General features: G+C 37.7%; 1 protein-coding gene and 1 pseudogene across 1 annotated transcript in view; one reads left to right on the top strand and one right to left on the bottom strand.

The window, feature by feature from the left end:
- The window catches only part of LOC149145064 (endoribonuclease Dicer homolog 4-like), a 303,060-nt gene extending 300,589 nt beyond the window's left edge, over window positions 1–2,471 (bottom strand). Inside the window, 2 exon segments of the mRNA XM_089448258.1 lie at window positions 1,908–2,085; window positions 2,176–2,471. Coding sequence (XP_089304384.1) covers window positions 1,908–2,085; window positions 2,176–2,324 — 327 coding nt within the window. The 5' untranslated portion in view covers window positions 2,325–2,471.
- Window positions 2,472–36,755: 34,284 nt separating this feature from the next.
- On the top strand, window positions 36,756–70,479 carry LOC149145063 (glycerophosphodiester phosphodiesterase GDPD2-like; annotated as a pseudogene).
- The last annotated feature ends 1,610 nt before the right edge of the window (window positions 70,480–72,089 follow it).

Below are 72,089 nucleotides of genomic sequence, written 5' to 3'. Positions count from 1 at the left end.
CTTTAAGGCACATCATTGAAAAAGTTTGGGAGAATAAGGAAGAAGTCTTTTGTTGCTTTGTTGATTTCAAAAAAGCGTTTGACTCGGTTCCTAGGGATAAACTTTGGCAAAGAATGGAGGAACTTGGGGTTCCTAAACATTTGAGAGCAGCTGTGCATAGGCTGTATGAGGAGGTGAAAGTCAAAATTAGAACTTCGGCAGGCATTTCTGAAAGTTTTAGAAGCAATATCGGGGTCAAGCAACGTTGCCCATTGTCTCCTACCCTTTTTGGTTTATATATCGACAAGCTTGAGGAGTGGTTAAATTCGCAAGGGGGTGATGGTATCTATTTGTGCAAGTTTGTTATAAGGCTTCTTTTGTATGCAGATGACCTTATTCTGATTGCTAAATCGGCGCTTGGTTTGCAAGAGCACTTAGTATCCCTTGAGCATTTTTGTAGAAGTGTGGGGATGCAAGTCAATATCAGCAAAACGAAAGTAGTGGTCTTCTCTAAGAAAAGAAAACATAACCAACATAAGTTCTACTTTGAAGGCAACATTCTGGAAGAAGTTAAGGAATACAAATACCTCGGAGTTGACTTCAACAAAAATCTAAGCTGGAATGGTTGTAGAAAGAAAAGAACTTTGGGGGGTTGGAAAGCATTTTATGCTTTTCAAAATAGGTGTAGAGAGGCAGAGTTATGGGACTGGAAGACCACTCAAACTCTTTTTGGGCTTCTAGTGATTCCAGTGATTCTATATGGTTGTGAACTGTGGGCTAGCAGTACTTCCGACATGCAGTGGAGACAAATTGAGAAAATTCAGAAACGTTTGATTACAAACAAATTTAAGATTAAAAGTGCAGTGCCTTATGATATCTTGTTAAGTGAAACAGGGGCTGCTCCTATTGAAGCAATTGCTATGGTGCGAGTCATAAGTTATTTAAAAAAAATTGAGCAAATGGAAGAGGGTAGATGGCCTAAGGTTGTCTTTAATGATAGATTGTGCAAGAGCAAAAAAACTTGGATGCAACAAAATAACAAATGGTTTAGTAAATGGGATATTTGCTTGAACGTGTGCCCCATAAACAGCAAAGAGATAAAAGCTTTTGTTATGGAAAAGTTCCACAAACGTACTTGGGAGAAGGAGCTAGGAAGAAAGAAAAATTACTATATTGAAGTGTTTAATCCCACTCATAATCATCAACCAAAAGCATACATAGAGGCCAATATCTCTTGGAGAGCCAAAATTCTTATTGCTCAGTTAAGAACTAATTCTCATCAACTCCGTTGTGAAACAGGGCGCTGGAAAAGGCCAAAGGAAGTGTGGGAGGAAAGGGTATGCATTTTTTGTTCTTCCGGAAAAGTGGAAACAGAAAAACATTTCATTTTAGAATGTGAGGCCTTCAAAGACAATAGGGAAAGTTATGCAGATACGCTGGCAGCTAGCTCTTGGGATAATCTATTTAACGAGGGGTTTGTCGAGAAGACGGGAGCATTTATTGTGAAGCTTCACAAAAAAAGGGCCGAATACATCAAGCAGATGAAAAAGCAATCTGTCCCATAGGCTATCTTTAGCCTCGTGGACGTTAAAATAATTTCTTTCTTTCTTTCTAGGTTTTAACTTTAAACCTTAAAAAAAAATTGTAAACGTGAGTCAGATAATTCATTGATTGGCTTATCGTAGTTTCAAGAAATCTCTAAGATAAAAGCCAATTAGCCATAGATAGAATTTAATATTTTCGCTGGTTTTCTAATTTTAGTTTGCTGTCGAACTTTCAGACCCTAAGACGCCGTTACCTCTTGGTTTTGAGTATGGGGAAAGCAATGCTGGACTATCATCTTTTCCTCCAAATTTGCTATGAATTAACTTTGGAAAAATAGCAGAACTTTAAAAAGTGCATAGAATTTAGTAAGACTTCGAAAACACCTGTTCAACGAGAGGCACGGTAGGCGCCAGGAAAACGCAGACATTCCTCCCGGGCTTTTTTATAGCCTCGGCGAACTCTTGGATTAGCAGAACAGCTATGAGAGTCTTTCCGCACCCTGTTTCTAGGTACACTATGATATTCTCTTCCTTAGCTTTCTCGCATAGTTGTAGCTGATATCTGTTACATTTACAGAACAAAACGTGAAATGTGTCAAACCTTTGTGCATTAATTCCAAGCAGAATTTAACAGAATAAGGATAAATTTAACCTTCTGGCGATCACTTTGGGATCTTGCTGTTGACGTTCCGCAACAGAAGTGTCTGTCGAGAATTTCTCATTCCCGTGGAATGGCAGTTCACTCATCTTCACCATCGCGAAATCTTTGCCCTCTGCCTCTAATTCTTGTATGATCGCCATTCCCAGAACTTGGGAAAGGAACAGAGTAACAGAACAAGAGGGAGCAACACAGGGACCAGGGCGAATGGTTTGCAGTAAAGCCAATCGGTCTTGCCAAAGTCATGCCTGGTCCAAATATTTAAAAAGGAGAGGACAAGGAAAACCATGGTTGGTGGTTTCCTTATACTTGCGTTTGTCCAGGTCACGTCAATCAATTTGTCGGCGTATACCTTAACGGGGCGAAATGAATTTCGATTCATTGCATCCCTTGACAATGAAGAATGGAATTTCGAAACGATGGAAACCTTTCTTTACTAAAGTTTAGATTAGAATATTTTTGCATTTGTTTATTTTTTGGGTTAATTTTGTCTAATAAATAGGGGTGGGTATTATTAAATTTATATCGAGTTTAAAAAGTTTTTCATAATATTGAATAGATTTATGCACTTAAACATTTTAGATTAGATTAGACAATAGAAAAAATCATAATTTTGTTAAAAAAAATTATCGCTAGATTATTTATAAAATTATTTTAATATAATTTAAAAATTTAATGAATAGTTATTTAAAATGGGTTAAGAATTCATTTTTTTGGATGTGAGGAAACCGATCAAGAGGTATTTGACAGGAGCGGAAACTTGTGTTTTCATAGACTATTAGTAGGTTATTCTAAGTGATGTGGTTTTAATTAAAAATTAGTGGTGAATCAACTCACATTTGTGAATAGCAATTAGTGATGGTTTTGACAACTATGTTGTGATAAGTCTTCCCACATTTGAAAAAATTGGCATTTGAAATATAAATCAAAAATAGAATATTCAATAAAGACATAACTAAAATGCTCAATGAAATCTTGTCTTGTGATCCAAAAGCGAAAGATCACATATTTTTATACTCATAAATTATTGATGAGCTGAATTTATACTCATAACGTATTGATGAGGTGAATTGTGCATAGTTTGAGGAGCTCATATTTCTCTTAGAGAGAAGGTTTCTAATCTTCATTTAAATAAACAGAAAAAGAGTTTTATAATGAAAGTTACCGAAGTGGTGTTAATTTTTCTTAGGGCTATATTGTTCTTTGTTTTGGATAATTACATTTCTTCTTTTGCATATTAAGTTCACCTCATAGCATCATATCATTATTCAACAACATATGCAATTATATAGAAAGAACAACATCATCATCAATGTAACGGAACATAAAGGAACAATAGAAGAAAAACATTCACACATAAAGACCCCATGATTGGTCAGAGACCAGGGCAAAACCCACTACAGGGAAAACCCTTTCAAATTCTTCTTATTATTAGATTGCCATTGAATGATTCAACAAAATATAGTACAATTATCTATATCTTCAATCATAATTATATCCATTAAAATCAACTAAACAGCATCCATGAGATGAACCCAACAAGCTAATAATCAAAACCCTGATTCAGAAGCCTACAGTTAATTGTCATTGTCTACGGTCAACTAGCGAACCCTGTGGTCAACTGGCGAATTCTTCGGTCAGCTGAAAATTCAAACCATAGGTCTCAACTGCACGAAGAGAGTGTCGTGCGTGCGGCTAAAACCCTTCAGCCGCACGCATAGGCCTGCATGCCTGTTGTTATAGCCGAAATCTACCTATGATAAGCCTACAGTTGTGACCCAAAACCTTAGACACATGTGCGAGTTTCGAACCCTACAATTTCAGACATGTGCGAGCCAATCTCCATGAACTACATTAGACCTGTGAGAGCCAAAAACAAAGAAGAGAATAAAAGAATGCTTCATGATCATGTCCAAATGACGTTGAGGTCACCTGTATTTATATACTTCCAAGAGTGTTCAACTTGCTTTAAGGTCGACCTGGTCAAATATGCACATGTGGGCCTTAATTCAAAAATACACTTTCCCTTGTCCAAAATGAGTGCTTCAATAGTCAAAATTGGTCCTCTCGAAAAGAGAAATCTCATCCCATGATTGGAATTTGTCATTGAGCTGCCAAATTAACACTCCCTCTCAACTAGGGATAAATTCCAATTGCATCATGTAATCATCATAAGTATCCTATCATCAAATGTTATCACTGCTCATCTTTGTTCATCTCTGCTTCTCTCTTGATTATCTATGCTCATATGTTGAACATTCTTGAATCTAAAAGAAGAAGAATTTGATATCAGTGGGGAGCCTAAGCTACCACCCTCAATCCATCGAGGAGCCAATACTACCACCCAGAATCACTGCTAGTGGTGAGCCCAATGCTACTACCCAGGAAACATCAGAGAGCTTATCATCAGGGAGCCCCGCTCAACCTCAAAACTCATCGGGGAGCACATATAAATCTGAAATCCAATGACAATGAGGAAGGTCATATTTGACACTCTCACCTCATATCCATGACAGTGGGGAAGGTCCTATGGCACACTCTCACCCTATGTCAAGCAATAAGCGAGATTCAATTTACCAAGCAAGGATCACAACCATCCCCTGATGAAATCAATGAGCGAGATACCACTTGCTATATGAGGTAAGGATCATAACCACCCTATTGCTTGTTGATCTTCCCAACGATGACACTCAATAGTCATATGGTAGAACACTTGCATCATAATTAGCTTGGGTTGTACACCTCCAAGCACTCTCTCAACTCGTTGGCTAGATGGGGAGCAGTATTTCCAACAAGCCCAACTTATGGGTATGATGCCAACTAGGGTATACTTTGCATAGACCAAGATAGGGGAGGTAACATCTTTAACCCTATGGGTGACAGATAGGGGAGAAATATCTATGACCCTATTGTTCAGAGATCCCTCAACCCCAGGAGCTCTCCATCTCAATTCCTCACCCTGGGAGCTCAGACAGGGGGGAAGAGTCAGCTTAGTGGTCTTGATCAGTCCTACTCTTTGTAGATCATAAACATATCATCATGTTCATATTTGGTATCAGCTTGAACAACTCACTTATTCATCCTCCCTCTCACGAAGGCAGCAACCACAAGCCTCAGCTTGTCTCATACAGCAGCACTGGCTGAAGATATCTCGGTCCCCGCTATATATGGGATTCTTTGTCAATTAGATCCCATTCATTATTATTACAATGTATCCCTGTCATATTCAGATTCTACTCAAACTACTCTCAAAAGAGCTTCTTGAACCTGCCTCACAACTAGTCATGCCAGCAACATCGTATTCAGCCTCAGTTTTGCTTAAAGCTACAGATATCCGGTCCAAAAATGTCATGGCAAATCTCATACTAAGGCAACACTCAGATGCACTCACCTTATCAATAACAATGCCAAACAACATCAATACATCCATGCAATCACATATCATAGGAAGAATATCTTAGACCAAAAATTGATCATCCTGTGCAAATATCTTGAAGGGTGCTCAGCGACGACTCGATGTGTATGAAGTGGCTCAACTAAGTTTTATGAAAAACACACACATATGGACAAGTGTTCACACGGAATATCAATGCTTCAATCAATTATCAGTTGTCAAGTCAAGTTCAACAATATATCTTCATACCCTTTTGAAATTGAATTGGAGTGTCCAAAGATTTGCATTTCCACTTTCCAAAAACTCTTCAATACCTTCACGAGATATATTTTATTTTCCAAACTTCATAAAGTAATTCATCGTGCCATGATTCGCCATTTCTAGCTTCAAAGGCCAACTCACTCTTACTTTGATCATCAAAGACTCATTACCTGTTAAGAACAGACCATTGGTATATAAAACCAAAATCAAAGTCATACCTTGGATCACATTTGAAGTAGAGGTTGGTACATCTTCCTGCCTTCACCAGGTAATTGTTAATGTAGACATACCAGGCTTGGGAAGCTTGCTTCAAACCATACAATGCTATCTGTAAAAATTATACTGATCAAACCAATATACTCAACCTCACACAAATCAACATTATGCAATCAAATCAACTAAGTTAGTTTATCAATCCTTAAATGCTTGATCAAAACTAATATCAAAGTCATAAAAGTTTTAGTCAATATCATTATGACAAACTCTTCAATCTAAGTCCCTAAGTAGAACTCACATCGAAGTACCAGGTTACAACCTTATCTATTTGATTTGTCAACAATTGTTATTTATACTATCAAGCCAGACTTCATCAAGTCATCCTTATAATCATAACATGAATCATTTTTGTCACTAAATATGAATGCATACATCAGGGACAAGTCATGTAAGTTTATGCCATCTATTTATTGTGAGATTTTTGCACTAAAAATTGTTACATACTGAATCACAATTGTTTATACTTTAATCAATGTGTCAAAGCCAATGATGCCAATACAAAATCACTATTGAATACCAATTAGTTACTGAAATTTACTAAGCTCGCATAACACTGTTATCAAGGAAAATCATAAGTTATCAAATCAAAACCCTATTTGGTTATCACTGAGAATTCAATCAATCCATAAGCCAAAACATATCTATGAACTATCAATTATCATGTCAAAGTTCTAAGGCATCATCAATTATCCAAGACAATATTGCTCATCTATACTAAGTTAAGTCAATTAACCAAATATTTGTCAAACCCTTGCAATCAAATTTCATATACCTACTTCAATGATCATATCAAAATAGCATATTGATATGCATATTTCGGTCCCTTCAAACACAAGTTTAGTCAACACATTCACATTCTCTATAGTAAGTCAAACATTCAAACTTCCCCGCTTATAGAACTTTCTGTTGTTTGTTCTGTATCTGTAGGACTGTCATACTCCTAGTGCATTCTTGATTTATGCATAAAGCTTCAGTTTTTGTAATCTACAGGCATAATCGCACCCATAGGCTTTCTTCTGTGCAATTGTGAGACTTATAGCCACATTGATAAGCTTGGTTCCATGAATCAAATTTGCTTTCATATGCATGCATGAGCCATTTGTGAAGGTGATATTCTCGTCATACCTTAGGGCTTACCTTGCCATCAATATTGCAATTGAAATATAATATTGGAACAATACATCATATATACCTTGTAGTATTTAGAGACCAATGCACATTCTTATTTGACATAGGCAGTTGTATCATTTTGTCAACTTTTCATCATGTGCCTCTTTTCCTTTTCTAGCACTGGCTCTTCTCTTCCTGCACTAGCCATATTTTCCTACACCTAAGATGATCCTCCATAAAGATCCACTTATCACATCTCACCAAGAGGTTAGAAGCATATGAATACTCAAATATACATGCAGGAGGCATAATCAATGATCAAATCAATAAATCTAAACAAAAGTAAAGACATAAAGAAGTAACTTAAATTGAAAAATACTTATCTTCAATGAGAGGTGACCGTCTCCCTCTTGAACCAACCTTTAAGAGTCATGATTATCCATTGACCTTATAACATTGTTGCCTCATTATTTCAACCAACTTCATCGATAACAAAGGCCTAATTGAGAATATCACATCTAAGGCTACATCAAACCTATCACAAGTGCTAGAACATATTCACATTGATTATGTTAGGGTTTTTGGATTGCATAACCCAACCCTTTGTCATAATCCAGGGTTTCTTCCAAACCCTAAACTCATAATATCCATCAAACCTTAATAACCAAATTGCATAGGGTTTCCTTGAAACTCTAGTATTATTTTAGGACTCCTCCATCTTCTCTTCCTTCCATCAAAGGTGTCTTCATACGGGTGATCTTTAATGACTTTTCTTCAGCCCAAATGTGATACCAAGTTAATTTTTCTTAAGGTTATATTGTTCTTTGCTTTAGATAATTGCATTTCTTCTTTTGCATATTAAATTCACCCCATAACATTATATCATTATTCAGATTTACAACATTATTCATAAACATGTGCAATTATATAGAAAGAACAACATCATCATCAATGCAATGGAACATAAAGGAATAATAGAAGAAAAAATTCACACATAGAGACACTAGGATTGGTCGGAGACCATGGAAAATCTCACTATGGGGAAAACCCTTTCAAATTCTTCTTCTTATTATATTGTCATTGAATGATTCAACAAAAGAGAGTACAATGATCCATATCTTCAATCATAATTATATCTAGCAAAATCAACTAAACAACATCCATGAGATGAACCCAACAAAGCTAATAATCAAAACCTTGATTCAAAAGCATGTGGTTAACTGTCATTGTCTGCGGTCAACTATCGAACTCTACAGTCAACTAGCGAAATCTTCGGTCAACTGAAAATTTAAACCTTAGGTCTCAACCGCATGGAGAGAGTGTTATGCGTGCGGTTGAAACCCTTCAACCACAAGCATAGATTTGCATGCCTGCAATTATAGCTGAAATATACCTATGATCAGCCTGGGGTTGTGACCCAAAACCCTAGACATGTGTGTGAGCTTCGGACCCTGCAATTTCAAACTTGTGCGAGCCAATCTCCATGAACTGCCTCAGACCTGTGTGAGCCAAAAACAAAGAGGAAAATAGAAGAATGCTTCATGATCATGTCCAAATGAGGTTGAAGTCACTTGTATTTATAGACTTCCAAGAGTGTCCAATTTTCTTTAAGGCCAACTTGATCAAATATGCACACGTGGGCTTTAATTCCAAAATACATTTACCCTTGTCCAAATTGAGCGCTTCAATAGTCAAAATTGGTCCCCTCGAAAAGAGGAATCTCATCCGATGGTTGGAAGTTGTCATTGGGCTTCAAATTAACAAGTGGCTCCTACCATAAACCCCTCCCAACACAAATGGTTCACAAGTCAATTCTATTTAGGAAACCTGTGATTTAGCAAGGGTCAAGATGATGATTGTGGTAACATCAAGGATAGTAAGGTTTTAGTTTTCTAGAGTAGCTTTCATATTTCTAAAATGACAAAGGTAAGTTGTAGGAACTTGTGATTAAGCAGAGTGGGTCAGAGAGTTAATGACTGGTATCCAAGTTCTAATAACAAAGTGTTCTCCCAATGATTTGAAAATTTTCACGATTTGCCATGCTCAACTATATCTTTTGAACTTACACAATATTGTGGTTTTTTAAGGGAAATTATCATGTCTCCGAACCAGGAGTGAATGCAACAATATTCATAGGCACATATCCATTACAAAAATATTTCTCATCATCATGTCACTCACAGGGAATTGACCCTAAGTGGGGAGATAAAAACCATTCTACTTAACCTCCTGAAATAACCCCAAATGACAACACAATATTACACATGTACAAATAGGTATAAATTAAAAAAAATCATATAAAAAAAATTGCATCATACTTGTTTAAAAATAGTATATTCTATTTTCTATAAGTAAAAAAAAATAAATCCATTCTTAAAAATTATTGTAATCATTTCTTATCAATAAAATGGTTTTCTATTAAATAAAAACATGGAGGAATTTGTCACATAACCACCCAAACAAACTTGCCATAACCACCCAAACATAACACATGATTAAGATTTTGATGACATGCTTAGGGCATTTAAGGGAGAGATGCTAAGGGAAAATTAGGTGATAGTTAGGGGTTAAGCAACTACGGTTAAGCTATTAACTAGAAAGGTCATTTTCGGTTTAAGAAGAGGTTTTAAAATGCAATATCATTAAAAAGGAGCCAAGCCATTTATTTAGATTTGAGTCTACACAATTTATTCATTTTCCAACACAACTTTATGGCAAAGGCAATTGTCCAACACAATTTATTCATTGTCCAACGCAACTTTATACTTTGCTAAAGCCTTTGCCTTGTTCAAGTGCAATCTTTCTATAATTTATGATATTATTTCGTGGAATGACAAATGGGAACAAGCTCCTTGAACCGTTACTCGGTTACTCGGGAATATATAAGTTTGTCAATCTATATTTATCTTTTAAATTTAGTAAAGAAAACTTTTTTGTATTCCTAAACACAACATTTTTTTTTATGGGAAAAATAAAAAATCTTTATTTATGAAGTGATTTTAATATAATCTCATGATTTTATTATAATATCATGGTTTGTAAAATGTAGTCATTGATACTGTATAAGAAAAAGGTGTATAAGTTTACTTATGTTAAATAAATAAAGTCTTAGATACCTCTTACATGAGATATCTTGTTTAAAAATATGTTGTTTTCTTTTGCAAGCTACGACATTTCTATTATCTACATCAAATTTAAAAGTACAAACTTAGGAACCTCAATCCGCCCAACTGGGAAACTGGATCTGTTGGCTCCTATTCATCAGACGTTCAATAATGTTTTTCATGCTGAATACTGTCAAAAAACTTTGCAGGACATTAAGCCCTATCTCGCCAGGTTTTTCCAAAAAACTATTCTTTCCAGGTTCTACTAACAGACCCAACTTTACTACTACTACTATGGCATGCAAACTAATATTCAAAAACCAGAGCAATATCATTCTAAATTCAAAAAGAAGACAGTTAACAGGCCTCTCAATTCTCCGCATTTCCTCTTCTGGATTCATTGCTGTCGTTGGTCTTCCCCAGCTCCTTCAGCATCTCTTGAATTTCCTTGAGTTGTTCGTTCTGTTGACGGAGCAGCCCTTCAACGTTCGCCACCTCCTTCTTCGCTGCCGCCGTTTCCTGAGCCATTTCCACCATCTCAGCCGCTACTTGCTCCATGGCCTTTGCCAAGAGATGCTTCAGCACCCAGTATGTGTGAAGAGCGCGGCGGTAAAGGGTTAATCTGCCTCGCGTGTTGCCTGGGTCCGGCAGCTGAGAAGTCCATTCTTCCATCTCCGGGTCGGACGGTTCCTCCAATACTCTGTCCTCCATAACATCAATAATTTTCCTTATGTCTACATTTGTCTCCAGATTGTATGCCTGTTCTGCTTCGTGCACCGCCATGCGGATCGATTTCTTCCCCCTTTTTCGTCTTCTCTGCGCCTGATTACCCTCCTCGTTGATGATTGGTTGTCGGGGTCTACCTCTGCCTCTCTGTTCACGCGCCTTCCTTCTTCCGTCCTTTCTGCCCCGCTTAGTTCCTTTGCTGCTTTGCCCTGTTTCAAAATGCTTGCTCCTGAAACCTTCCCCCTGGTTATACTCCATTTCATCTGAGCTTTCTATTTCGATTTTTACTCTACCCCGTTCGAAATGCCTGTCGCCTACTGCCTCCCTCTCTGCCTGGATTGTCTTATCCCATTTCTCAGCCATTTTGGTACAGTTGAGGTGTTGATTTTGGTTCCTCTGCCAAGTCTCTCCTTCTCTCGCCACCTTCTTCGACTTCTTGCTGCCTGTCATCCTTCTCCTGTTCCACCTTATAGAATTCTCGCCACCTTTTCGCTTATGATGGGTTTGCTCTCCACTTCCTTTCTCCCTTGCGCCTTGAATGATGCTTTCTTCGGTGTTTTCCGGTTTTTGTTTTGGGTTGCGTACCTGTTGTTCTGAATTATTATTAAATGCTGATGTCAGGGAGGTGAGGCTGTCGTTCTCCTGTCCTGTCTTCGCTGCCGAATAAACCTGCCTTGTTTTCCTTTTCCAGATCCTCGCGATTTTTTGATTACCATTATGTTGTTTCATGGTTATTGTTGGTACCATCCTATGACCTCCTTTTTCCTCCTAAAACATATCATTTGCCTACTTCTTTCCATCATATATCTCTTAGAACCCTTGGAAATTGATTAGTTAATAGTCCTATAGTTATTAAAATGCATTGAAATTGATTTAAGAGTTTTATGTTAAAGAATTAGGGATTTTTGGTAAAATGGCTACAGGAAGTTCCAACATCCTGTAATTGGTTCATTGTTTGACATGTGGCATGACAGCTGGGCTAGAACGAAGGGTAGGGATGAAAAGTAGAATGTCCAAGCATGAACGAATACCTATCCTACAGCAGAATCGACCTTCCTACATGCGCGGTCAACAGTGGTCAAAGTATAGCATGTTGGCGACAAAGGTAGCAACAGCAAAGCATACTAAATTGATTTAGTTTTGTTCCTTTTTGAAATCAGTTTAGGATAGAAACATTTTAAAAATCTCGACATGATAAAAGCGGCAACAGCCATATCATGAATGTACATTCGTTTTCGAAATGTAAGGGTTGTAAAAACATATGTAAATACAGTCCTGTGTAATCAATGTTTTGGTAATCGTTGTATCGTTTGAAACAGAGTTTGAACTTAATATCAATAACACAGTTACAGTTACGATCTTTTTCTTGTTGCGTTGATTTGATAATCGGTTGAACACAGTCCAGTATACCTCTGGAACGCGGACGGGCCCTGCGTTAAACTGGTCTACTGTTATTTCCTTTTCATTTGCAACTTAGGGTATTTCATGACATGCACAGTAATTAGAATTGGTTGTTGATTTCAATCGAATGCGTATGGTTTATGTTTATGAGATCGCTTGAACAGTTCATCACTAGGATCGTGAATCGTATCCTGTAAGGGATTCGATCCTCTGTTGTCCTCTAAAGCAATGTTATGAACTCTGCTTTCATTTCAAAGTATGTTTATAATTTCCAGATGTCTTTAGCTTGCATGAATATTAGTGAATGCTGAGTATTTGTTAAACAGGGGTTTCGTGCATGGTGTCTTTGTAAGGAGATTGAAATCTTGGTTTGAAGTGATACACAATGTTTTAATTTGATAAATGAATTGAGTGACAATGTGTTAATTAGGTAGATTAACTGAGTGACCTAAGTGTTTGGGTGATAGGTAACATACCTCAGTCTTCCGTAAAGAAGTCATGTGACCTACCATCATAACCACTTAGCTAATAATCCTTTATGTCTATATACTTTAGACGCATGCCTCTAAGTCTACGCATCCTGGTCGATAATAAATATAGCCTAGTCTAGCACCCTAGATAGGACACTACATTTTGGCGCCGTTGCCGGGGAGGCGTACTTAAAGGATTTAAAAAAAAAAAAAAAAAAACTTCAATAAACAAAAACAAACAAAAACACAGTTAGAAATCATGTTCATTTATGCCTAGATTTAGAGACAGTCAGGGTAGATTCGTAAAAACCCCCCACCATCTAAAAACTAACCCATCATCATCAGGAGCAGACTCTTTAGGAAATACAACACCAGCTGAGGAAGTCATCCAAGCATTAGAAGAAAAACAAAAGTCAGGACAGAGACTTACTCTCATTGAAAGGCAAACTTTACTCACACATAAATCACAGAAGAAGCACTTTCCTAGATCTTCCACACAAGGAGAAAGTAGCACAGTGACCGAACAATCTTTCTTTAAGCTCCTCTATCAAACAAGTGACACTGACACAGAGAGACCTATTAGAATGGCTGAGGAAGGAGCTAGATCAGTACCACATCAAGGACAGGGAGATGAAGAGGAGTCAACTTTTAAGTTTCCTATACATGAACCACAAGAAGATGATGAGATCAAAATGAAAAACATACCCCCATCTGTGCTACCAAACTTCTATGGTATGGCTTCGGAAGATCCAGACTCATTCTTGTTCGAGTTTGACATTGTATGTCGAACATATGGCTATACAGATGATGCCCATAGGCTTAGACTATTCCCAGCGACATTAAAGGCATCAACCTTAAGATGGTTCATGAGGCTTGGTGAGCATGCTATAGTTGATTGGGATGGCATGAGGAGAATATTTCTAAGGAAATATCAGCCTTATTGCAGATCCAAAGATTCTAAAGATGATATCTTTAGAATGAGCCAGCAAGAGGATGAAACCTTAGAGGAATACTTAGAACGATTTGTCTACAACTTACAAAAATCCAAACACCGAACTATGCCTCTTGATCTGATCCGCACAATATTCTTGAAAGGTATCCGAGAGGAATACATGGATGATCTTAACTCGATGGGCAAAGGTGACATTTCTGCCTTACCCTTTGAAGAAATCGCTGAGTTGTGCGAAAAGTATTCAAGGAGTAAAGCTAAAATGGGAAAAAGAACCCTGTCATCCAAAGTCACGAAATCTGCCTCCGCAAGTGTCACAAGGGCTGAAATAGGGAATCTTTTAGAAGAGTTTAAAACAGATCTGTTAAGCACCCTAGGGAACCAAATTGACACTTTAAAAGCTAAGAAGAAACAAGAAGATGAAGATCAGATAATGGCTATCTTCTACCCAAAATGCCGGAAGAAACATGCATTAAAAGATTGCCCACTAGAAAACATCAAAGTTTGTGCTTTCTGTACTGAACATCATGATATGTTTAACTGTCCTAAAGTTAAGGTTTTGCAAAACTGTAATATGGCAGCCAATGCAGAAATGGAAAACGTGTATTACATGGGCACAAAGAGACCATGGCAGCCAAGGCCAACACCTCAAGGTATGTTTCCAAATCAAAATTTGCAATTTCCTATAAATGATCAAATGTATGCACAGAACTCATGGAATGTACCCATGCCATGGCAGCACCAAAACCAACCACAACAACAATGGAGATCGTCTCAACAGTACTCTCAATCTTATCATACATACCCTCAATCATACCCACCATATTCACAACCATATCAGCAATACCATCAGCCGTATTCATTACATTCTCAACCATACCAGCAGTATCCTCAGCAAGTTGTTTATCAGCCTCAACCTACTCAACAAGCACTGCCTGCTCCTCCACCAATAAATCCACCACAACTGCAATTTCCAGCTAACTCACAACCTCCCAGACCCACTCAAATTCCTGCTCAAACTGTCCCAAATCCAAATAATAGAGCAGAGAGGCCAGCCTACAATGTAGAAGAGGGAACCTCATATTCCACACTACCCTTGCAAAATATCAACTTGAGGTCTGGTAGGGTACTCCACAAAGATTCTTCAATAACAGATAAACAAGAAGAAAACACACAAAATGAAAATGAAATGACAAATAAAAGAAAACCAAACGATGATACCAAAGACAAGAAGATGTAACCACTGCATCCACCTTTTCCAGACCGATTGGTCCAAATAAAACCTCCACTGTCTATACCACAGTTTGATGTCTTAGATGAACTCAAGAATGTCTACATAAAAATTCCACTGCTGCAAGCTATAAAAGACATTCCCATCTATACTAAAACCATCAAAGACATATGCCTCAAGAAGCCTGCTAGAAAAAGGATTGATCCTCAAACCATTCATGTTATAGGACATTTAGCGGGCCTTATGACCAATACCATTTCCATGGAAAAGTATGTTGATCCTGGCATTCCCAAAGTGACCACCATCATTAACAACATACAAATTCCAAACACTTTGATAGATCTTGGGGCCGCAATCAATGTCATGACTCTTGAAACCATGAGAACACTCCAGCTCATAAATTTGCAACATACAACGATTGTTCTAGAACTAGCTGATAGGTCTAAAGTGATTCCTGAAGGGATTTTTGAGGACATAATTGTCTCACTGGACTCTTGGGAGTATCCAGTGGATTTCTTAGTTCTTCAACCCAAATCCAATTTAGGAGGGCACCCTATCATCCTTGGTAGACCATGGTTAGCAACTGCTGATGCATTCATAGGATGTCGATCGAGCAACATGATCATTTCAAGAGGGACCGAAAGAAAACAACTCACTCTTTATCCATCGGCACAATCACCAGCAGTAACACACAATTTGTGGCTTGATGATAAATTCAATGATAAAGAAGAAGTACAATCTGTTTTTAGCATTGACCAAATCTATGATTTCCAAGAACAAGACAATAATGATTTGGTAGAATTATTCCTTTCTCAACCTGATATGTCCGAAAATTTGAGAAATGACCAATATCATGCTGCATATGTACTTTTGGCCCAAAACTTTCAGGAAACATGCACCATTCAATCTTTGCAAACCACATTTCACGACATTTTTCCAGTTCAATCCATCACCAACACATAGAGTCAGATCATAGAGATTAGTCCAGGGAAAACTCTGAACATAGGCAATCACCTAGACTCATCTCAGCAAGAGAAATTGATTCGACTATTGAGAAAATACCAGAAAGCCTTTGCTTGGGATTACACCGATATGCATGGGATTCACCTCGACACATGCACTCACCATATTTATACGGATAGCACCATTAAACCAGTGAGGCAACCACAAAGAAGAATGAACCCCATGCTCCAAGATATTGTCAGAGAAGAATTGCAAAAACTTTTGAGAGTTAATTTCATATATCCTATTTCTGACAGTCAGTGGGTATCCCCATTGGTTATAGTGCCCAAGAAAAATGGTAAGTGGCGCATTTGTGTTGATTACAGACAGCTGAATAAAGCAACGCTCAAAGACTATTTCCCACTACCATTTATTGACCAAGTGTTAGACACCCTAGCTGGGAAATCATCATTTTCTTTTCTTGATGGTTTCGGTGGCTACAACCAGATCAGGATAGCCTCAGAAGACCAAGACAAAACCACATTCACCTGTCCTTGGGGCACTTATGCTTACAATGTTTTTCCATTTGGACTTTGCAACGCTCCAGTTACATTTCAGAGAGTTGTGTTAGCTATTTTCGCTGATTTAATTCATGATTGTGTTGAAGTTTACATGGATGATTTTTCAGTATATGGCAATTCATTTGAACATGCATTAGAAAACCTTGAGAGAGTTTTGAAAAGATGTATTGAAGCTAATCTGTCCCTCAACAATGAAAAGTGCTTCATGATGTTAAACGAAGGGATAGTATTAGGCCACTATATTTCTTTTCAAGGCATCAAAGTTGACCCAGCAAAGATCCAGATCATTGTTGATTTGCCAATTCCACAGAATCAAAGAGAGGTAAGAAGTTTCCTTGGGTATGCAAGCTATTACAGAAGGTTTATTGAACATTTTAGTAAAATAGCTTTACCTTTGTTTAAACTTCTAACCAAAGATGTACTTTTCAACTGGAATGAGAACTGCCAACAAGCATTCGAACTACTCAAAAAGAAGTTATCAACCGCACCAGTCTTGAGAGGGCCTAATTGGAGCCTACCATTTCATATCTTTACAGATGCATCTGACACTGCAGTGGGTGCCTCATTAGGCCAAAAAGAGGAATCTTGTAATTATGCCATTTATTTCATTAGCAAAAATCTAACACCTGCAGAGTTAAACTACACAGTCACAGAAAAGGAAACACTTGCCATCATATATGCTGTGAATAAATTCCGACATTATATAACTGGTTATGAGGTCTTTGTACATACTGATCATTCTGCCATTAGACATTTAATGAATAAACCAATAACTAGTGGCAGAGTTACCAGATGGTTATTATTGTTACAGGAATTTAACATCACAGTGTTAGATAGACCAGGCAAAGAGAACCAAGTGGCAGATTTTCTTTCTAGACTGCAAAATCCAGGTGAGGTTGTTCCGGTTGAAGATTCTTTTTCAGATGAAAATTTATTTGCAATTTCCATAGTAAATCCTTGGTATGCTGATTTGGCCAATTATTTGTCTACAGGAAGGACACCTCCACACTTTACTGCAAAGGAAAAGAAGAGACTAGTCAAACAAAGTGCTAGATATTCATGGCTTAATGGCAATTTATTTTACACTGGTTATGATATGATCATTAGAAGATGTGTAAGAAATGATGAGGTAATTGATATTTTAAAATCTTGCCATGATGAACCGTGTGGTGGGCATTTTGCAGCTAAGCGGACAACATTCAAAGTTCTTACTCTTGGATACTACTGGCCATCCATTTTCAAGGATGCCAAGAAGTATGTGAAGAGTTGTGACAGCTGCCAAAGAATGGGCAGGCCAACAGCTACAGATGAGATGCCCCTTCAGCCCCAAGTTCACCTAGAGCCATTTGACAAATGGGCTCTAGACTTTATAGGACCCATTAACCCAACCTCCAATGGTAAGAAGTACATCTTAGTATGTATTGATTACGTCACAAAGTGGGCTGAAGCAAAAGCACTGGTTAGAGCCACCGAACACACAGTGGTAAATTTCCTTTTTGAAGAGATTTTTGTAAGGTATGGAGTACCAAGGGAAATAGTGACTGATCAAGGTACTCAATTCACCTCAAAGCTAGTGAAGGACATCACAGACAAATACCAAATCAAGCATAGGAAAAGTACCCCTTACCATCCACAAGCCAATGGGCAGGTGGAATCCACAAACAAAACTTTGGAAGGGATCATTACTAAAACTGTGGCAATGAACAGGAAGAATTGGGAAGAGAAGCTCAAAGATGCACTCTGGGCTTACAAAATTACGTGGAAGGATACTACAGGATTTACACCATATCAGTTGGTGTACGGCAAAGAGGTAATGCTTCCTATTGAGTTTCAAATACATACTTTTAAACTGGTTGCAGATTTGCAAATTGACTTGGACCAAGCACAACAAGAGAGAATTCAGCAGTTAAACCAGCTGGATGAAATGAGGAAGCAAGCAGAGGAAACCACAATCCTCATGCAAAAACAAAGGAAGCAGTGGCATGATGCACATATCAAGAAGAAGCAGTTCAAGGAAGGTGACTGGGCTTTACTTTTTGACTCTAAATTCAGAGATCATAAAGCCAAGTTTACCACCCATTCGATGGGCCCATACCAAATTATTCAGGCTTACGACAATGGTTCAGTCAAACTCAAAACTATTGATGGAGAAAGTCATTCCTTTACTGTCAATGGTCATCACCTGAAACTATACACTAAGCCCATCAGCAAGCAAGATTTTCTCCATACAGTATCTCAGCAAAGAGAGGTTGAGATACTGCAACCCTTAGCTGCAGTATCCCTGCCTTAGTTCATTTCCTTTCAATTTAGAAATTCAAAAAGGAAATTAAAAAAAAAAAAACACAAAACAAAAACTAAAAAAAAAATAAAAAAATAAAAAAATTAATAACAATGGGTTAGATGTGAAAACCAGCCTCTGGCACACTCTAACCCCGAATTCCTACTTGAAAACCAATTCGTTGGCGGGTGAGAATTCTCTTTCTTTTGTTCACTGTTTGATTTATCAACTGAATCATGACTTGAGGACAAGTCAAAACTTTAGTCGGGGAGAGAAGCATCAACATTTTGTTCTCTTATCTCTCCATTGTAAATTCTTAAAGATTTTTTATCTCATCTCTTCACTGTACATCTTCAAAGCAGTTTGTTCCAACATTCCAGATTTCAATAAATGAGTTGTTTTGTCATTGTTTTATCTTAGAGGGACCTGGTTATAAACATTATGCAGGGGGGACCTGTTCTGTCCAGAAGACCATGCTACCAACACCAGCAGTAATGGGACCTGTTTAAGACACATAGAAGGGACCTGTTAAGAGATTGATACTTCAGGGCTACTTCAACAAAGTTTCATCTAGTTTCTACAAGGATTCACAGGTTGCTGGGCATCAAGACTCCATCAAAAACCCAAGCTCAAGGAACCTGTATACATATAAGGAGTTGCATGAACATCTTCAAGATTTCAGAGGGACCTGTTGCATTCGAATCTATTCAGGGGACCTGTGATGAACAACAAAGAATAGTCAGCAATGCCAATCCTACTCAGCATGCCAATGCAACAATAACCAACAAAAGTGTAATATGTTCCTTATTCTTAACATTTAATTTCTTAGATTAATTTTTAATGTTAATTTTAATGACTGTGACTGTTATGATCGATTTCAAGGGCACTACATTTTCCATCATCCCTTATCTCACTGTTAATTCTTATCATCTTTCATACCCCAACCTATTTCATACTTCTAAATCCATTACCCCTTTTCATATCAACCTTGTTATGCCAACCGCACCCTACAGTCATACCAACATCTTCCATTTGGCCGAGTACCAATAGAAACAGGACACATGGTGGATTGTGTTTTAAAAAAAGGGGAAGGAAACAAATGTTAAAGTGGGCCTATTCATTGTATTCCTGATCCGGGTTTAAACAGGAACGCAACAAATTACAGAGATAACCACATACACAAAGATGCAGCGGAAATAATACTTCATTTCATTAATAAAAAATACTGAAATATGCTTACAAACAGAAATGGAAATAAACCAGCTAGGGCGATGGTAGCTTATCTCTGAGAAGAGATGTGGTGGCTACATGCCTCTGAACTGTGTTACAATGAGGCTCGAAGGCCTATTTATTGTTGAGAAATAATGGAAAACCCTTAACATTCCAAAACCTAACCCTAGGAGATGAAACGCCAAACTGTGGGCCCCGTTTGGGGGTAAATTGGTACATCAACTTCCCGGGGTCGTAGCTTTGGCATATGATCTCCGTTTGACGCGTACAATAGCTCGTTAGAAAGATCTATCCGAGTACTACCACTTTGGGAGGCAACATCAGTCCATGGACCCATGTTGCCCCAGATTCCCAAAAAAACGTCGTTTAGGGCCTCAAAACGGCTCCGGAAGTTCAGGACCCGAAAAACTACTAAAAATAGTAAACTGTGAAAGACAATGGTGGGGGTCCAGGTGGACTTGGCAGGTGGCCACCAATATCCACCTGGATCATTCCTCCCCCCTTAGGAAGCAATGGTCCCCATTGCGTTGAGCTCCTCCATGAGATGAGGAAACTTCTGCTGAACTTGTTCCCTGGTGAGCCACTTGCCCTGCTGAAGGAGTTGGCCTGCTTTGACAACTCGATACAGTTGGATATTCTGTTGGCGAGTGTTCTTGATCTGTGTGTCCATGATCCGATCAGTTGCAGCTTGTTCCATGCAATCTGGATTTAATTCTGTGGGTTTGAGCTGTTCTGCAATGTCGAATGTGTCTAGCAATGGTGGAAAGTATGGCCGAAGGCGGTCCACATTGAACACTGGGTGCAGGCCAAGGAATGGGGGAATGCTGAGCTCAAATGCATTGTCTCCCATCGCCTTAGTAATGGTGTAAGGACCATATCGGAGTGGTCTCAATTTCCGATAGGCTCCAGTAAGGCGTTCCTTTTGCAAATGCAACCAAACTTTGTCGCCCACCTGAAACTTGTGTAGCACCCGGTGTTGATCATGTCGCTGCTTGTACTTGGCATTTGATTTCTCAAGAATGTCATGGACCTGCTGGCGAATATGTTGGATGCGCTCAATGAAGCTGGTGGCCTTATCTGTTTCGGACTGGACATGAGCTAAATTCATGTGAGTAGCTGCAAGGGGCATGGCCACATCAATGGGGCATAGTGGCTGGAATCCCAAACCCACCTGAAAAGGGCTATGGCCAGTGGAGCTGTGAAGAGCTCGGTTGTAGATGTGCTGAACATAGGGGAGGCTCTCGTCCCATGTGCGTGGATGCTTTGAGTTATACATGCGCAGAATGTGCACAATCATCCTGTTGACAACCTCTGTCTGGCCATCAGTTTGAGGATGGAAGGCTGTGGACTTCGTGAGTTTGGTGTCCAGCATTGACCAGAGACTGGACCAAAATGTGCTGAGAAACCGACTGTCCCGATCTGAGATGATAGACTGTGGGATCCCAAAGTGCACCCACACTCGCTCAAAGAAGAGTTTAGCAGTGGCTTCTGCTGTGATATTCTTCTTGCATGCCATCATAATGGCCATCTTCGAGAACCTGTCGACGACCACAAAAACACAGTCATTTCCATGCTTAGTGGAAGGAAGGCCTGACATGTAATCCATGGAGATGGATTCCCAAGGTCGACTAGGGGTAGGCAGCGGGGTATAGAGGCCGTGCTTCTTAATGGTCGGTTTGGCAATGGCACAGGCAGTGCATGATCGGATGTACTTCCCAACATCCTGTCGAAGATTTGGCCAATAGAAATAATTTTGCAGTACTGCCACTGTTTTCTCGACCCCGAAATGCCCAGCAGCCCGACTGTAGTGTGCTTCCCAAATCATCTTGGCACGCTCGCTTGAAGGAACACAAAGGTGACCGAGGTGGCATAATAGGGCGTCCTGGAGGTGAAAATCTGCAACATGCCGACCTTCCAAGAGTGTCTGGTATGTGTGGCCGAATTCTGGGTCGCTTTTGTAGAGAAGTGGCCAATCAGCAGTCTCGTGCCCACAAGAGTTGAGCACGGTGGTCAGCGCCATGATCGGTGGTCGGCTGAGGCAATCTGCAACATTATTGGTGCTGCCCTTTTTATACTTGATATTCAAGTGAAACTGTTGCAGGTATGTAGACCACTTCTGATGGCGATCATTCTGCAATTTCCCTTGGGTCTGTATGAACTGCAGAGGTCAGTGGTCTGTGTGGATGACCGTTTCCTTCCCCAAAATGTAATGCTTCCATTGTCGGCAGGCCTGTACAATGGAATACATCTCTTTATCATAAGTGGGGTACTTCCGGACTGTGTCTGAAAGTGTTTCACTGTGATATGCCACTGGATGTCCATGTTGAGTAAGGACTGCCCCAATAGCATAGTCAGAGGCATCTGTCTCGACCTCAAATGGTTGTTGTAAATCTGGTAGCGCGAGCACTGGTGCTGTGCAGAGGCGATCCTTCAATTCCCTGAATGCCTTCTGTTGAGATTCAGACCAAAAGAATTTTGCTTTCACCCCGCCCTTGGTGACTTGACTCAAGGGCCAAGAAATATGAGAAAACCCCAACACAAACCTGCGGTAGAAGTTGGCAAGACCTAGAAAGCTGCGGAGCTCTGTTAGAGTGGTTGGAGAGGGCCAATCCCGAATGACTTGGATCTTGGCCGGATCGACATGCACCCCCTGTTCATCAATGATGTATCCCAGATACTGAACCTGGGTCATGCCAAAAGTGCATTTCTCCAAATTGGCACATAGCTTGTGTTGCCGCAGTGTTTGGAGAACCTGTCGGATGTGGTGGAGGTGCTCTTCCCAACTCTGGCTGAAGATCAGAATGTCATCCAAGTATACTACTACAAAGGAGTTGGTGAATGGCCGCAAGATGTCATCCATTAGCCTCATAAAGGTTGCAGGAGCATTCGTCAATCCGAAAGGCATGACCAACCATTCGAAGAGGCCCTCCTTGGATTTGAAGGCAGTCTTCCACACATCGGAGGGTTCGATTGGTACCTGGTGATATCCAGACTTCAGATCGATCTTGCTGAAATATTTCGCCCCCTTTAGTTGGTCTAGGAGGTCATCAATCCGCGGATCGGGTACCTATTACGGACAGTGATCTTGTTCAGCGCCCGATAGTCAATACAGAGTCTCCACGTCCCATCCTTCTTCTGTACCAACATGATCGGGCTCCCACAGGGCGATGAACTCGGGCGGATGTGACCTTTCTGCAGGAGCTCCTGAATCTGCCTCTTGATTTCATCGTTCTCCAGAACGGAGCGCCGATAAATTGGTCCATTGGGTAGCGGCGCACCTGGGGTCAGATCGATGGAGTGCTTGACTTGACAGTGCAGAGGAACCCCTGCCGGGGAGGTGAAGATGTCCTCGTACTCCTCCACCACCTTGTCCATCTGTAGTTGTCGTGCAGAGGGACCCCGTTTGGAGGCCGAAGCCACTGTCTTCTTCTTTCCTTGAGGGCGTATCATCAGGAAAACAAATTTCCTGGTTTTGGAAATGATCTTACTGCATTGTTTTGCAGTAATCAAAGAGAGGGCGGCAGGTGGTGCTACCTCTGGTATCCTGAACAACTTATTTCCCAATGTAATAATAACAGCACGGGGCCTTGATTCATACACAGCATGTCGCTTCCACAAGTATGGTTGTCCTAGTAATACATCACAAACTTCAAGGGGAGCAATGTCACACAATACCTCATCCGTGAAGGGCTTGATGTTGTATGGAAGGCGACACTGCTGGCTCACGCGAAGATCTCGTCCTTGGTGAAGCCACCCAATGGTGTATGGTTGTGGATGTGCTGTGGTCGGTAAGCCCAACCGCTTCACGACCTCTGCCGAAATGAGGTTCTTTTGACTCCCGCTATCAACAATGAACTGTATCGGGGAGCCCTTTACCCACATCTGGGAGTGGAAGAGACGCTCCTCCTCCTCTGGATCTTCGGGTTCATTTTTCTGGATCTTTGCGGTAGCAACAGTGGCGCTGGGATCCGCATCAATGATCTGCTTCCCTTTTTCATACCCCTTATCGGGTTCTGACTCAGAGTCGGAACATGCATCTGATTCTGAAACCTTTAGCTCAGCCACCAGTGACTGCTTGGCTCGACACTCACTTGTGTTGTGAGTGGAGCTCTTATGGAACTCGCACCATTTTCCAGTGTCCTTTTTCGGCTTCGCGGCGCTGTTCTTTGCTTGCGGCTTCGGCTGGTTGTCTTGGGCTGTCCCGCCTTGGCTTTGTCCTTTGTTCTGTGGTTTAGGGGCACCTTTCCCCTGCTTCGGATTCGCAGATCCAAAGTCTCGCTTCTTTTGTTTAAACTTCTGCTCGACCTTGACGGCATATCGGTATGCTGCGCCGAGCGAGGGGATGTTTAGGAATTGTATTTCTTCCTGGATGTACTTGTGCAGGCAACCACGGTATTTGAGTATCAAATGTTGCTCCGAGTCCTTGATACCCAACTTTGTGCGAAGGGTATGGAAGAGATTGGTGAACTCCGGCACGTCTTGGTCCCTTCCCTGCCGCAGCGTGGTCCACTTTATGTATTCATCCTCATAGCTTCCGACAGGGTAGTACTGCTCCTTGATGGCATCCCGGAACGAATCCCACGTGGGTGCGGCTGAAAATAGGGAGCCAGTACTTTCATCCTTCTGCTCGCAGTAGGTTTCCCACCAGTCCTTGACGTGGGGGGCTGCTTTGAGAAGAGCAAAAACAATCTTTTCCCGACTCGAAAATTCATGAACAGAAAAATAACCCTCTAGCAGATTTAACCATTTATTTACGGCATCTGCGTCTATCTGACCCTCGAATATGGGGATTTCAAAATTAACTTGTACCTTAAAGGGTGTGGCGTTTCCAGAGTAGCTGCTGGAAGCCGATGCGTTGCTTCTGGGTAGCCGCTGAAGGATCTGGGCAAAGCTGTCCATCATCGCGTTCCGTTGTCGCTCGAGGGCTTCTTCGAGCAAGATTTTGATGGGATCTCTTGCCCCCTCGTCTTTCTTCTCGTCCGCCATGGGAGGCCGTCGGGATTTGCGAGGCTGGTCTTGCATAGGTTCAACCAGTTCAAGCCCTAACTCCTTATTTCCCGACCTTGTTGGGGACATGCAAAGAAAAACAGAGAAAAAGCAGACCGCTCTGATACCACTGATCCGGGTTTAAACAGGAACGCAACAAATTACAGAGATAACCATATACACAAAGATGCAGCGGAAATAATACTTCATTTCATTAATGGAAAATACTGAAATATGCTTACAAACAGAAATGGAAATAAACCAGCTAGGGCGATGGTAGCTTATCTCTGAGAAGAGATGTGGTGGCTACATGCCTCTGAACTATGTTACAATGAGGCTCGAAGGCCTATTTATTGTTGAGAAACAATGGAAAACCCTTAACATTCCAAAACCTAACCCTAGGAGATGAAACGCCAAACTGTGGGCCCCGTTTGGGGGTAAATTGGTACATCAACTTCCCGGGGTCATAGCTTTGGCATATGATCTCCGTTTGACGCGTACAATAGCTCGTTAGAAAGATCTATCCGAGTACTACCACTTTGGGAGGCAACATCGGTCCATGGACCCATGTTGCCCCAGATTCCCAAAAAAACATCGTTTAGGGCCTCAAAACGGCTCCGGAAGTTCAGGACCCGAAAAACTACTAAAAATAGTAAACTGTGAAAGACAATGGTGGGGGTCCAGGTGGACTTGGCAGGTGGCCACCAATATCCACCTGGATCAATTCCACACGGCCGAATTATGATTCCACCACCCGACGTGGTCAAATGATTCAGAGGACTCCCTGAAATCATACCCCAGTATTGCATATACGCTTCCAGCGCTCCTATGATGACATCTACACAAGCGGTACAACCATTCCTCTGTTCCAAAGGATGAATACGCTATGAAGTAAGTATAGTGGTTATTTCACCATCATTCTCAGTTATTTTACGCTAGCATTTGACTCCCGTGACTTCCACAGTAAGGATTGAAAGCAGTGAGCGCCACAACGAGGGAAATATAACCATTTGGTTTCGACAAGGATTGAAAGCAGTGAGCGCCACAAGAGGGGAATATAACCATTCGGTTTCGACTCCCACCAAAGTCACAAGACAGTCGACCGACCGAGCATCATATTGGATATTAAGGGAGCGACACACCAGGTAACAAATTGAAATTTCTTTGTTGAAATTGCTAGAGCACGACCCTCTGCCAAAATGACCAATAGGGTCGAGCCGAGCATGTTTGACAGTTCTCAATATCATGAAGATTGCATTTTGATTCTCAGAGAGATACAATGGTTGCCATTTTTAGAGAAATTTCATGGAAGTAATGAAGAGGTTACCAAACAATTCGCCTTCACATTCAATGGAGAGAAAGCCCTGATAGGTAACTTCTCATTCAGGGTTTCAAAGGACACCATAGCCCAGTCAATAGGGATTAGCCCAGAAGGGGAGAAGTACTTTAAAACAAAGCAATTTAAAGAGAAATCGTGGACTCAATTTATGTCTAGATCCAGAGTCTCATCAGTTAACTGGAAGAAAGGTGTTCCAAGGAGTTGGTTGATGCATCCCTGGGATGAGATGGTCTATATTCTCCAAAAATTCGTAACCTGCGAAGGCCGTTATAGTATTGTCTATCTATACCATATTAAGTTACTGCTACATTGGAAAAGACAATGTGTTATCAGCCTACCATATTTTCTATTACAAAGCTTAACCAAGATGTCGAAGACCATACAAAAGCAGAAGGGAAATGAGGACAAGAGCCTATATCACTTTGGCTTAATTAAAATTCTTATTGAGCATGAATTGCAGAGAAGAGGGAAACCGTGGAAGGAGTTCTTAGCTGCTAATCAAATTAAAGATGAGGAAGACAAAGAAGAACTGCAGGAGAACTCAGGTTTCATGAAGGATATCGATGAAGAGATCCCAGTATCCAAAGCCAGCAAGGTACCTCCACCTATGAGCAGCATAAGGACTAGGAAAATGAGAAAAGAAGATGCTCAGAAGGCAGAGCAAGTTAAAATTTTCACCACTTATTCAAGAAGAACAAGGAGAGCACAAAAAGCCCAGTTACAAGAAGACCAGCTTGAATCCAATGCACCTATACCAATGGATATTGAAAGTAGTGACCACTCACCACCAGGACCAGGAGCTGATATAGAGGTTGAAAGCCATAACAGGCAGGAAAAAGGTTCACCACCTCCCATTAAGAAACAGAAGAAACTGGAGAAACAAATTGAGAAATTGAAGGAAGAACTCATGGAGGCTAATATGTTAGAAAAGGTTATCAAGAAAGAAAATGAGATGCTCCGAGCGCAGAGTAAAGAGACTCAGCAGAAGAATGAAAAGTTAAGGGAGCGAATCAGTGAACTTGAGGCTGAGCAAACGGATATTTGTAAATGGGCCACCAAGTGGTACAACCAGAAGAAGACCCTCAAAGAAAAATACAAAAGATTAAAGCAGGAGCTCCATGGTCAGAAAGATGCCCAGGTGAAAAAGAATGTGGACACATTGCTAAAGGCAGCAGAGATCCAGGCAGGGACAGAGTTCAAGGGAAGCACTTCGGGGTTAGCATGAGGACATGCTAATTCATTAAGTCGGGGAGAGATGTTGGTACCATCCTATGACCTCCTTTTTCCTCCTAAAACATATCATTTGCCTACTTCTTTCCATCATATATCTCTTAGAACCCTTGGAAATTGATTAGTTAATAATCCTATAGTTATTAAAATGCATTGAAATTGATTTAGGAGTTTTATGTTAAAGAATTAGGGATTTTTGGTAAAATGGCTACAGGAAGTTCCAACATCTTGTAATTGGTTCATTGTTTGACATGTGGCATGACAGCTGGGCTAGAACGAAGGGTAGGGATGAAAAGTAGAATGTCCAAGCATGGACGAATACCTATCCTACAGCAGAATCGACCTTCCTACATGCGCGGTCAATAGTGGTCAAAGTATAGCATGTTGGCGACAAAGGCAGCAACAACAAAGCATTCTAAATTGATTTAATTTTGTTCCTTTTTGAAATCAGTTTAGGATAGAAACATTTTAAAAATCTTGACATGATAAAAGCGACAAGAGCCATATCATGAATGTACATTCGTTTTCGAAATGTAAGGGTTGTAAAAACATATGTAAATACAGTCCTGTGTAATCAATGTTTTGGTAATCGTTGTATTGTTTGAAACAGAGTTTGAACTTAATATCAATAACACAGTTACAGTTACGATCTTTGTCTTGTTGCGTTGATTTGATAATTGGTTGAACACAGTCCAGTATACCTCTGGAACGCGGACGGGCCCTGCGTTAAACTGGTATACTGTTATTTCCTTTTCATTTGCAACTTAGGGTATTACATGACATGCACAGTAATTAGAATTGGTTGTTGATTTCAATCGAATGCGTATGGTTTATGTTTATGAGATCGCTTGAACATTTCATCACTGGGATCATGAATCGTATCCTGTAAGGGATTCGATCCTCTGTTGTCCTCTAAAGCAATGTTATGAACTCTGCTTTCATTTCAAAGTATGTTTATAATTTCCAGATGTCTTTAGCTTGCATGAATATTAGTGAATGCTGAGTATTTGTTAAACAGGGGTTTCGTGCATGGTGTCTCTGTAAGGAGATTGAAATCTTGGTTTGAAGTGATACACAGTGTTTTAATTTGATAAATGAATTGAGTGACAGTGTGTTAACTAGGTAGATTAACTGAGTGACCTAAGTGTTTGGGTGATAGGTAACATACCTCAGTCTTCCGTAAAGAAGTCCTGTGACCTACCATCATAACCACTTAGCTAATAATCCTTTATGTCTATATACTTTAGACGCATGCCTCTAAGTCTACGCATCCTGGTCGATAATAAATATTGCCTAGTCTAGCACCCTAGATAGGACACTACAGTTATCGTTGTCTATGAGCTGTTTTAAGCCGTCCCATCTTGTCATCGCTGCTTGATTAGTCCAGCTGTCATCCACTTTCGCCAATGATTCCTTACTTCCCCAATTGGCCAAGCAATCCGCGGGCTTATTTCCTTCTCTTCTGACATGCGAGGTGATCTTGTAATCGATCCCTTTCAGTGTTTCCTCGATTTCTTGGACTATACTCGCTGTTCTCCAGCTTTTAACTACCTTCTCCCACTGTTTCCCTTGTATTAATTTTCTTATGGTGCTTATGACCAGGGCTGAATCACCTTCGATCTCTATCTTCCTATATCCATTTCTTATAGCAATTTTGAGACCCTGATAAACTGCCATAAATTCCGCCTCGTTATTACTCATTGTTCCTCCGTGTTCTGCATAGATCCATTCTACCTCTCCTTGTCTATTTCTAAAGATTCCTCCAAATCCTGCTGGACCTGGATTCCCCTTTGCTGCCCCGTCGAAGTTGAGCTTGATAAACCCTTCCGGTGGCTTACGATAAACTGCATGACTTTGGCCCACTATAGGTTGGTGTTGCTTTGCTTTTTGTTGGTAGATCATTCCTTGTTCCAAGTTCAGCCTTTTTAGGATTTCTGCTTCTTCCTCAGAGGTCTTCCAATCTTCTTCTGCCCAATTTTCCGCGAGGATTGATTCTCTGATTTGTCTTAGGGTTCTTTTCCAAACTTCTTCCGGATTTGATGATTTCCCCTTGAAGATTCGACCATTTCTCTCTTTCCAAAGATTCCACACGTTGAAGCCTGCCGCCATGTTCCAAGCTCTTCTTACTACCTTGCTTTTGAACTTTCCTTCTCCCCAGTCACATAGGGTTTGAATTATATCCTGTGGATTTCGTTCTGTGGTCGAGAATAAGTTTCTAGTCTTTTCCCATTGGAATTGGGCCATGCTGCATCCATTGAGAAGGTGTTCCTGGTCTTCTTCATCTTGATAACAAAGGCAGCATCTTGATGGGCCTGAGAAACCTCTTTTTTGTATTCGATCCCAAGTTAGAATGCGTTTCCTTCCTACCAGCCATACGAACATCTTAATCTTCGGCCACCATTTATTTCTCCATAGCTTCCTCCACTTCTGCTCTTCCTCCCCCTGCTCTTGCTGTATCTTTACATTATATGCTTCCTTTATGGTAAACGCTCCTTTGGTTTCTTTACCCCATCGTAGAATGTCCCTGCCTCCTCTATTTTTTATTTTCCTGGAATCTAATTCCTTGCTAAATATAGTTTTTTGATCCTCTGTTGCATTCCTGTTCCATTCTTCCATTGATTTCCATTCCCTCCATTCTTCGTTTCCTCTTTCTTCTATCCAATAATCTTTAACCCTAATGAGGTCTCTGTCCATACCTATTCTGTAGATGTCCTGCATTCCTTGTAGGTCCAACATTTTCTCCCTTTGTTGCCATGCTTCCTCCCAAAATCTCGCATTCTGACCTCCTCTGATTTCCCAAAAAATATGACCATCAACTAATTCTCTGCTTTGAATGGTTAGGTTCCATATATCTGATCCCCGGGGTGCTTCTTGTTTCCTTAGTATTTCTTCCGGGGTTGATGGCATATTATATTTTGTTGTCCAGATTTCTTTCCACAGGTCCTTCCCTCCTTGCATCCATCTCCATCTTAATTTGGCTGCTAGAACTTGATTTAGGATCCATGGGTCCCTTAGGCCAAGACCTCCTTTTTCTTTTGGTTTGGTTAGGCTGTCCCATGAACAGAGGGCCCATTTCTTTTGTTGCTTGGGTCCTCCCCATAGAAATTTTCTGTAAATCTCTACCAGCTTATTGCATATCCCTTTTGGTGCTGCCATCACTGATAAAGGATATATCGGGATCGCCTGAACGATGGATTTTAGCAGAACAACCTTGCCGCCAAGTTCAGAGTGCGAAAGGACCAATTTTCCAGTCTTTTCATGATCTTTTCCAGGATGGTTTTCCAGTTTCCTATTTTGAGGGATGAGGAATCTAGCATAGTTCCTAAGTACTTAGTTGGGAGATCCCCTTTCCTATAACCCAAGATCCTGGTTAAATGATTTTTGATGGGTTCCACTGTATTAAAGAAGAATGTTCTTGATTTTTCATTGTTTACCTCCATACCTGAGCCTTCCATGAATACCTCTAAAATTTTCTTTATCCTTCTCACCTCATTCATGGAAGCTTTGCAGTATATCATGATGTCATCCACGAACTGTTGGTGGGTGACTGAAGTTTGATTGCCCCATAGTCTCAGACCCTGGATTTTCCTTTCTCTTAATTCTTTTTTGAAGTATCTACCTAATCCTTCTGCTGCTATTATGAAGAGAAAGGGGGATAGGGGGTCCCCTTGTCGAAGTCCTCTTGTAGCATTAAAAGTAGCAGATGGGGCTCCATTTAGCAGGATAGAGAAATTTGGGGTGGAAATCATGCTTAAGACCCATTTCACCCATCTATCACAGAATCCAAAGGCGTTAAGGATGGTTTCTAAATATCTCCAACTTAACCTATCATAGGCTTTTGACAGGTCTAATTTTATCAGCATTCCTTTTTCTTTCTTCGCTTTCAAAGTGTGGATTACTTCCTGGGCCGCCACTAATCCATCCAAGATCGGTCTTCCTTCTACAAACCCAGTTTTTTCTGGGGATATTATGCTTGGTAGAATCGATTTCAACCTTTGTGCCACCACTGATGCCACTATTTTGTAGATAACGTTACATAAAGCTATAGGGCGAAAGCCTTCAGCTTGATCCGCTTGATTAGTTTTAGGAATAAGAGTCAGCAGGGTTGAGTTTATTCCTGGCCATATTCTTTGATTGATTCTAGCTTCCTCCACCACTTCTAGAACTTCTTCAGCAAGGAAATGCCACCCTGCTTGATAGAATTCTACCGTATACCCATCCGGCCCGGGAGCTTTGTTCCTTTTCATGTTCCTGACTATATCCTCCACTTCTTCCATCGTAACTTTCCTCATTAAAGCCAAATTCTGATCTCTGGTTACCAGTTTAGGGATCTCCCTGCTTATCTTTGTTATGGCTTCTGATCTATTATCCTGAGTTTCCTTTAATAAGTTTTTGAAATGATTGACCAACACTTTTTCGATTTCTTCATGCTGGAGGACTCTCTGACCTTCTTGATTTTTTATTGAGAAGATTCGGTTTCTTTGTCTATGCTGTATCATTGCTTTATGGAAGAACTTAGTATTCTTTTCCCCTTCTCTAAGCCACTGAACCCTTGACTTCTGTCTCCATAAGATCTCTTCTTGTTTCCTTCTTTCTTCTAGCTGGTTCAATATAATTCCTTCTTCCTTTGTTCTATCTTCCTGTATGCCTTCTAGGATATCCATCTGCTGCAGCTCTTCCATTCTCTGCTCCAGGCGCTTTTTCTCTTCCAGTATATTTCCAAATTCTTCTTTATTCCACTTTTTTAATTTATCTTTCATCTCCTTTAGTTTGAGTTGAAAGGTGTGCATCTTGTTTCTTCCTCTTTGGTCACTCTTCCTCCACCATTCTTCAAGTTTCTCTAACAGTCCTTCATTTCTTAGCCAAAAAGCTTCAAATCTAAAGGGTTTGTTGTTTGGTCTTTGCTTTAGATCTATTTCCATTTTAATCGGCCAATGATCCGATCCTGTTACCGGTAGAATTGTGGCTTCTATGAATACATCTTTCATCATTATTTGTTCAGAGATTAAGAATCTGTCAAGTCGAGATGCAATTTGATTAGCTCCCCCTCTGCGGTTATTCCAGGTGTGGTTTCCATTTATGGTTTGAATATCGATCAGTCTCTGCTCCCTTATCAAGTCCCCAAACTGTTCCGTTGCTTTATCCATTCTCCTTAGCCCTCCTCTTTTTTCCTCTGAGGTTTTAATCAGATTGAAATCCCCTCCTACGATCCATTGTCTTCCAGGGATTAGACTTCTCAATGCTTTTAAGTTTTGCAGAAAGTTTTCCTTTTCTCCTTGGATATGTGGCCCATACACCCTTGTTATAATAACCTCCTCCATTGTTCCTATTATCTTTGCTGTCCTTGTTAGTATTCTTGGAAAACTTATCCAATTACTTAATTGAATTTCTTCAGGGTTCCAAATTATTACCAGACCTCCTGCGCTCCCGATCGCATCCTGTCCCATCATTTCATATCTGTTCTTGTTTCTATTCGGAATGTCTCTCATTTTCTCAGTGCTTATTTTTGTTTCTTTTACTATCATTATGCTAGGTTTTTCTTTTTTCAGTCTATCATTTAAATACCTCTGTTTGCCTCTACTGTTGAGGCCTCTTATGTTCCAGCTTGTGATGATCATCGTAAAAGTTTCGGAGGGGATTGGAATACCTCTGAAAGAGGTATCACTCTTCCTGAATTTACTAGCATCTCTCCAACTTCTTGAATTGTTTCACTCATTGTTCTTCTACCTCTTTTTTTGCCTCCCTTGCCAATGCTGCTCATTCCTAGATTTTGTGTTTCTTGCTTCGCCGTTTTCCCGTCTTCTCTATCTTCCATTATTCCTTTTTTCTCTTTATATCTTTGGAAAGCTTCTTTGTACATCTGTTTCTGATCCTCTGGGATAAATCTTTCATCGAGCCTATTCCATTCCTGCAGGAGCTTCGTCATTACTTGTTCTTCTTCTTCTCCTTTTGTTTTTAGTGGGTATATTTCCATTCCTCGTTGATCCTCTTGGTTTTCTGTTGGGCTTTCTGTCCTCTCTTGATCCTTATTCATTTGATCTATCTCTTTGTCTGCATTTTCCTTTATTACTTCCATTCCTTCTGTTTCCTCCTCCTCGTTTGCCTCTGTTTCTACTTCTTCATCCTGCAGTATTTGGAACTTGTTTTGGGATTCTATGCTATGGGTACCTTTTTTTTTGCCCGTCTGTGTCTTGCTATTTCCTCTTTTTTCCTTCCTTTGCACTTCTCTGAAGTCCTCTTCCTCCTCTTCTGCTTTCCTTGCTGCATTTCTCCTCTCATTTTCAGCTTCCCTTTCCTTTTATGCTAGCGTAATGGGGCATTCTCAGTATAAATGGCCATACTCATGGCATCTTCTGCAACGAAATGGAATGTGTTCATAGTCAATTGATTGGTGCCAGATCTCGTCATGATATTCCAATTCTATTGTATCTGGAAGTGGCTCTGTGATGTTCATGTACGCGCATATTCTAGCATATGTTGTATATCTTCCCCTCTTTGTCGATTCTGCCACTTTCACAAACGATCCTATTGCGTTACCTATGCCCTCAAGGATCTCTGGGTCCCAAAATTCTGTTGGTAGGCCGAAGAGTCTGATCCATATCGGGGCAGCTAACATTCTTTCCTTCTCTGGGTTGTAGCAGTCTACCCACTCCCTCATAAATAGTCCAGCGTTGTTCATGAAGTAGGGTCCTTCCTCAAAGATCCTTTCCCTGTCTTCTAGATTGGAAAATATAACTGTAAAAAATCCCTTCGCTCCCAACTTTACTTCCACATGTCCTTTTGGTTTCCACCTTTGCTGGATCCATCTGAGAAGATCTTTCTCTGCTGGCCAATATCCTACAAACTTACAGATCAAAGCATAATCCCTCATGCAACTTCTATATTTCTCTAATCTATTGGGCGGAATTACAAACCTTGGTTTGTTCGTCGCCCTCGGCAGACATTTAAAAATATGTTGTTTTAATGTTTCAGGGAAGTTATTATATTTTAGTTTATTTAAGCTGAGAGAGGTTTTATTAGGTAATGTTGGAGTGATGTAAATGTTTGTTTGTAAATATTTACATGTCAATTTAATTAAAAAATTATATAAGGTTTAAAGATTTTTTTATGTGGAAGATGTTGTAGTGTTCGTAAATGACGTAGATATTTAAATGTTGACTCAATTAATAATAAAAAGTTAAGAGTAATACAAATAATAAAAAACAATTTGTTATATTACTAGCGTGGATCTATATTTAATTTCCCCTTTTAAATTGGTTATATTTCACATGAATACCATGGATTAATACCATTAAGTTTTTTTTAGTTATTTTTATTTTATTTTGATAGAGTGAAAAATGTTTTAATATTATTATTTTATTTTTATTTTTACATATTTTCACTCAGTGAAAATGTTTATAGAACCGAACAAGACATTAGAACATCTCTACTATATTGGACTAGAGAGTGTCTCTCTGCCCAATAATTTTATTTTTATTAATAAGAATACTAATAATTTTGTGGATAAAAGAAAATCTTAATTAGGCTGATAGGCCTTCCTTTGAATGAGCTTTTTCGTCTATCTTTTGTTTCTATGATTGACATGTGTCACATAATTTTATTTTTTTTAATGGAAACCAGAATTTGAAAACAACTCTCGCGGTTGGTTTGGTTTTTCATAACAGGAGAACGACGTTTTTGCGGACACAATAAGCTTCTCTCCCTTTTGGCAGTTGCTCAGATTGCCGCTATTGAAGTGAAACGGCCCCATTTTCTAGATGCAGTGGCAATTTTAACCGCCGATGCCGCCATGATCGTATTGAGTGGAATTTCAATGACATCTGCCACGTCTACGAGCGAGAAAATTGTAGGTTCCATTACAGAAATATCCTCTCATCATCTTGAATTCCGAAGCGAGATTTCGGTTTAAACTTCTCTGGTTTTTCATTAATTTTTTAATCTCCAAGACTGAATTCTCCAGTTTTATTTATTTTGTTTTTTATCCTGTCGTTACGGATATGTCGGTATGCCTGTCTTTTTCTTGACGTTTAAAGGTTTTTGAGACACCAGGGAAAATTCGTATATCTCTAAAATCTTTTTCTCTTTTCTAAATTTCGAATTACTGCTCTTTTAAGATTCACCTTAATGTTCATTTAGCTGTCATTATATGCCTTCGAAACAATATTACTTTTCCTGCTGTTCATTTTTTTCTTAATTACTGGCTTTCATTTGGTCGTTTAAAGTTTTAAGGTTTGTGTTACGGTAGTGTGCTGCTCTGGAAACAAATATAAATATGATTTTACTTGCATTTCTTAGGTTTGTGTTCCTGTAATCTACCGTTGTAAGGACAAATTTATGTACGATTACTATATTTTATTGCTTTCATTTCCGTTGTGTCATTTTCTTTTATTTCAGCGATATCATTGCCATTTCCAACATAAATTTATTCGAATATGCATGATAGATTGCAAATTCTTGAATTTATGCAGTATCATATTTCCCCCAAATATATAATTTTTTCTATTCATAGAGACTGCGAAGTATTGAATTTGAGGGAATCTATGTAATCTGCCTTATATAGTGCAAGTTCTTGTGCTTAATTTTGAGTTGTGTACTATTTTTATTTACAATACAGGATCTATTAAAGCTCTTAGGAACTTTCTTTGGTTTGCTTGTCTTTTAACTTTTCTATCTTTTGATATTATAGGATTAGTGTTTTTTGTGAAAGAAAATATAAAGATGTTTGAAGTCCCTTAATTTAGGTAGCACTAGAGGTTGCTTTTCGATATTACAGAGCTTGTTGGAGAGCCCGGTTATAAGCACTGGTGTCTTGCAACAAATGACATCCATAGTTCGCTAGACTGGTGATTGATACTGGCACTATACTGGAATTTATCTCTAGATTTACCCGTTGGAGGGACCTCCCAGATTTTATAATTTTTTTATTGTTATTTCCATTGCTTATAAGGTTTTAGGTAACGAAATCGGTGAAAATTTTCATAACCTTTTCAATGGAGATTGGAATTAAACTTTTTGGTTTCTGATGCAACTATACTTGCTCGGTCGATAAACATAGATCCTGCTGTAATGCAGCAAGTTTCTACTCCTGAAAATCTCAATATCCTATATACAGGCCCGCGAATGGCCCAATTTTACGTGGTATGTTCTTCATTTTGAATTCTTCCCAGTACTGTTCTTGACAGTTAACAATTGCATTTGTGGCATTATGTACCATTAGCCCTAAAAAGAATTATTTGCTATGCCTCCGATTTGGTCTTTTCTGGTGTGAACTGAAATTTAGGATTCAAATATTAAGATAGGATTTGAGCTGTACTTTGTGATCTTTGTATATTGCCCAATAACAGACAATAAAATAGAAAGCAGGCAACAATCATTGACTATTCTGGGCCATCGTGGTTCTCGCAAGAACAGAGTATTTAGTGTTGGAGACGCTCCTAATCTCAGACCTACTATTATGGAAAATAACATAAAATCTTTGGCCCTGGCAACAGAGAATGGCATAGATTTTGTTGAATTTGATGTACAGGTAGGCAAAGTTTCTGGCATAGGCTATGATGTTTAGGCTTGTTACCTTCTCGGAACTTGGAGATTTGCTTTGTTTTTAAAATGTTCAAACTTGCTTTTGTCTTCGTGTTGCACAAATTCAAAGGTTGCTTTAAATTTGTTTCAGGTCACTAAGGACGACCATGCTGTCATTTTCCATGACGACTATATTATAATAGATGACAAGGTAATTTCTCTTTTATATTTTTGTTTCTAGTTTCATTCAAAGTGTATTTTGTTCAAAAGTCTAACGATCCAAAAAGAAATATGATCTAAACCTAGGGATCAGAGTGTTGGGGTTCCATTCCTATGTATGTTCATCCATCTAACAGGTTTAGGGACCTTATGGGACTCGGCCAACTATCTTTTTATTTACAACTAGACCATTCTAACTTTCCTTCTTACGGTCTATGTTTTAGGGATTGCATAATGGAGGCGCATTGGATAACTAGGGTTCAACAGACTTTCTTTGCCATTAAACCATTCTAACTTTTGTGATGATTTGTTTGTTTCAGGGATTACACAATGCAAGGCGCATTGGAGACCTCAATCTTGAAGAATATCTTTCCATGGGATTCCAAGCTGATGGTCTGGAGGTAAGAATCTGTAGAGATTCGTGGATGGAATTCAGTTTCTTGTGATATGCAATGTGTGATCTTTGTTGCCTCCTTGTTACTTAGATCTGAAGTCCTCTGGTTCGAAAAGCCAATGATGGCAGTATTTGCAAATGGATAGTGAATGTGCAAGACCGCCTGTGTACTCTTAAAGATGCATTCAAGAATGTTCCTCTCTATGTGGGATTTAACATAGAGATGAAATTTGATGATGAAATTGAGGTTTCTGAAGTCGAACTTCAACGGGTGATTGGTACCGTTCTCAAGGTAGAACAACTGATCTTTTCATTGACTGCATGGCTGCAAAAATTCTCTAGGCATCTAATTTTATTCTGTTTAATTTATGCTTTTAACCAAATAATCATTTCAGCAAGTGGCAATGTATGGAAAGGACAATTTTTTTTTCAATTCTAGCTTCCACCCAAATGCAGTGGATTTATTGTGTAAAATGTATACTGAGTATCCGGTATACACCTTTGATAAGTTTGTTTTTTTCCATTCATTTTAGTTGTGCCCTTAGGTCAAGGGCAAGGTCATCATTTACTCGAACTCTGAGAAAGGTATCACTTAGACTAGGATACCTCAGGTAAGGGGCAAGGTCATCATTTACTCGAGCTCTGAGAAAGGTATCACTTAGCCGAGGATGCCTCAGGTAAGGCCCCTGATTAACTTAGATATAACCCGTTTTGAAAGTAAGGCAAAAGGGGTTGTGCTTTACTTTCAATAGAAAAGGACCAACTTTTCTAGCTTAGGTAAGGGTCAGCCCTAACTTTAGCAGACGTTACACCTTAGCTGTGAAGGGTTGGTCCTATTTTTACCTCTGGTCAGTCCTGAGCTTAGCTCAAGGGCCTGGTTCTGAAAGTATGCTTCTACTGACGAGTCTGTTCATGTTCCGATTGTCCCCATATGTGTTGGCTAATCATATCCTGGATTCTTTGATGCCAGGTACTCTTTTTAACAGACAGAGGTACTCATCTTTACAAGGATGAAAGAAGAAATTCGATCGAAAGTGCGGTGGAAATTTTCCTAAAATGTATGTCTTGTTCGAGTTCATTCAATGGTTTCAGTTTCTTGATTTGTTCAAATTTAGTTGTGAAGCTCTGAAGATTACATTCGGTTGAAAGTTAGTTGTGAAGCCCAGTGATTGTCCCTTGCAGGTGGATTGCAAGGAATTGTCAGCGAAGTTAGAGCAATTTTACAGAACCCTGAATTAGTCTCCAAAGTTAAGGATGCCGGATTATGCCTTCTCACTTATGGGGATCTCAAGTGAGTATAATTTCCAATAATATATTTATCTTGAATTACACGCATATTTGAACCAAAGTAGGTTAAATATTTTGAAACAGTTCCAAATTTCTTAATCTAGATCAGCAATACCGAAGAAGAAAACATGAATTTAATCAGATTTAGTTAGACAAACACTGAACAAATTTCGTGCCAAATGATTGACCACTCGACTGAAACTTATTTTAATGTGAAGGGGTGTGGAAAATGGCCCTCATTATATTCATGAAATTAGTTTAGGCTTTCTGGTTTTGGCCTAATCCCTTCAAAATTTAATTGATGTGGTGGGTGTTCTGCAGTAACTTTGTCGAAGTATTGCAGAAGCAGAAAGAAACCGGTGTTGATGGGGTGATAGTGGATCATGTTTTGGAGATGGTTAGTGCTGTTCGAAGTGCAACGATTTCTCGTATCAGCCCAAAAAGGAGAAAACATATGTCTTCTTGGAAAACTCATTACATTTAACATAGAGAACGACCAAAAGAGAAAAACAAGAAAAGTAAATTTAGGTTGGAAAAACTTGTTTAGATGTCGAGAAGATTGTCAAACTCATGAATAAAATCTTTTATGTGTTATTTTTCATTATCAATCTCATGGATAGAATCTTTTATGTGTTATTGTGCATTATGATTTTGAGTAAAGTGATCTACGATGTACTATAAACACCTCTAGATATGCTTTGCTACCTTCAATGTGAAGCTCAAAGACAATTACATCATCCAAAATTCAATCTTCCAAATCAACGTTCACTTATTATTTGCTAATTATGGAAACCAAAATACAAATTTTTCAATTTAAGAATCCTATCGGCCTCTCTTTGCACCTTTTGGGGCAATTGCTAGTATACATATCACATAAAATATATAACATATAAATAGTAGCTATAAATTAAGGTCCATTTTACCATATAAATTAAAATAATGATTTTGTAACCATATTTAAATTTAATTAATAAGTGCATAAAAACTTAATACTTACAATAAACTTGCAATATAACACGATTCTTAATCATGGATATTCACCGCTACTTTGTCATGGATATTATGAACTTGTAGTTAGACTTTGTTATAATATCATGGGCCAATACCATGGCTTATCAATACTACATGCCCAAAAACTATAACTCATTTCACAATCAAAATATTTTACAAATATTTTAATTTAATTTAATCTAAAAGCAAAAATGTTATAATCAATTTAAAATATTTGTGGATAGTCTATAAAGATTAAATCAAATTTTAATAAATTAAAAACGAGAATACATTTATATATAGATATGTGAAATCCATATAATATAAATAATATTATTAAGAACCAACTGTGATCCATCTGTGATACGTCTTAACTAAGGATCTATGTAGCAATGAGAGGAATCAAATCTCTCAAGGTGTAAACCTTTCCTCAAGTTTTGCATTCGAAAAGAAGTTTGCGTCTTGAGAGGTTTGATCCCTCTCGGTGCTCGGTAGATCCAGAGTTAAGATGGATCTATGTTGGTTTTTAACATAAATCCATCTTAATCCCAGATTGATCAAGCAACAAGAGAAATCAAATCCACTGAGGTGGTTGTCATCTCACTAAACTATATAGAACTCGTAACTCACAACTAATGGTAATATTTTCTAACACAACGAGGGTTTAGATTATGGGAACACATCATTTTGTTCCCATATATGTAATCTGCTAGTGCATCTACAAGCTATTGTGCCCATGTTTATCCTTATCCCTTTAGGACAAAAGGGACAAAATAAAAAAAGATAGGTTTTTTTATAAAATAATGATGATTAAAATTAGGGTCAACAATCGCAAGTGTAAATACGAGAATCCACTCCTCCTTCAGAATGACCGTAGAAGACATGGTTACCAAACTTTCTTTCTCAAAGTAATTAGTTGTTCTTGAACCTGCTTTAGGTGGAACAATAGACTTCATGAAACCGATGTGTGTGAATCAAATAAAAAAATACTTACCTTTATGAATCCAGTAATATGCCTCCTAATTTACAATTAGCTAGTGTGGGTTTTTTTTTTTTTGAAGAATTTGTAATTTTATTAATGGGAATAAATTTACATGTTGCGTGTGCATAAAGCACTCAAAAAAACATCATTGGTAAAGTCCAAAATCAAGCCTCTTTAGCATATATAGAGGCATACACAAGAGTACATAACATATAAAAGAAAGATCAAATGAAGAAACTATAGGTTGTCGACAAGCATCAAATTTAAAAGAACAAGAGCATGGTAAAAGAGACAAAAAGAAGATTGATGACACTGCTTTATTTGCTTGCATATATCATAAATCCATAATAAATCATGTGGTGTATGTGTCATGTGCCATTAGTTGAAGGTCTTCAATGAATGGTATATGAAAATAAACTGATGTATCTTCATTTATCTATTTGTTGATTTTCCATACTCCCAAAGCTTGAGTAGCACCTACCTTAGAGAGCGCATTTGTTGTACCATTCCTTTCCCTGTAAATATGTTGGCAAGAGATCTAATTAAAATGTTGTTTCTGATTTAAGACTTTCGCAAGGATGGGACATAAAGTGTGAATATGACATCATTGCACTTCATTGAACCAATTTACAACAATCATTGAATCACCAAAGATCTATAACGAAAGAACATCTTTTTCTATGGAAAAAAACGGGAGGAAGCTTAAGGTTGAGTAGCTACGCATAATTGTTTGTACCCCTTCCAAGACCTCACTGAACCATTTTATGAAGTTGCACCACCAAAGAAATCCCTAGGAATGGATTTGTCCACCTATTCTGCTACCACAATACAAGGGCCTTGCGAATTTTCTTCAACAGGGAGGATTTCAAAGTGTGTTGCCACCAAGTATGGGGCTAAAGCTTCATCCTTGAAAATGGCTTTGTTTCTGGCATTCCATAATCCCCAACATACAAGGGGTGGCAAGTTTCTCAATTTTTTGGGATTGATCATATCCCACCATTCCTTTCAGTGCTCCCTAAAAGATGCATCATTCCAATTCATGATAACACCCATATTATGTCTAACAATATTCCATGGAGCTTTTAAGAAGGGGTACGAAATAAATAAATGATCAATAGATTCAGTCGTGTTTTGCAAAGAGCACACGAATCCTGCCCCTGCATATTATGATGCTAAAGATGGTCCCAAGAAGGAACTTTGTTTTAAAGAAAACACCACAAGAACAAAGGAGATTTGGGAGGGCTTTTTAACTTCTGAATTTTCCTCCACCACCAGATCTCTTCATTCGACTGCCTATTTTTGCAAATGTGAACATAACCTTCTTTTCGAGTATAAATACCCCAAGTCGAGTGAATCCAACAGAGGGTGTCTGTTTCCTCTTCCATGATTTGAACATGGGCCATGTTCAGGGCCAACATGAAGTTATTCTAGAGAACCTGATATTCAAGTGCAAGATTGAGGACCTGGCCCGAAACCCAACCTTGAGACCAAATTGTAGAGCTGAGAGGGTCAATGACATGTTTGAGAGTGAACCCGCCCTATTCATTTAAAATTTGCATCATATAAAACACCTCCTTTCCTATATTTCTTGAACAACGATATTTCATCTTAGGACCACAAACTAGATAAGAAAATTTACCCTTTGTTTGAAGACCTGCAAGAAATGGAATAATTTTTATATCAATTATTTTGGGTATGTATAATGAAGGTCAAACTATTTAAAATTAAAAAAATACTTGAAATGAAATTCATAAAATTAAATACTATCAATTGCACCTAAAGGTGCAAAAGAACACCGAAGGAATAGAAGATTTGGGAGGTAGCTTAGCTATAAAGGTTGGAAGGAACATTATCCATGGTAGTGACAAGGTTGAGAGTGCAAAGAAGGAAATAACACTTTGGTTTCCTGAAGGTGTGGTGGACTGGAAGAGCAGCTTGCATTCTTAGGTTTATGAGATATTAACAATGAAATTCCCCGAGTCCAGCAAGTTTGACTGAGTTTTATGATTATGTCATTTCCAAGCAGGGTTGGTTTGTTTCAAGGAGCTTCCGTGCATCATTTTTTCTTCCTCTGAGACTCGAACCTTGTATAAGGCGAAGGGGTTATACGAGGCGAAGGGGCTGGCAACCTGAACCCTTTTCACCTGTCAATTTTTAACTCGTCAAAGGATGATGAAAATATCATGACAACAGCTCATGTCTGCATCCGATTTCAGATATGGAGAATGCTTGTTTCTTCACATGAAGGTTTGTTACAACATGACAGTAAGGCCATGGCATTTTGTCAAGAATGTCGATGATCTTCAACACCACCACATTTTTTTAGCATTGTTGTTGTAGCATGTAGCTCTCGTAGAGAACCAGGGCTGGAACCTTGGTGATCACATCGTGGTTGTTCACTATTCTCAATACTTTGCATCCCATTTCCTCCATTTTATTAGCCCAGACACGGTTACCCACACGTAGCCGGCCGAAAGAGAAAACAGTCACTGGAATTTTAGCATTACTAGTTTTCTTATCGGAATTGACCACTTGATAGATCTAGTAGGCTGTTAGTAATTTTTAGGCCAATCTGTCCAGTAGCATCATCCGTTGACCTGCTACTAATATAGAGAATGATTATAATTCGAAAATATAACCAAGTTTTGTAGCTTTTTCTTCAGAAAAGTACCTCTAGGACTAGAACCACAAAAATCATGAAGATGCCACAACAGGTGACAAGTTTCCATGAAAAATAAAGAAAGAGATGTGCATCATTCTATAAACACACCCAACATAATATGCCTAATTCTACTCGTAACTTGGCTATTTTTCAAAATATTAAATACACTTTAGCTATTATTCCCTAGAGCTCTGTACAAGAAATTTTTGTATGATACTTGCTCATTGAAAAAGGAGAAGAACTCAGGATAAAATAGTAATGCATTAAAGCAATCAATCAGAACAAGATCCAATAAGACCCATTACATTGATAATGAGACTGTGATGAAGCCCAAAAATTGCAATTTCTAAAGATGTAAATTATCCCTATTGACGGGGATGAACAAAAAAGAGTCCAATCCTATATCAAATATAATTCTATGCACAATATTCAAAATTGTCAATGTAAGAAGTGCATGTATGAATTTGGGGTTATACTTTGAAGAACTGAAGGAAGTGTGGACTAAAATATTCTTTGTCTTATAAACTCCATTTGATTTGTTTGTATATTTATGTATATCTTACATTGTAGCATTGACCATAGTCATAGAACTTTAGTGCCAATAGTCACCAAAAAATGCCTTTGCACCATCTACATTGGGGAAATAAGGTGGTTCAAAATATATCTGTGATAGGGCATCACAAGCACCTAGATATGATGGACCCTTCATTTCAATGCTACCCATGACTCTAATTACCAGCTGCTGATATGTGAAGAAAAAGCTTTTCACCGCGACTTCTATTGCCTTGAAGGCCAACATAACATGTATTATTGCAACATGATAAGAACCCGAAGTTCTATGTGATGGCAGTCCATGTGAATGAAACAAATTTATAACTGCCTCTTAGAGCTTTGGTCCACCCTTTGGATCATCCTCAACACCCATGACTTTGGACACCAGATGCCTTAGTTTCTTGCATGCATTTGTAAGGTCTTTGAAGGGGGCAAGCCAAAGGAAATATGCACCTATAGAAGTACTAGTCTTGATAATGGCTAATTGGTGTTTAAGGCGAAGGAAATCATCTGTGTCCATCACTAGAAGAAAATTCACAATTTCTGTGAGCATCTTCCATATCCTTTCAACCATCCAACAATTTGTGGATGCTCCTAAGGAATCCCCAAAGTATATTATTTGATATATTATGTGCAACAATTCTTGGGCTACAAATACCCAGGCCCCAAATATATGGTGGACATTGTAGAGTATGGAATCTTCTGGATTATGGAACTGTTTATATTGTTTTAAAGAGTGCAAATAGCTTGGTTTGCATATTCTATCATATTCAAGAATAGGGTTACCTCATAAACTTGGTTCCCCTAGACCTAAAGTGTAGGTAGTTCTTTGGATATGCCCTTTAATGGCAAGCCATATTCTAGAAACCGTAGCTTCAACTCTTTTCCATGTACCCAAATGAGGAAGTAAGCTTTATTCACTTGTTCTGCTAACCACAGGTAAAGCACCAAGTCTCTGCGATACCTCCTAGGAAACTTTCGTAGCGAGAACACCTCTACTCACTGACAACTGAATAGTGGGAGCATGCTTGTCATCTTCACAAATAATTGAAATCAAATCAATCTGAGAACCATTTAAGGATTCAATTTGAGATGCACGATTTTAAAACTCCAAAGAGATCTAAAGCTGATCAGATGCACGATTCCTCTAATTTATTTGGATTGTGATGAGGCCAAAAAGCACATATATTGGCGTGGCAAATATTTTTCTAATACCATTTTTGAGGAGCTCATATATTAGATTGATGTAGTAAGCCATTCCATTTGGATTGACTCCTCTGTGTCTTGGCGAGCCCTCTGTAAAGGAATCACTCAACTAATTAACCAGTTAATGAGGCGATATGTAATAAAAATTCATTGTCGGTGATTCATTGATGTTGATATGTATGAAAACCTTACTAGGGTATATGCACGACCACAAAATAGAAAACCAATACATGTCCATTCCCAAATACTTAAGCAGTGGAACATCTTCCTGCAAATCATGATTGCCACACGTAATTTAAATCCCATCAACAGTCACAAAAGACAATGGATAATGATACTAGGCATCTGCTTATTCTGGTAATTGATCCAGAAGCTTCTACCTAAAATGGTGGTATCTATCCACTACAACATCCCCATTCTTCCCATCGTCAATTTTACATGCATTAACTCGATGAAGCATTAGCGTACTTCAATTAAATAAAATGAACCACTATTGACCTTAACCTCCTTTCATGTAAGTGCGAATTGAAACTTATGGAATATGGGAGAATGTATCCCAAATGTTTTGGACTCTCCTATCCTCGTGGGAAACTCCTTCCACCTGTAAAACAAATAACACTTTCAAAAAGAATAACAGGAAATTAGCAAGCAAAATTTCTACATAATATAATTTCTCTAGCTATAGTCTTTTCCATAAATTTTAGCATCATAACAAGAAAATCGTCGTTCAAAAGTATTTAGTGTTTGATGCTACTGCCCATCAATCTCTACATCAGTAGCAGTCACTGCTTATATTGGCCAAGCTATGGCCAGTGATTGTTATATTGATTTGTTTGCCCTTGTATAGTTGTACCAATCTTCTGACCTCGTTCACGACTTGATATGAAGTGTTATGGCCTTCGGTGTTCTTGGTAGTGAAAATAATCCAAAACCCACTCTCCACCCTGGGCTCCATGCAACACCCATAAGGGTATTTTCTTTTTCTTTTACTCTTTGTCACTACGGGCATGAGAAAGTCCTTTAGATTTTTTGCTCATTCCAATGGTGTCACGGTTCCTCTGTACCACACAATGATGTCTCTCCTCACAAGCATGGTGATCTCCTTCTCGTTGTTGCAAATGACCATGAAGCCCACCCAACTACTTCGTTTTGGACACCCAATCTAATCCATCTAACGAAAACTTCTGTGTTAACCACCCACGAAACAGGATTCCTGAAGTGCCATGGATGTGTTGCATCACACTATATCCAAAATTCTTCAGTCCCGCTTTGTCAAGCAACGAGCTCTGGTCATATTTACAACAACCATATTGTTGGGACTTGGGGTTAACACGTATATCTAGTTGCTGTTCCAATACGAGTACGAAATCTCCAGACTTTCGCCGTGTAATCTTTGAAATTCAAGAGAAACCTCTCGTTGGAATTCACGTCCAGAGGCAAATACGTCTTCGCATATTTTTTGGGAGTAACTAGGTGATTGAGTTTTCCGACGTCACTGAGTGTGACAACCTTATCGAATAGGCCCTATTTATTTTCTTTATTTTCTTCATAGACCCTTCCTTGGCCAAACCCGATCACCTCCCGCGACACCTAGGCATTATTCATTGTTGCTGACCGATCTACCGTCATCATCATCTCTTCGTCGTAAAATGTGCTTTCAGAGCATTTCCACAATTTGTTCCTTATTGTGCTCTCTCATGAATTGGGTCTCCAGATCGCCGTCTCCCACCAGTTTGAAATTGGTGGTGGTGTCCTGTTGAAGCCGCGAAAATCTGGTCTACAACAAGGGGGATACCCACTCGGTTCGGACCTTGGTTAGCAGCTCCTTTTCCGTTTGGTGTAGTGGGTTCGACTAGGGATATGGGACCAGTGTCCCAATTTATGTGTGTGTGTATTGAGAATTGATATTTCCTTTCTAATAACTTCTAAGTAAAATGATTTTATTCTAAATCTAATTTAATGACATGCAATTGTATTCTAATAAACATAAATATCTAATTCTAAAACTACCCTGGGATTTGATCTTTCAATTATGCGATCTAAAATAGTTTCTACAACAATTGGTAATAAAGATCATTCAATCGCTATAAGAAAAGAATTCAATAAAGATGAACTGTTTCGTATAAAAAGTTAGCCGAACAGTTGTGAAAAACATATCGCATAATAAGTCATGCATATATTAAGCATAAATAAATGGCTATCACCGCATAGAAGTGCCAAATGATAACTCAAGCATTCAGACATTCATACATAAATAACTGAACATGAATATCACCATAACACATAAGCATAATTTGTTAAGAGATAAAAGTACCATTTATAACGAGTTCTACTCATGAGCTCCAACAATAATGATCTATCTCTTCTTAATCCAACATCTATGAAGAGTACAAAAGTGCAACATCAGTAGTTGATATTAAACACAAATATTAATAAATCCTGTTCCATTCATTCATCAAAACCTCCTTGGAGGGTGCAAAAGTGCATGTTCTGAGGACAAGTTTTTGATAAATTTCAGGACCCTTCTCTAAATGCATAAGAAGGGTTTAAATACTACTAACTAAATCTAAATATAATTTATTACAAAAATGTAGGATACAGTTTAAATGACCGTCCTTATTTTAGGCAAAAATAAAGCAAAACTAAAACTAAAACTGAATCTAAAACTAAAACTAATAACTAACTATCTATGTATCGATTCCTTGTAGTCACAAGCGTTCAACATTTGCTTGGAGAGAGTTGGCTCGCCGACTTCCGACTTTAGTTGTCCTGCGAAAACGGAATCCGCAAGAGCTGGCACCATCTTCTCGGCATAATTAATGATACATTTGAGAGTCATGCACTGGCTGTGTGGTTTTACCAAATATGTCTAGTAATAATCCCAATTCAACTTGGTTAACCTTTTGATGGACTCTGCTTTTTCTTGAGCCTTCTGTCTCCAGCTTGTCTATAGACGCTGTACATTTGGTAGATATTTACATACCACTTGAAGATATCCCTGATAAATACCACTGTTTTTTTTGAGTTCGAGTTTTGCCTTTTGCCTTTAGCATTTTTTCCTACAAATTTCCAAGCTCACAAGCGATTGAGTAATTAGAGGCTTTCCATTTTAAGACGTTTTTCCTGGCAATGCGCGATTAGCGCTAATCGCGCATTAGAAACTGCCTTGGTTTCTTGATCCATGCTTCCTTGATGCTATTTTTGCCCTTTGCGCGCCTTTTGATATAAACCTTAAATTTTGTGGAAAGAACGACTTCGTACATTCTTGGCTCTGAGTCTTAAACTGACTATTCGTGATATCAGCACTATCCAATACCCATTTGACCATGTCTGTGTATGCAAGAATTTTGGGCCTCGCCGCTATTCGGTGCAAGAAAGAACATGCTAGTTCTATAATAGACGCTTCAGATGACCCATGTGAGCCAGCAGTAGCTGTAACCTCCATTATTATGAGGTTTTCTTCCTCGAGTAGACTGTACATGCCTTCCCAAGTAGTAATACCGACATCTTTGTTACAGGTGGTGTCTGTGTATAAGGGCGTCATCTCTTTATCTTCAGAACTCGGAGCTTTACCCTTCTTTCCCATAATATTCTGAACACTGCTATGTACACTTCTCTGCTCTTCGTTCCTGCAGTTTACAAATGAGGCAAGAATAATGATAAGAAAAAGGTGACGGGAAAGCTTTAAATGCCAAAAACATATAAAATATATCACCCTATGTGAAATGGCTCCTCGATTAGATCAAAACCATATTTCATTAATGATTGCCAACTAACTCATTAATTAACATTAACGCGCATAACTGGGCATCGGTTTATGGAAAAAACTTTCTCGAACAACGAGCCCTGCAGATCTGCGATCGAGCCCTGCAGATCTGCGATAAGGCGATTTTACGATTTGCTTCGCAATATCGCAGATCGCAATATCACAAATTTGTTGCGTGTGACAATCATCTGTTACAATGTGTTTTCTGCGAAATGTGATTTGCGAGATGCGCCATCGCATATCGGCGTTTGAGGCATTTCAGCTTAAGTGATATTTGAGGCATGCGATGCGATGAGGGTCTTTTGATGCGTGATGTCGCATTGCGATTTCGCAATCTTAGGATTCCGCTTGTAGGAAGGCATCCATTACCTTTTTGCGATGCGACGCTTTTTATTAAAGGAACAATTTTGTTTGAACTTATCATAAAACTCAAGTCTTTTTGGGATTTTCGGGTATTCTCCTTGTTTTATGATAGTAAGATTTATTCAAAAAGGGAATACAAGTCCTAATCTATTTTTTGAATTTTATGGATAAGGGTCCCCACTTATTTAGTATTAGAAATAAAACTAAATAAGAAGGGGGGTTGTTGCTGGCCACAACATGTCCCAACCCTAGACCTTGAGTGCAACTCAGTCATAGGCCCGTGCGACGTCTTCTTCTCTATTAAATGTTCCTAACCAGACATGATGGTGTTGGGTTGAGGAACCACAACCTTGTACTGCAACGAACGAAGCCTCTAAGATTGCTCCATCAACATTAAAGACCTTCTTGAATACTCATGTTTGTCTCATGTCTATGGACTTCATAAATTTATTGGCTCACGGACCCACCCTTTCTACCTATCAATTTTTAACTCATTGGAGGACAACGAAAATGGGGATTCAGGATTGGTTGGGGCAAACAATGTTTTCCCAACAAACTTCATAGACAAAGACCTTCAGTGTAATTATTAAAGTGCAGGGTAACATTATAACACACCACAAAAATGTGTTAGCCCTGGGGCATCATAAATTATCCGTACAATCATTTCATGGAAATGAAATTATCTTTGTGCAACTACTGGTCTAGAGATGTCATATATAGTGACATTGTTCCATAACTCTACTAACTCGTTGATAAGAGGCTTGACATATAAATTCATATCTTTGACCTGATACTTGCCTAATTGATTGAACATATAATACATAATTGCTACATATATGAGTAAATAAAAAAAATTAAGACATAATTATAAGGCATAATTGAACATATATGAGTAAATTAACAAGAAAATATAGGACATAATTATGAAACAAACAAGACAAATGAGATGTTATTGCGCTAAAAAAAATATATTTTAAACAAATTAATACCTGGAACAATCATTGTCAACATTATGTGCTCCCTCTTTATTGACTTCCACGGAGGAATGCTATTGTTGATAACAAAAACGGGCCACACCGAGTAAGTAGATATGGGCTCTCCAAATGGATTGACATTGTCAATTGCTAATGAAAGCCTAAGATTATGAGGTTCTCTTTTAAACTCTAGCCACATTTCCTCTATATTCCCAAATGTAGATCCATCTGCTGGCATTCAAAGAAGACCATCTTCACTTATATTCCTTTCATGGTAATCCATAAGTTTTGCTATGCTTTTGCACCTGAACAATTGTCGCATACATGGAATTATGGGAATATAACGAAGAACCTTGCGAGGCATCTTTTTTGTTACTTTATTAGTTTGATATCTACTCTCATCACATTTTGGGCATTTGTCTTTTAATGTATGTTCTTTATAATAGGGAATATCATCATTAGGTCATGCATGAATAACTTGACCTCCATTCCAATATTTTTCATAATGGCATGTAAATCTCGGTACTTGCGAGGTAAAACAATTAACGATGGTAATAGAAATTCACCTAATAATCTACAACATAAAATAAATAGCATTGGCTAGTGTACTAAAAAATATTGATCATACATATTGCATCCAAATATTCCAAATTAGTGAAATGATGCAGTTTGACAAGCCGTTCACCACCTTTAAGTTGACTAACAACAATACAACAAAGAGAAGAGATGTTTTTGAGCCTTCATAAAGAGGTTTAGTTGCCATCTCAAGTACAGGTAAATCAAAAGCACAATCATCATATTGGTTGCCATCATCATTCATTCCAACATTATTAATTGTCTCATGGATCAATCTATTTGTCCCATAGGATCATTAGCTTGATCCTCAATATTAATCGTTCCATGTTCTTGAACAAGCACTTGTACTACAACCACCTCTTCCTCGTCGAGCAATGCCCTAAGGGGTCGATACTATATAATTACAATAAAAAAAAGTAATATTAGTATGTATAGCAAGTATTAAAACGTTGATATAATAGCAGTTTACAAATATAATATAGAAGGAAAACAAAGACAAAGAGAAAGACAACTTAGGTGAGACCAAGAAACAAAGACAACAAATCAATGATGATGCTTGTGCAATTTATCAAGATATTTAAGAATATGTTGAAAAAATATAAGAAAGATGTTACTTTTCTTGACATGTAGGAAGTGAGACACTTTCTGAGATATATAGTCATGATCATAATAAAAAAACATATTGATCTTATTTTGCATTCATCATTATAATGTCATATTCTTTCTTAATGTCATATTTTGCATAATATACTTTAAAAACTTATTAATAATGCTCCATAAAAACCCATGATTAACCTCTAAATCCTCTAGGTCCAAATTAACCCCTTAAACATACATTAACCCCCTAACACCTTAATCCCATTCCCCTAACCTCTAAGTCGTTAACCCCTAACCCCTAAACCCTTAAACATTAATAACCCCTTATCCCTAAGCCCATAAAGTAATTAACCCCTAACTCGACCTAACCCCTTAATCAACCCTAACGAAAATAATCAAATAATATTTCTAGTCCACATCAAGATGACAACATAGTTCAAACACCTCCTAAAAGAATATTATAAAATACATTAACAATAGAAAGATAATAAATTTACAATACAAGACTTACAATCTAAAATATAATATACATATAAACATTTACAAAAACAATGTACAATACAAAGACATATAATATTTAACTTACAAGTGGATGATATTCATGTCCGCCTTTAGTGTGTCCATAGTCTCTACAATGCTTTTTAGTTGATTTTATTAGAAATCTCCTTGGCCTCAAGCCCTTGTAATTTCTATAAGGGCAATAATATTTTCGATCCTCAGAGGCCCTTGATGCCGATCCTTCCACGTATTCTTGGTATCATTGAGGAATGTTATGTGACATTTTTTTCACCAAACTTTCAATGATGATTTTGTTCAAAAATTAACCTCAAAAATAAACCTATAATTGTTCAAAACAATCACAACTAATATATGTATATATATAACAACTATGTCAAAGTTATATGATGTTAGGCCCTCTCTCTCCCTCTATATATATATATATCTAAAATATCTTTATATATATAATTTATATTATAATCATATAGTATAATATTAATATATTATAGATATCAACGTAAAGTAGTCCCATATTAGAAGTTGTCAATGAAAAAGGCCATCAATGGTGGAATTGAATGTTATGCAACGATTATTTGTCAATTGTTAGAAATTAGACGACATTTTTTTTTATTGGATATAACGTCGGATATACAACGGTAAAAGAACTCCAGTTGGATATTCAATGACAAGAGGGATTATAGGAAACCATCAGATAATCGACGAGATAAGGCAATCCATAGAATATTCGACTGTTAAAGAACTCCCATTGGATGTTCGACGAGAGTAAGGATTTTAGAAAAATAAAACAAAAAATAAATTTAACTTCCGACACTTTTTTTTTCCGATTTTATCTGTTCCGTCAGATTCTGCCGTCGGAATTTCTGCCCAAATGTAGTAGTGTCATGTTACAAATCACAATATTCCAATTCATCAATGTCAATGACTTGTCTTACGGTCGTCACATGATGAAACGGGAGTACAAGAGTCACATATGGACAAAATGTTCATTAGGGAAATTCCAAAGAAGTCCAAAGGTCATATTAGAAGTCCAAGAGTCATGAGGGTACTGCAAGAGTTATGGGGATATGGAAGGTCATCCCTCTTGTTATAAAAGAAGCCTCATTACTCAAACAAAGGAATTTTCACCTTGGCTTCTCCAACTAGGCATTAAAGATAAGATTGTTCTTTTAGGGAGTAAGTAGTAGCTTGAAGCTCCACTATTGGAGCTAGTGCTGTCTCGCTTAATAATAGAAGCTTATTGAGGTAACACACTTTCATGCATATATAGTGAATGTTGTAAGACTACTCTTTAGATGTTTGCGGTATGTGTTTATGTTCTTTTGTACTAAAGAAATTGAACTACTTCATTGGATTTGGAGCTTATCTTGTTGAAAGTGTGTTGTAATTATATTAATGATCATTATGTCTATGTGAATTGTTTCGCTAGATGGTTGATGATTCTTTCATATGTTTGTGTGTGTGTCTTTATTAGAATAGTACTACTAATTTTCTTCTAAAGATTCGCTTTCTCTTCCTTTACAATGAAAGAACCTTGATACATATTGCAATTGAACATTTCACAAAGCTTACTTACTAGCTCATTCGAAAGTACATGCATGTTGCTCTCTTATGCTAAGTATTGCAGCCAAGGCAAATCTCTAAGATAATGGCAGCCGAACCATATTTTGGATGGGGCTCCTACACCAAATGGTGTGAAGTCTAATTGGGACTTCATATCAGGGAGACCCCCTGTGTGTTGGTGGTTTCCAACATTGTCAACACTTTGATGCAAACCTCCTTCTTTCATTTAGACATAGCCTCACAATCAAATCCATTCCATTCCACTTTCTAAGATTTGATATGGTGTCTCCCTTGTAATGACAAGAGGCCTGATATATATATATATATATATATATATATATATATCAATCAAGTTTTTTCTATTAATTCAAAAAGTTACATCTTCTCATATCATTTCTCAAACACGTGTTGGCCTCACTCTTACTGGATTTATTGGCCAACATCTGTCTGCCCAAATAAAACTTCCAAAATGATAGTGATTTACATAAACTGACACACAATAAATTCCAAAACACTTAAAAAATCAAGATACAACCAATTAACATCAAACATCATCATAATTTACTGGAACAAGGTTATTAGGGCTCGAACCAAGAGATGGCAGGGGTTTGAATTCATAGTGAACTTGCCTGTTCATGTATGTCAATTGGGTTTCCAAATGGTCTAATTGTTCCTGGATGCGCCAATGTCCTCTCCACAGGCTTACCATCCTATCATGCATCTCCTACATGTTTTTCTGGATATAATACATGAAGTCCACAATATCATTGTGGTAATCTTGCCTAACTCAATTGAGATGGTCCAAGGAGTTTCTTATATGCAACATGAACCCACCATTTCCATCTAAAGCAAAGGAATTCTTTTCAAATGGAAAAGGGTGAGAAAGTAGAGGATTGACAGTCTCCCCCTGACCTTGTTCATGCTACATTCGACAATCCTGCAAGCCCTAACCCTCCATATCTCGGTGCACCCAACCTCTCTACAAAGGAATATTCAACACTTAAATTTGGTTTTTTAGTCTCTGAGAGAGCGTGAATAGCCACGTCTCCCAGAGCCAACGCCACTTTTAAGAAATACCACCACAATTCCCCTCAAGAACCACCTAGATTAGCATGAGGAAAATTGCGTCACCATGCCCCTATATATCTTCTATAATAGTTATACTCCCTAGGGTCCCCAAAAGAGATGAAGAGCGCTCAAATTATATGGAGAAGACACCGATAACTCCCATGGCCATTCTAGAAACCAACCACATGATGAAGCAATTCGATGTAACGAACTAAATTTATATAAAAAATAAACACAAATAATGTACAAGACAACAAATAAGATTAATGATTAATTAGTTAGCAATTAATGAAAAGGTATGTTACTAGGGACATAACAGTTAGTGAAAGGGTACTTACATGGCTATATATACGGGACCCTCATTCTCATTTGTACTCATCCTACATTCATTCTTTTATGTAATATAATATACAATATACAATTTCTATCCTATAATGGATGTCTTTGTTTACGAAGTAATTTAATATTTTTCGCTGCGTATACGACTTTTGGTTATTACATTGGTATCAGAGCCACGCCTGATCCGACCTTTGGTCATCATCCTCCTGACAGCCTTTTTGTCATCGCAATTAAAGCATTTTGCTACACCAGAGTTTGGAGCTTCTCCAATTCGCCAGTTGGCCATTGGTCATTAAAAAAATGAAAATACCTTCATATATTTTATGAAAGTGAAAAAAAACAACATATTATAAAACCAAAAAAAAGGTTATATTGATGTCACCGTCACTCGTCTTCGACCTATTGCATCCCCTATCCGGCTGTGTTATTCTATCCGCCTAGCCACCATCTTGACTATAACCACCATTGTTGAAATCCGCCCATAGACTGTCATTGGCACCCATCCTTGTCATCCACTATGTCTAAATTCCCATCACCGTTGCCATCACGCTACCTCTGTCCACTGTTGTCATTGCTGCACAGTTTGTCCAACCATTTCGTTGTTTCCTGTACCGTGGTCGTAACAATTCCTACACAATCTTGTTTCTCTCTCCACAAACTGTTTAGCACAGTCGTGGCTTGTCCTGGACGCAACACGGTTGCATCATCAAATCGCTGCACCTCCGTCATACCTGGCCTGCAACATTTTTTTTTCCCACAACGACAACCCCCGTTGCCTGTCGTACTCCTGTCACTTCGCACTTGACCGACGACCGTTGACATTTTCTGTGGATTTTTTGTCAAGGTTGGGTGCATGGTTAAGTCATGATTGTTGGGTCATGCGGTTGTGTTAAAGTCACGACTGGGTTCATATGTTAAAAATATATTAACATACATATGAGCCATAAGTTAATATATATATGATACAACTACAATTAATTAATTATTTTATATGAGTTAATTAATTTAATTAACTTGAATATATATATATATATATATATATATATATTAAAAAAAAGGGTGCTATCTTTAAAAAACCCTAAGCTCGTATATAAAAAAAGAAGTAAAATGGGCAGTGGAATATTTTTAGAAACTTCACGTAATTATGCTTCAATGCTATTTAGAATTATAGGGTCTACTGCGAGAAAAGATGTCACTATTGATATCTCCCCTACCAAAGTAAAAATTTATATAAAGCTTAAATTCGCAAACCAATTAGGGATTCCATAGTCAAATACAATAAAAAAATTAGACTTTTTTGGCAACAAAAAATATGACATAACCAATTTAGAGTTAAACATTGAGGATTATACATTTATAAATAGGACAATCTTAAATATGGTATGTTCTGTGATGTTTTTCAAGAATGTAAAATTGACGTTTTGGGTTGATGCAGTTCTATGTGTTGTATATGTAAAGAATATTTGTCCATCTAATGCTATTAGAAACAAGACTCCTTATGAAATGTCGTATGGCCACATTCTTTCGGTAAAGCATCTCATGGTCTTTGGTTCCACCTGTTATGCCTTGATACCAAAGGTACATAGAAACAAACTTGGTGCAAGGAGTCATAAGTGTATCTTCTTAGGGTATTCAAATACCTCCAAAGCATACTGTCTCTATGATGAAGTTAATAAAAAGTTTGGTGTACCTAGAGATGTAATATTTTTTTAATATTCCAAAGATGACAATGTTGTTTAGTGGCAACTTGATCGCTTGGATAGATTCAGAAATGCAAAATAATTTCAAGAATTTGATAATCAGATTCCACATATTGAAGGGTGGATTCCTATATTGGAGTAATCTGTGGAATCTTCTTCTGAAGCACTCTCTCCCCCACATGAAATTCCAACCACTGATGATACTTTGAGTGATGTGATTAACAAAATTGGAAGACTCAATCAACAAAGCAAACTAGACCATCTCAGAAAGGTCACCCAAAGTGGCTGACAAAGACACTTGAAAGTGTTCATCCTGATGAGGTTGGAAAGATAGGAACAAGAAATTCAACCAGGCAAAATGGAGGTGATGTAGATGATTATGATTTACCTGTCGATATGGATGTTTCTTATGATTGTGAACTGAAATTGTCTACAGATTTTGAACCAACTTCCTTCAAAGAAGCCACTTCTCATGATGAATGGAAATAAGCGATGCAAAAGGAGTATGATGCCTTGATAAATAATGGCACTTGGAAGCTGGTTGATCCTCTATTGGGAACCAAACCAATTGGCTGAAAGTGGGTCTACAAGAACAAGTATAAAGCTAATGGCTCACTTGACAAGCACAAATCCTTGCTTGTGGCAAAAGGTTTTACACAGAAGGAAGGGGTCGATTATGAGGAAACTTTTTCCCCCACAACAAAATGGGCTGCCATCCGGACACTCTTTTCCTTAGCAGCTCAGAAAAGTTGGAAAGTCCATCAAATGGATGTAAAATCTATTTTCTTGAATGGAGATCTGAAAGAGCATGTTTTTATGTCCCATCCTGAAGGATTTGTTGTGACGGGACATTAACATAAAGTATGAAAACTTGTGAAATCCTTGTATGGCCTCAAGCAAGCACCGCGAGCCTGGTATGAAAAATTAACTGAGCATCTTCTGAAACTCAACTTCAAACATTATGATCTTGATGATGCAACTTTGTTTGTCAAGAAATTTGGCAAAATAGTTGTATATATTTTAGTATATGTAGGTGATCTTTTGATGACAAGGAACAATGAGAGCTACATTGCATCCACAAAGATGGAATTGAGGAAAGGTTTTGAAATGACTGACTTGGGCTATGTTCACTACTATCTCGGTATTGAATTAACTCGACATCTAAATTCTATATTCCTCTCTCAAAAGAAGTATATTGGAGATCTATTGAACATGTTTGAAATGGTTGAGTGCAATCCTCTGACTACTCCAATTGAACAAAACTTAAAGCTCACATCCATTGAAGGAAAAGAATTTGAGGATGCAACAAAGTATAGATCACAACTTGTAGGAAGTTTCAACTACCTGACTACTACTAGACCAAACATTTCGTTTGCTGTTGGAATCCTCTCTAGGTTTATGCAAAAGCCTTGTGAGGGACATTGGTGTGCTGTAAAGAGAGTTCTAAAGTATTTGAAGGGAACTCAAGACTTTGGACTCAAGTATACACAGGTGGGCAACTTTAGCTTGATTGGATACTTTGATTCAGACTTTGATGTTGACAAAGAAACAGAGTTATCTACTTCAGGTTATGCTATGAGTCTTGGATCAGGAGTTGTCTCCTGGAGATCACGCAAACAATCAGTTCCAGCAGATTCCACAGCAGAGGAAGAATATGTGGTAGCAGCTGAGGCAACAAAAGAAATTGTGTGGCTTAGGAAAATTATGGAAGATTTGCAGGTAAAACAATTACATTCAACTCCACTCATGATTGACAACACCTCTGCAATAAAGTTGGCCAAGAACACAAAGTTCCATGATCAAACAAATCACATCAATACAAAATACGATCTGATTTGACATCACGTTGAGGCCAAGACAATCCATCTACGCCATTGTTCCACAAATGAGAAGATTGCAGACATCTTCACCAAAGCGCTTGGAAGAGAAAATCTTGAAAGATTCAGAACGATGCTTGGACTCACCAACATCCCTTAATATTAAGAGTGGGGGGGGGGGGGAATGTTGACACTTAATCATGGGGATTGGGTGAACACTTGTAAATAATGTAAATAGTAAATAAGTGAAAATGAAGAGTCATCGGGAGGTGAAACCCAAGAGTCACTCCCTCATGTATATAACCATAAGTAGTCTTAATGAATAAGCACAATTCATTTGAGGAGTTACCTCCTAGCTTGACAGGATGTTACCGTGCAACCAAATTCAGTAACACCAGAAGACATCTAAGATATTTCAAAAGTAATATTTCAAGAAGATAAAAAAGTATTACAAAATATGCAAAATGAAATTGACAAAATCACTGCTGATAGAAATGAAGAAGTCTTGCGACTTAAGAATCATAGTGAAAAATTACTAACCCAAATTAAAAAGCTTAAGAATGACAAGAAGTCATTAAAAGACAAGTTAGAGCAACTTACTCAAGAAGTATCAAAGTCTCCAGATGTAACAGTCCAGGTTGAAGATAAGGGAACTAATATTGATCCAATCAATATCACAACTCAAGACGAGAAGCTTGAAGGCCAAAATAAAGCTGACTTAGAAAATGAGGAATGCTTACGTCTCAAAAATCATAACCAAAATCTGCTCAAACAGATTAAAAAACTTAAGGATGATAAGAAATCATTGACGAATAGGTTCGAAAAAATTGTTGCAAAAGAAGCATCAAAATCGCTAGATGTAGTAGTCCAAGTTGGGGAAGAAGAAGCAAACATCGACCCCACTAATCTCACAGTTCAGGCAAATCCCAATCCTACTGAAATAAAGATGTACTCAGAGGTTGTTGTTCAAACGATGGACACCCCAAATGAGGATTCAGTAGTCAAGTCAACAACAACAATGCCTGAGGAAAATCAAGAAACTACCATAAAAACGTTTAAGGAAGTTCAAACAAGAAAAATTCCTTATCTACATTTGAATCACAATAGTAGACACCTTAATCAATTTACAAGTCTATATCACGCAGAACATAAATAACAAACTTATGTCTCGAATAATATTGAAGTGAGCTCAATCCAGTCATACGGTAACTATTCACCACACATCTCCAAGGATTAAAAGATTCCCTAGAAGGTTAATCAAGGATGGTACAACCCATTTTCAATACAACAATTCTATCTATCGCTGAGAGCATCATATCATCTTGTATCAACAAATATGGAAGCTTAGAAACAAGAAGATTTTTCGAACGACATAAGAGATCCGATCCTTCATCAGTAAGTTTTGAGGACCAAGATTTTTGAAGGGGAAGGCAATGTAACGAACTAAATTTATATAATAAAAAAAACACAAATAATGTAAAAGACAACAAATAATATTAATGATTAATTAGTTAGCAATTAATGAAAAGGTATGTCCCTAAGGACATAATCGTTAGTGAAAGGGTACTATCTTGGCTATAGATACAGGACCCTCATTCTCATTTGCACTCATCCTACATTCATTCTTTTATACAATATACATTATACAATTTCTATCCTACAATGGATGTCTTTGTCTGCGAATTATTTTAATATTTTCCGCTGCAGATACGACTTTTGGTCATTACACAACCCTGCAAGCCCTAACCCTCCATATCTCAGTGCACCCAACCTCTCTACAAAGGCATATTCAACACTTAAATTTGGTTTTTTTAGTCTCTGAGAGAGCCTGAATAGCCACGTCCCCCGAAGCCAATGCCACTCTTAAGAAATACCACCACAATTCCCCACAAGGACCACCTGGATTAGCATGAGGAAAATTGCTTTACCATGCCCCTATATATCTTCTATAATGGTTATACTCCCTTGGCTCCTGGAAAGAGATGAAGAGCGCTCAAATTATATGGAGAAGACACTGAGAACTATCATGGCCACTCTAGCAACCAACCAAATGATCATTACCCTTCCTCGTCAACACCAAAGCCATAAACACCCTGAATCCAGGGCACTTGCAACACTCAAGCGCTTGAGGTGATGGTCCACCTTCCGCCATCAAGGTTCCAGATGACCCAACTTCCACAATGCAGATGGATAAAACAACCCAAAGCTCCCCTTTCTAACTAGCCACTCTATCCTAATAAACCCATCGATATATAATACCATACATATGCAATTATCCAATGGAGAAAAAACAACTAGGTATAAAGATTTCAAGCTGATATGAATAACCCACAATAGATCTGAGAACATATCTTAAGAGCCAACAACATTGTTTATGTCAATCTGCGCCTTAGGAATTCCCCCACCGTGCAGTATTGTTCTGTAAATCCTCCTCTCCACTCCCTGGAACTCCTTTTCCCTGAGGTTTACTCTTGCAATTCCACACAGAATGCCTCCTTCTGCCCCTTAGCTGAGGCAGAAATCCTTCCCTTCTAAATTATCCTCAAACCCAAGCTCCCACACGTATTTCTTACCGTACATTCTTCCGCCCCTTTAACTCTGATTCCTCATCCCTCTTTGAGCATGCCAACAACCTCTCAACTAGTGCAAGAAATGAATGAGCAGAGTAATCAACATTAATATCCCTAATGGCCACCCTCTAGTGCCTCGCGGCTTTGCACATGCGTGCATGCTGCCTAGCTGACACCTGATGCCTTATGTGATGTCTAGGGGAAGAGTAGGGTGGCAAGCCCATACCACCATCCCCAATATCTATTGACATGTCACCCTCATTGAGGTCGTTGTCAATATATTTTTACAACACTCATAATATTGTATTTTCCAATTAAAATATTTCATAGGCATGTCTCAGTTGAAGGAAAAAGAAATAAGGTAGAAGGGAAGCTAATCCCCTGAATAAGAAAGTTGTCTTTCATATTGGGTCTATGAATTTCTTATCTAACCTATTTTGAGAAATTTAATTTTCTTCTTTATAGGCAAAGCTATAAATTGCATGTTATTTAAACCTCTTTATAAATTGTGCATTCCACAATACACAATGGATTCTATATTTCAAACCTCATTTTGGCTATGCATAAAGACCATGTAGGTGCGCTACATCCTATATTCAAATGCATCACTCCTTTGGTCACTAAAATATTATATGTGTGCATTAATTACATTGTATTCAATCATAAATGCTTGACCTTGACATAATATTTAAATTTTTACTTTAAAACATTCGACACATTTATACCCATAGTTCCAATTTAGTGGACTACTAGAGCTAGTTTTGAATTGTACAAATATGCTTGCTCTGTTAATAATACATGCATCTTGATGATAGCATTCTCTAAATGGTCACAACCCACTACATGCGTCGATTCTTGTAAATTTGATTGTAGACAAGCTTTGTAATAAAATACCATATAGTTCCCTCTAGTTTACCATTTTTTGACCTTATTGTGAGGAGAACAAATTCATATGAAAGGTTTGGCTTCCAATTGTAGGTTTCCAAAGACTTTGTGCATCTAGGTAAAAGTTGTAGGTTTAAAAAACAAAACAACATTAAATTTTTGATTCATGTAATTTCCTATTTCAACCAATCAAGTGGTTATTTTTTATAGCAAATTATTTGTTAATAACCAAAAATATGTACATGTTAATGATATTTTTATGAACTTGTGTTGGAATGTGGAAACTAATATAGTTTAAGTGGAAATTTTCACCCTTTAAATTTAAATTTAAATTTAAAATTTTTTTAAGCTTCTTATTTGCAAATCAACTAGATATAATTATCATGACCTTAAAAGATTAATATTTACTAAAACTACAAAATCAATATTTACTAAATTAATCTAGATTACCAACTTAACATCTTAATATATCTATGTAGTGTTATTAGTCCTTACCCAGGTGGGGCTCTAGAATTTTTTTTACCTATTAAGCACTATTAGTTTAGCATTGACCAATGCAAATAATAATGTTTAATTTTAGAAATAAATAAAATGATATTATTAAAATTTAAAAATGATTTGTTAACATTTAGTTGGAAAAAAATTAGATCTCTTATTTCAGGCTTAGTGCCATCTGTCCCATGTCGCCGATAAAGTTTGCTAACCCTGAGAACTTGCCAGTATTCGTGGCCATCATGCTTTTGGCAACATATTTTTCATGATGATCTTGTTTTTGATTAGCCATTATTTTACTATTAAGGGAGCTGAAGACATCCTAATTATAGCTATTTTTATAATGATTAAATTATTAGACATAATTTATACTAATAATTTGACCATGGAATTAGAGGAGCCCAAAGAATATCTCTACTATGGTTTGGGAATAGATTTTTTATGATAGGTACTATAGTCCCTTGGGAATACAATTGTTACAACAATTACTCTCATCCTAATGGTGGGCTAAAACAAGATATGTATATATATATATATATATATATATATATATATATATATATATATATGGTGGGCTAAAACAAGATATATATATATATATATATATATATATATATATATTTAAGTTCTGCTGGTGAGACATGTCTGGGGGGATTTAACTTCAGGTCACTTTGCTTCACAAGGGCTTGCCAACATGCTTTTTTCCAATATTAAAAAAAATGTATAGTGGCACATGTGTCCAATTCATAGGCCAAAATTTTAGGTGTTGCACGACAATTATGGGAGGCGGAGGGAAGTTACATATTAGCTATTAATCTATTCTTTTGTCGCTCTCAAATCCATTGGATTCAATTGATATGGAGAGACGATCTAAAAAGTTGGATTTTCAATTGCGATGACATTCCTAAACTTTTGTATTCCCTAATCCAGACAAAACAATTGATGCCTATGGCTCATAAATTTCCCAAATCTGGCAACTAGCACCATAGTTCTTTCTGCTACAGCTAAAGAAGAGAAAGACTTGAAGGAGGAACTTCGCCACTATTTTACGACACAAAGGTTGTTGCCTTTACTTTCTAGTGCAACAAGCCAGGGATTTGATTAGGGAGATCTGTCTCTTTAACCTCTATTGCTCGACAAAAATGCTATGCAACATTTTCTCTACCTTTTAGTTTAAAGAATTCAAAAGTTTAGACCTTACATATGTTACGAGTATTTTGGTTTCTTGAATCATATTAATCTCTCTGTCTCTCTAAAGCCTAGATGCAAGTTCCTTTATTCTTCAGACACAAATTCTTATTCCTTGACGTTTAAAAATTCTTGTGAATTATCGTTCAAACGCTATAAGTTCTTTATTTTTCATTAGATTTAAAGTCCATAAACGTTTCATGATTTACACAGAAGTGACCTCTGTTCCAAAAGTTAACATTATTGTGAGTGGTATGATGCTTTTTGTGAAGTGAATAATGTGGTAAAACTCCATAAACTGCCTGGCTTGTGATTCAAACTTGAAACCTCACCCAATGAGATTGGATTGGATTTTATTCCCATAGTTGTGTGCAAAGATTATCAATTAATATTAGCAATAATCGTAACTAGGGATCCATTTTAGGTTGGCAACCCTTTGGCACCTGCCTAGGATTTTGAAGTGTGGAATTCCTTATCTGTCTTGTATTTAATTTATTGAGTAATTTTACTTCTTTTGAAGCGTTAGTGATTTCATTTATGATGTTATGTGTTTAGTTATTTATACTTATATCAAGTTTCAAATTTACATAATACTCCCATTTTTGTTTCTTTTGTTTACTTATTTTATTTGCCATATAATCCTTTATTTCATTTGTATTCATACTTATCCTTTAAATTCATTCAATCTATTCTATTTATTAAAATTAAAAACTTTAAAAATTAAATTTGTTTCATCCATATTCATAATTTCCCTGAAAAGTCATTTAATCTATTCCATTTATTAAAAAATAAAAACTTAAAAAATTGAAATTGTGAATGATACAAAACATTTTGGAAGAAGTTCTAAGTTAAGCAAATATGACCATTGTTTCGGAAATCAATGAATGCCATTTGGAGGAGTATGATGTTCTCTGATGTCTACATAACTTAAGTGTTCTATGTATGGAGTTTACGCCGTAAAGTGTTCTGCTTGTGATAGAACCACCTTATAATCATGCAATAAGAATGCATGGGATTTTGTTCAAATGACTTGGTTGCAGATCTTATTAATATCATGTTTCAATGAACCACACAATTGTTTTTTGATTCTTGGTGTGCAATTTGTGTGTCTATGTAAAATTTGAGTGTTTTCCACACACACACACACACAAACAATAGTGGAAACTGAGTATCTATCAACACTTGACAATGAAAATCCCAACACGCTGGTGCGCTTGCATCCAACAAATTATATCTTCATTTTAATGTTAAACCTAGTGCTTCGATATTTCACATGGTTATTCATTATATAATGTTATGCCTTGTCATATTATTCGATGGATGATATGATTTAAGTGAGAGCATTGGCAACATTTTTGAACGTGGATGAGATGACAATAAAATGGTTGAATTCAACGAGGCACCAATATGGTCCTCGTTTGAAGAAAAGAACAAACAATGGGATGTTGCCACATGCTTTTAGCTTACATTCCATTTGTCAATGTATAAACACATTTAAATAAACCATGTCAATCAATTATCTAGATGGACATCAGCTAGAGATTGATGACATTGAAGTAGAAATAATAATAATAAGAAAATAAATAAATAACGACACTTATGAATTACTAAGGTGTCTTTACACATTATGACTATACATTTGTTTGACTAGTGATGTTGAAATATAAATGTAGTTTTTCCAATTCATATATCAATTTGTAATTTTTTTGAAAACATAATTTCCACTTGAATGACAGGGACTATGCTTCCTTTCAGGACTTGTTTTTTATAAAACTAAGGGAGCTAATTATTTAATATAAACAAGATGATTATATGAATTGGACATATACACTTTCGTGTGGCTCTTTTATAATAATTTTTTTGTGTGTATCTTTTTGCTTCTAAGTTTCAAGCTCTCTTATGTTTTTAGTTATATGGAGTTTGTGAATTTAACTTAATGGAAATTGTATACTCAAATGGATGGAGTTTGAAACTTGAATGCTCAATGATGAAGGAATTGTTTGTTTATCAAGAGTGGGTTTGAGGTCATTAAACAATCTTTGTACTAATGGTTGATTACTAAGAGTGGGTGTAGCTTTGAGGTCATTAAACAACATGTATACTAATGGTTGGTTGGTTATTAAGAGTGGGTGCAAGATTATTGAACAATCTTTGTATGGATGGTTATATATTAATATTAGTTTTTGAGTTATATATGCATATGCTAAAATTTAGTAATATATACACCTTAACAATAAAATTCTCTAAATAAAATATTATATCAAAATTATGAATGTAGAGAAAGAACAACTAGAATACGATTGTAAACCAATTGATTTCATCTTGTATATATAGTCTCTCTTGGCAAACATATATCTAAGATGAGAGTTGAGGTAAATTTTAATTTCTAGAGAAATAGAGCAATCTTTAATCAAGGATGATGCCTAGGAAGGCTTAAGATGCTCAAAGTTGAGGTAAATTTTAGACAAAATCCTAGCATACTTAGAGTTGGGGTAAATTTTAGAAAAAAGTCTAATGTGCTCAAAGTTGAAATAAAATTTAGACAAAATTCTAAGATGCTCAAAATTGAGGTAAAATTTAGTTTCTAGAGGAAGAAAGTTATATTTCATTAGGGATAATGCATACGAAGGCCTAAGATTCTCAGATATAACTAACTCATGCCCCTAGATGCCCTCCAAGAGACAAGGCCATGGAAATTTCCTATCTTTATGCTTACTTGAAGATCTACTTTGTGCTCAAACTTGTTTATTATACGTCTAGTGATATTTTTAATAATGATGATATCACTAGAATTAGTGTTCCATTGTAAAGTAATGGCCCTCTAGATTTCAATTACTAAGTGATAGGGATATTTTCTCAGCTGTTATTGCTCTTGAAATTACTTTAGTTGGTGACAAGGCTCGAGACTCGACCTTTAGCACTCATGAATTTACATTGTCTAATGACAAGGCCAAAGGTTCAACATGTATCACTCATGAATTCACAATGTCCAATGACAAGGCTTGTGACTCTACTTATGTCATTAATGAATTCACATTGTCCATCGACAAGGCTCAGGGCTTAACCTTTATCAATCATGAATTCACATTGTCCAATGACAAGGCTCATGACTCTACCTTTATCACTTATGAATTCACATAGTTTAGAGACAAGACTTGGGGCTAAACCTTTGTCACTCATGAATTTGAATCATCTAGTGACATGAATTTGTTTCAATTGCAATTAAAATTCTTGGTGGAGCAATATGTATCATTGGAAATCAAAATTATTTTCACCCTCATGATCTATATTGGATCATATTATTGTTTGTTATCCATCTCGATGCTTTTAGAGTGGAAAAAGTGGAGGAATAAGCTCACAGGACCCTTTTAACCGGTAGGACCCAACTTGGTAAATTAGGGTTTGAAACCTTTCGGGAGCATTTTGAGGCATCAAAAGACTTTTTTTTTGGGGGGGAGGGGGGTTAGGTGACTTAGTCCCTTTAGTGCCTCACCTTGTTTTCCTATTCTTCTCGCAAATACCTTTCTAATGACGCAAGAATCACATCAATCAAAGATCGTATATGAAAGTTATACAACTCAAGTTGACGTTGTTGTTTTCACCACCATAATTCGAAACGATGCCACATCAACCCCAATTATTCATGAAAAAGGGGCTAGCCATGTGATTATGATGAAGAAGACTCTATAAGAGTCTATGTTGTAACTCTAGTTAAGAGTTGAGGTGTTGGCATTATGGTATGCATGGATCCAACTAGATGATGTTGGCATTGGTTCATGCTGGCAACTAGCTCATGTTGGCATTGATGTCAACCCTATGTAGTCTAGTTGATGTGTTGATGTCATTCCTTGTAGCACAGTTGCAGTTGGTTGTGTTGGCATTTAGAAGATTACGTTGGCATTGATGTCAGCCATGTGATGTATAGATGGATATATGATAGAACTGATGTTGGTCCTATGATGATGGCATACTTGATGGCACACTTGATGAATTGTTGCAGTGTGTTGGTCTCATGATGATGATGATGATGTTGTTGAGGTGCTACCCTATGTTGCAGAGGTGTTTCAGGTTTGTTTGGTGGTGTTGTAGCTTATGTAGATTTCAATGAGAGTGGAGGACTGGTTGGCACTCTTGACAATCTTGTTTGTTGGCCTTCTTGGTCAACCTAACAATGACACTTGGGATCCTTGTTTGATCCATTTGTAGATGTGTCAGAGGCTACGTCATAGGTTTACAAGCATGTAAAGGAGCTGAAGAAGAGGATCCAATAGGTGGAAAATGTTATGAGATGAAGGCTTTGTGTTTTTCTTCATCCTTAGCCCTAGTCGCATGGAGCCAAGCCTATGAGAGAGCGACTGAAAGGCTTCAGTCGATGGTAGATATGCCTCTGGGAACGACTAAAGGTTCAAGTCCATTTTAGCCTGTGTTATGTGTGTGACTGAGGATTTTCACGAAAATTTCTCTGTATTCCTCGCGCAAACCATATGGAAATTAACATAGAAATTCCTAGAGGTTTCAAGAATTAGTTGTAAAGGTCGGGAATGGTTTGAAAAGGTCATCTAATTATGTGAACACATTTAGTGTAGAAGTAGTGGTCTTAGTGGATTGATTTTGTCCAATTTGTGCAACCTTGATCCTAGCCCCAAGCTCAATTTCACCCTACATCCTTTATATTCATCGTTTTGGAGCTGGTTGTTGGTTGGTTAGTGTGTGAATGAATGAGTGAAGGCTGCATTGAGTAAATAGGCTTTAGACCTAGTTGTGAGAAGAATTTCTTCAATGTACGAGTGTTAATGGCCACATAGTGAGCAAAACTAAAGCATGTTGCAAATATATCAGATTTGAAGCTACTGTAGTGGAGATTGTTTTGGATATTTTTGTATGTTTCTGGATAGTTGTTGTTAGTGACTCTCACACTTGTTTTTGTAGGAGTTGTTGATGTATTTGGAACATAGCCATAATGTCTTTTGTTTTTTATTGTATAATGCAGCATTATATTTTGATGTAAGCATTTGATATTATGATGATATTTCAGATTTGATGTGACCACTATTTTGCTAGAGTGGAGAGCATATATTTGTGGTGTTGTTGATTGATTTGATGAGATTGTCTTATTGCTAAAGGTTGTATTGCAGATCTAAATTGAGTTGAGCAGAAAGTCTTAGGATCCAGTTTGAAAATAGATGAAAGGAGGTCTACGTAGAGTAGAGGAGCAGTGACTTTGTGGATGTGGAGTAGTGATTGTGAAGTTTCAACGAAAGGAACATTTTCTCAATCTAATGGTAGTTGGATAGTCCAATCGAAGTTGGGTGAGGATCGATTGATTGTGGTGGCTTTCAGCGGATGGTTTTTTGTAGATCCGTGGAGAACATGGTCTTTCGAGCTAATCAATAGAATCGAGTCTCCGGATTGATAAAAGTCAGCTGATTGTATAAGAGGTTGAGTCTCCTAGTTGATCACAGTCAACAATCTATGTAAAAATACTATATTTGCTTAATAGAAAATCCAGAGCAGCACAACAACAATAAGGGTGGTTTTTTGCCCGATGAAGGGTTTTGCACCAGATATCTTGTGTTTCATGTGTTGATGCTTTCTTGTGTTCCTGTTCATTTTTATGTTTCTCTCATGGTTTATGATTTAGCTGCTTATATTGTTTATATTCATGTGATGATATGACATGATGTTGGTTAATTGTGCACGATTCAGTAAAGATGTTTAAAGTGGTAAAAAATGATAATAAGATCACATTATTGATTCACTTCCCCCCCCACAACCCCCCTTAGTAGTGCTCAAGGGTTTTCAACAATTAGTATCACAGTGGGGATCTTGGTTGCAACTTGATTGTTGGAGAGTAGATCTGGAGTTTGTTGGCAAAAATTTTGTTTTTTGTTTTGTTTTGTTCTTGTTGTTTTTGTTGTTTGTTTTTGTTTGTTTGTTTGTTTTTTCCAAAATGGGCAAGAATAAGAGGAAACGATTTTAGAAAATAAATGGCCTTCAAAATAAGGAAGCTTAGCCACAAGGGTCTCATCTTCCTAGTGAAAGCTGTTCAACAAATAATGTGCAAAAATCAGAAGATCAAGAACCAAAGGTTTTGCAGCAAAATGAATCCAAAGATATAAATGTTGATGATTTTCTTTTGAGTTACAATTTTGAGGATTCAGATTTTGATCATGTTTCATTTCCTAGTGAAGATGAGGATAATGTTAAGGTTCTTAGAGCTGATATTTCTAAACTAATAGTTGCATGCAAGGATCAAGAAAAATTATTGCATATTTATGATGATAAGGAGGCCAAACTCAAGGAAGAGATTGCGAGCTTAAAAGTAAAATTGGTAGAATTAGAAAAAGTCGAGGAAGGCATGAGGAAGCAATACTCAGAGAAGGAAGATCAACGTAAGAGATTAGAAGTTGAATTAGTATCCTTGAGAAAGCAGTGGAAGATGGAGAAGAGCAGCGTGGCCTTGGATAGTTTTCTTCAGATCCATATATCACCATTGGATAAATGTGGTCTTGGATTTCAAAAGGGTGAGTCTAGTTTGAGTGCATGTAAAAATACCAAAGAATAACCCAAGAAGCCCTTAGAAAACAATACCAGAAACAAGAGTACAAACTAAGGAAATTAGAAGTAGAACCAACGACAACAAAGAAGAAAATCTCAAGGAGCTCCTACATTTATAAAATCATTTTCTCCTAGAGATCATTGTGGTAGCTCTATTAGATTTCAAAGGAAGCAAAGTCCTTTTGTTCCTTAGATGTATGAGGTACAATGTTACAACTGTCACAAGTATGGACATGTTGCAACTAACTGTAGGAGCAGAGTGTACAGATCAGATCAACAGATCTTGCAACAATATCAACAACCAAGGAGATTGGCCAACAAGTATAATCATGCTTTTTATGGTTATTGCTACTCATGTAACTTGTTTGTCCACTGATTGCATATCTAACCAATGGAGGAGAAGCAAATTTCATGCAAGGTTTAGATCTAGTATGATAAATAAGAAATCTAAACCTCTTGTTACATATATTGGCCATCTAGAGTGCTACACATGTCATAACTTTGGCCATATGGCAAGAGATTATTTGTTGGCTTGTTACTCAAGCCAAAATTGACAAAAGCAAAAAAAACAAAGAGAACCTACCAGAAAACCAGTAAAGGAAGAAAAGAAGTAGATGAAGGAAGAAAAGAAGCAACCAAAGATCGTGTGGAGAAAGAAAGAGCAACAACTATTCAAGTAGTGAAGAGCATCCCCTCACGCAATCCATGATTATTTCCTACATATTTATAGAGGATTGAAGAGTTCATGAGAGGTGCACAACCTCAGGGAGAGGGTTTGGTAGCTTGATGAGTACGAGTTAGTGTAGCAACATGCGATGAGTTCATTTGAGCCTCAGGCACTTTCAAGTCCATAGGATCAACCTGTCTATTGGAGGTATATTGAGTTCAGTGGGAGCTATGCATGGTATTGAATTTACATGTGATATTTAGAATTATCTTCATTGCTTTTCAATCAGTCATTTGTGGCAGATTTATATGTGTTTTCATGAGTGAAAAAGAGTACATTTTTCAACCATATATATGCTTTTGGTTTCACTTACAAGTTGGTTGAAAAGTTGTACAACCATGCATAGATTGGAATCTTTGTTACAACCATGTATCGAGGATATTTGAGACATGGACCAACCATGTATGGGTTGTTATATGATGATTATTAAAACCATGCACTTTTTATTGTTTCATCATCTTATGTTGGTTGAGAGTCATCTCCTTAGTAAGTTGAGTCATTATGGTGATAGACAAAGTATCATGAGTCTATTTTGCAGCCATATGTATGGGCTAATGATGATGTAATAGCCATGATGTATCATGTTTTTGAGTCATTGGTCCATAGGAGATGATCATAACCACCATGTAATTATTGATATATTCATGTAAAATGGTCATGAAGCCATGTACTTATATTGTACTATCTTTGGGTCTTGTAGTCATGGGTCATGAGGGCATGTAATGGTAATGTATGAGGTATTATATTGCTACTAAAACCATGTATATATAATATTATATGTCATTTAGTCATGGTCATGTGGAGTCTTGGTCCATATGGTGCTTCTATTTGTCAAAAGGAAACATTGTTTGCAGCGGAAGTGGTTCACTACAACATGGATTGATTTTGGA

The sequence above is a fragment of the Pinus tabuliformis genome, chromosome X (genome assembly GCF_031772625.1).
Source record: "Pinus tabuliformis cultivar Carrire ecotype Pingquan chromosome X, CPIR1, whole genome shotgun sequence".
NCBI lineage: Eukaryota > Viridiplantae > Streptophyta > Pinopsida > Pinales > Pinaceae > Pinus > Pinus tabuliformis.
This window is presented reverse-complemented; position numbering and strand designations above follow the sequence as displayed.